The following is a 70723-nucleotide window of genomic DNA, read 5'->3' as shown; positions in this document are numbered from 1 at the left end:
TGCACCTAGTGCTTAGTCAGTGCTCTAGACTGAAAGCTCGTTATGGGCAGGGAAGTGTGTCTGTTATGTTGTTATATTGTAAATAATAATAAATAATAATGATGGCATTTATTAAGTGCTTACTATGTGCAAAGCACTGTTCTAAGCGCTGGGGAGGTTACAAGGTGATCAGGTTGTCCCACGTGGGGCTCACAGTCTTAATCCCCATTTTACAGATGAGGTAACTGAGGCATAGAGAAGTTAAGTGACTTGCCCAAAGTCACACAGCTGACAATTGGTGGAGCCGGGGTTTGAACCCATGACCTGTGACTCCAAAGCCCGTGCTCTTTTCCACTGAGCCACGCTGCTTCTCATGTACTCTCGCATATGCTTTGTATGGTGCTCTGCACACAGTAAGTGCTCAGTAAATATGATTGACTGCTGTGCACAAAGTGCTCAATAAATAATAATAATAATAATGGTATTTGTTAAGCACTCACTACATGCCAAGCACTGTTCTAAGCACTGGGGTAGATACAAGGTAATCAGGTTGTCCCATGTGGGGCTCACAGTCTTAATCCCCATTTTACAGATGAGGTAACTGAGGGACAGAGAAGTGAAATTGACTCACCTCAAGTCACACAGTTGACAAGTGGCAGAGCTGGGATTCAAACCCACGACCTCTGACTCCCAAGCCTGTGCTCTTTCCACTAAGCCACACTGCTTCCCAGACCAAGCAAGAAGTGAAGTGACTTGCTCAAGGTCAACAGCAGACAACAGCAGAATGAACTACAAGTACTCCCTCTCCTTCAAAGCCAAGAGATTTTCCCTAAGTCCCCCTTTCCCCTTCTCCTACTCCCTTCTATGTCACTCTGACTTTCCCCTTTTGTTCTTCCCCCTCCCAGCCCCACAGCACTATGTCCATAGCTGTAGATTATATCTATTAATGTCTGTCTTCCCCACTCTAGACCATAAGCTCATTGTAAGCAGGGAATGTGTCCGTTTCTTGTAGTGTACTCTCCCAAGCACTGAGTACAGTGCTCTACGTAAAGTAAGTGCTCAGTAAATATGATTGAATGAATGAATGAATGAGCTGGATGCCCTTGGGAATGCCAGTCCAGATTCCTGCCTAGATGATGGACCAGCCAGGAGACCACCTCTCTCACCCTTGGCATGAAGCGAGCTGGGAAAGACACTGACACCTTTTTCTATTTTTACTCATTCACTCTTATTATTGAGCTCTTACTGTGTGCAGAGCACTGTACTAAGCACTCAGGAAAGTACAATACAACAATAAACACATTCCCTGCCCACAACGAGCTTACAGTTTACCAAAGCAGCATGGTTCAGTGGAAAGAGTGTGGGCTTGGGAGTCAGAGGTCGTGGGTTCTAATCCCGGCTCCGCCACTGATCGGCTGTGTGACTTTGGGCAAGTCTCTGTGCCTCAGTTCCCTCATCTGCAAAATGGGGATGAAGACTGTGAGCCCCATGTGGGACAAACCTGATCACCTTGTATCCCTCCAGCACTTAGAACAGTGCTTCGCACATAGTAAGCACTTAACAAATACCAAAATTATTATTATTATTAATTATGGGTTCCATTGTTCCACGCTTTGGGGTTACATTCCTTTCAAGCCAGCTTTGGGGTACCAACTTGTGAGACTCGACCCCTTGGTCCCAACTCCTGTCAACTCAGTCCCCAGCTTACCCTGATCACAGAGAACAGCCTCTTATTATTATTAAGTGCTTACTAGATGATAGGCACTTTATTAAGCGCTGGGCTAGATTCAGGGTAATTAGGTTGGACACAGTCCGTGTCCCACGTGCCTCACAGTCACAATTCCCAGTTTACAGTTAGGGTAACTGAGGCTCAGAGAAGTTTAAAGGTCTTCAAAAGTCTGTGCCCTGATTGGCTGATTTCCTACTTGCCTGTAGTCACCTTCACCTTCCTACCTTACCCCCGTCTTAATGTCTTCTTAAGACATTTGCCCACACAGTTTCCCTCAGTATTCCCGGCTTGCCCCTCTGATCACTGTTACCATACAGACAAGTTCCTCTTTTTTTAAATGGTGTTTGTTAAGCGCTTACTATATGCTAGGCACTGTACTAAATGCTGCGCTAGAGACAAGCTAATCAGGTTGGACACAGTCCATGTCCCACATGGGGCTCAAAGTCTCAATCCTCATTTTACAGATGAGGTAACTAAATCCCGGAGAAGTGAAGTGACTTTTTCAAGGTCACACGGCAGACAAGTGGCGCAGTCAGGATTAGAACCCGGATCCTTCTGTCTCCCAGGCCCGGCCTCTACCCATTAGGCCAGGCTACTTCTCTTCAGTCCAGGACTGAGTGCACTCCAGCCCTTTCAGCGGCATCTCTGAGATCTCATCCTCCAGTCATCTTACTCATTTCTGCATTTTACTCATTTCGGTCTGTTACTCTTTGACTGCACACTCTCAATTGTCTGTGCTACAGGTAGCATGGTACTTCAAAATTCTAAATAAACCAAAATGATATTTAGCCGTGAAATTCAGATCTGAATTTCCATCTATAAATAAGCCATCTGAGAGATCATTAGGGCTCTGTGATGCAAAACCCTTCCTGACTCCAACCATTGCCATATATCCTCACCTCAATCAATCGATCAGTCATGTTTATTGAGTCCTTACTGCGTACAGAGCACTGTACTAAGCGCTTGAGAGAGTACAATATAACAATACAACAGACACATTCCCAGCCCACAATGAGCTAACAATCTAATGTCTGTCTAGGATGACAGACATTAATATAAATAAACGAATAAATAAATTACAGATGCATACATTATTATTATTATTGTATTTATTAAGCACTTACTATGTGCCAGGCACTGTACTAAGCGCTGGATTGGATACAAGCAACATCATTCATTCATTCACTCATTCATTCAATCGTAGTCATTGAGTGCTTACTGTGTGCAGAGCCCTGTACTAACTGTTTGGGAAAGTAAAATACAACAATAAAAGTGACATTCCCTGCCCACAACGATTAGTGCTGTGAGGCTGAGATGGGGGTGAATGAAGTGTAAACCCAGACTCTCTTTATTTCTAAATTGTACTTTCTAAGCGCTTAGTAAGTGCTCAATAAATATGACCATCCAATCTCTTCCCCCAAAGCAAAGGTCTAAATCCCCGGGGCAGTTAAAATTCCTTACTCTCCCTCCCTCACACTACTGCTGGCATCTTCTCGGAGAGAAGTTCCTTTTCTGCGAGTGTCTGTCTGGAAATAGGATTATTACTATTAATATTAATAATAATGGTATTTGTTAAGTGTTTACTATGTGCCAAGCACAGTTCTAAGCGCTGGAGTAGATACAAGGTAGTCAGGTTGACCCACCTGGGGCTCACAGTCTTAATCTCCATTTTACAGATGAGGGAACTGAGGCACAGAGAAGTAAAGTGATTTGCCCAAAGTCACACAGCTGACGAGTGGCGGAGCTGGGATTAGAACCCACGACCGGGCTCTTTCCACTAGTGTGTCTTCGTGTGGATGAATGGGTGTGGATCCACATCCCTGCCTCATTTATTCATTCAATCGTACTTATAGATTCATTCAATCGCATTTATTGAGCACTTACAGTGTGCAGAGCACTGTACTAAGCGCTTGGGAAAGCACAATACAGCAATAAAGAGAGACAATCCCTGGGCACAATGAGCTCACAGTCTCAGGCGGGTGGGAGACAGGCAACAATACAAATAAACAGACATCCATATAGATAAATAAAATGACAGATTATATGCATAAGTGGTGTGGGGCGGGGAGAGGGAGGAAGAGAAAAGGGAGCAAGTCGCGGTGATGCAGAAGGGAGTGGGAGATAAGGAAAAGTGGGGCACACAGCAGACAAGTGGCAGAGCAGAATTCGAACCCATGACGTTCTGAATCCCAGGTGACACCCCTCCCCCTGGAAAGCCTGGAGGGCTGTGGGTTGTCGAGATTCCTCTAGCAGATCTTCCGCGAACACCAAGGGACCAAGGTTTTTGAAACAGTAAAATAGCAAGGGATGTGCGTATGTGTGTGTCAGGAGGTGTAAACATGCTGCTAGTCGTGGGCGTAAATGATGTACCAGCCACTTAACTTCTCTGTGCCTCAGCTACCTCATCTGTAAAATGGGGATTAAGACTGAGGGCCCCACGTGGGACAATCTGATTACCTTGTATCTACCCCAGCGTTTAGAACAGTGTTTGGCACATAGTAAGCGCTTAACAAATAACATTATTGTTATTATTATTATGTACGAATGTGCGAAAAAAAGTCAGTCACAGGTGGAAAAGTCTTCGAACCACCTACTCGCTTCATTATCATCATCATCATCATCAGAGGTATTTATTGTATCTTCCCCAGCAATTAGTACAGCATCTGGCACATAGTAAGTGCTTAACAAATACCATTACAATTATAATTATTAAGCCCTTACTGTGTGCCGAGCACTGGACTAAGTGCTCTGAACAGTACGACACAAAAGAGTTTGTAGACACGTTCCCTGCCCACAAAAAGTTTACCGTCTAGAGGGGGAGGCAGACATTAATAGAAATAATTTATAGTTTTCCAGTAATTCCCACGGGATCATTGGTTATTCTAACATGATTGACCCACAACCCGAGGATCTTCAGGGGGAAGAATGCATTGAGTTTCTTTCTGGGATTTGTTAAGCGCTTACTCTTTGCCAAGCACTGCACTAAGCGCTGGGGTAGATACAGGATAATCAGTTGGACACAGTCCCTGTCCCACATGAGGTTCATGGTCTTAATCCCCATTTTCCAGATGAGGGAACTGAGGCACAGGGAAGTGACATGATTTGCCCTATTGCATCAGCATCCTTTCTGACCTCCTGTCTCTCTTCTTTTCTCTTCCCCCCTCCCGACCCCACAGTACTTGTGTATATATGTACACATCTTTAATTCTATTTATTTATATTAATGCCTGTTTACTTGTTTTGATGAGCATATATCTATAATTCTATTTATTTACATTGATGCTATTGATGCCTGTTTACTTGTTTTGATGTCTGTCTCCCCTCTTCTAGACTGTGAGCCCGTTGTGGGCAAGGATTGTCTCTATTACTGAATTGTACTTTCCAAGCGCTTAGTACAGTGCTCTGCACACAGTAAGCACTCAATAAATACGATTGAATGAATGAATAAATGAAGGTCACGCAGCAGACAAGTGACAGAGGCGGGATTAGAAACAGGTCCTTCTGAATCCCAGGTCCGAACTCAACCAGCTAGGCTGCTATTTCTCTATTCCATGGTCGGAAGCGTTGATGAGAAGAAAAAAAGCGTGTGAGAAAGCCGACCCGAGGAGGGCGGGTCACAGAGAGGACGCCTGGAATGCCCTCCCTCCTCATATGAAACAGATAATTGATCTCCCCCACTTCAAAACCTTATTTGAAGGCCCGTCCCCTCCAAGAAGCCTTCCCTAAGTCCTCCTCTCCTCTTCTCCCACTCCCTTTTGCGATGCTCTTACTTGCTCCTTCATTCATCCTCCCTCCCATCCCCACAACACACATATATGTATTTGTATAGATCTGTAATTTATTTATCTATTTATTTATTTATATTAATGCCATCTCCCCTTCTAGACTGTGAGCTCGTTGTGGGCAGGGAATGCATCTGTTTGTTTAATATGGTACTCTCCCAAGCGCTTAGTACAGTGCTTTGCACACAGAAGCCGAGACCCCCACGGCCCCCTCAGAAGCAGCAGCAGAGAACGGAACCGGCCACCCTCCCATCGCATCCCCCAGCTTAAGTTCTCTGTGCCTCAGTTCCCTCATTTGTAAAATGGGGATTAAAACTGTGAGCCCAATGAGGGACAGGGACTGTGTCCAACCCAATTATCTTGTATCTGCCCCAGTGCTTAGAACAGTGCCTGGCACATAGTAAGCGCTTAACAAATACCATTATTATTATTGTTATTGTTATTATTATTATTATTATGAACAGAGCTGGGAGCTCTAGACTGGGAGCTCCTTGTGGGCAGGAATGTGTCTGTTTATTGTTATACTATACTCTCCCTAGCGCTTAGTAGGGTGCTTTGCACACGGCAGGCGCTCAATAAATATGATTGAATGAAATGTGGACCCGAGGGTGAGGAGGCTGCGGTGGACCTCGGTCCAGCCCCCGGACATGACAGATCATCCTTGGAGGCCTTCCGCGGTGACCCTCCTCGGGCCCTCTCGCTTGGGGAGCCCCTCCCCAATAGCTGTCGGAGTCCCTCCCCCAATCCCAGTCCTTCCCCAACCTGCAAAATTGTAGGCTCCTTCCTCTTCCTTTTCTCCCCCTTCTTCTCTTCTCCTCCTTCTCCTGCCCGTCTCCCTTTCCTCCTCCCTCTTCCTTTTCTCCCCCTTCTTCTCTTCTCCTCCTTCTCCTGCCCGTCTCCCTTTCCTCCTCCCTCTTCCTTTTCTCCCCCTTCTTCTCTTCTCCTCCTTCTCCTGCCATTCTCCCTCTTCTCCTTCCTTTTCCTTTTCTCCCCCTTCTTCTCTTCCCCTCCTTCTCCTCCTGCCCTTCTCCCTCTTCTCCTTTTCCTTTTCTCCCCCTTCGTCTCTTCTCCTCTTTCTCCTGCCCGTCTCCCTTTCCTCCTCCCTCTTCCTTTTCTCCTCCTTCTTCTCTTCTTCTCCTTCTCCTGCCATTCTCCCTCTTCTCCTTCCTTTTCCTTTTCTCCCCCTTCTTCTCCTCCTACCCTTCTCCCTCTTCTCCTTCCTTTTCTTTTTCTCCCCCTTCTTTTCTTCTCCTCTTCTCCCTTTCCTCCTTCCTCTTCCGTTTGTCCCCCTACTTCTCTTCTCCTCCTTCTCCTCCTGCCCTTTTCCCTTTCCTCCTCCGTCTTCCTTTTCTCCCCCTTCTTCTCTTCTCCTCCTTCTCCTGCCATCCTCCCTCTCCTCCTTTCTTTTCCTCTTCTCCCCTTCTTCTCCTCCTCCTTTTCTCCCTTTCCTCCTTCCTCTTCCTTTTGTCCCCCCTCTTCTCTTCTCCTCCTTCTCCTCCTGCCCTTCTCCCTTTCCTCCTCCCTCTTCCTTTTCTCCCCTTTTCTCCTCCTCCTGCCCTTCTCCCTTTCCTCCTCCCTCTTCCTTTTCTCCCCCTTCTTCTCCTCTCTTCCTTTTTCGCCCCCTCCCCTTCTCTTCTTCCTCCTCCTCCTCTCCTTCTCCTCTCTCTCCTCCTCCTCCTGCCCCCGGAAACTCGGGACAATTCCTGTCGGCCCCGTGGGCAGCGGCCTCTCGAGCCAACAGGAGGGGCCGAGGCGGTGGGAAGTTTCGGGATTTGCAGGGGATCAGAATGCCTGGCGGGAGCTGATCGGGGCCCTCTCTGCCTGCCAAGGAATACCGAAAGTCATAGTCTGAGCCCCCGGGGACTGATGTCATTGTCCTCCTGCTCCCGGGGGCTGACGGGAATAGTAGTCCTTGGCTACCAGGCCCGCTGGTGGGGAGGAGGGAATCAATCGGACAATCAATCGGACAATCAATCGGAGGTTTGGACTGAACGCTTACTAGGCGCAGAGCACTCCACTAAGCCCTTGGAAGAGTGCACTACAACAGAATTAGCAGACACGTTCCCTGCCCATAGCGACCTTACAGTCTAGAGGAAGAAAGTCTAGGGAAGACAGTTAATGCGTTAATACCGTTAAAAACTGAGAATTTGACCCGGGCTGGCAGGAGAGGGTGATTTATTCTGCTTTTAGAGATGTTGAATCAGAAGGAAGGGGAGTTCGGCGTCAGAGAAGCAGCGTGGCTCAGTGGAAAGGGCCCAGGCTTTGGAGTCAGAGGTCATAGGTTCAATTCTCGGCTCTGCCAATTGTCAGCCGTGTGACTTTGGCCAAGTCACTTAACTTCCCTGGGCCTCAGTTCCCTCATTTGTAAAATGGGGATCAAGACTGTGAGCCCCCCGTGGGACAACCTGATCACCTTGTAACCTCCCCAGCGCTTAGAACAGTGCTTTGCACATAGTAAGCGCTTAATAAATGCCATTATTATTATTATTAATTTAGAGATTGCGAACTCTTTCTGGCCAGGAGTTGTCTACCGACTCTGTCGTAGTGTATTCTCCCAAGCGCTTAATAATAATAATGGTATTTGTTAAGCGCTTACTATGTGCCAAGCACTGTTCTAAACGCTGGGGGAGATATAAGGTTCAATCGTATTTATTGAGCATTTACTTTGTGCAGAGCACTGTACTAAACTCTTGGGAAGTACAAGTCGGCAACAGGTTATCAGTGTGTCCCACATGGGGCATCACAGTCTTAATTCCCATTTTACAGATGAGGTAACTGAGGCTTAGAGAAGTCAAGTGACTTGCCCAATGTCACCCAGCTGACAGGTGGTGGAGCCGGGATTAGAACCCATGACCTCTGACTCCCAAGCCTGTGCTCTTTCTACTAAGCCACATTGCTTCTCATGCTGCTTAATACAGTGCTCTGCCCACAGTACACCTTTAATAAATACCATTCATGATGACGAGGACTGTGATCGCTTATCCTGTGTCCATTTTCATTTCATCTGATCAATCAACCCATTCAGTGAGTAGTAGTAGTAGTAGTAGTAGTAGTAATGTTTATTAAATGCTTTCTTTGTGTAGAGCACTCTGCTAAGCACTGGAAAAATACTACCCAGGTGAGAGTTAAACACAATCTCTGGTCCTTACAATCTGAAAATATGGCAGGGAAAGATGAAATATTACAAATACAAAATAACACAAGGCAACATGAAAACACCAACTCCAGTTAGTCCGATCGCAAAGGGGACCTGGATGGATCTTAGGGTGCTGTCACCCAGGGCATTGAGAGTAATCAAACAATCAATGGTATTTATTGAGCACTCACTCTGTGCATGGCCCTGTACTAAGCATTCAAGAAAGTACACTACAACAGAGTTGGTAGATGTGATCTCTGCCCACAAGAAGTTCACAGTCTACAGGGGGAGATGGACATTAAATTAAATTACAGATAAGGGAAATAATAGAGTAGAAGGATGTGGACATAAGTACTGTGAGGCTGGGCTGAGTCCAGTCACATCCAAAGCTTCCCAGAGGCCCAAAATATGTAGAGGTTGCAATGCTGCTGCTCAAATACCCCACAGCCCCACAAACTCAGGGTATGTTGGTAGCAGAATCAATCAATCAATCAATCAATTGCATTTATTGAGGGCATAGTGTGTGCAGAACACTGCCCTGAACACTTGGGAGAGTACAATACAACAGAGTTGGTAGACAAGTTCTCTGCCCACAGCCTGGAGGGGGAGAGAGACATTAATATAAATTAATAAATTATGGCTATTTGCATAAGTGCTTTGGTGCTGAGGGAAGGGTGAATGAAGTATGTAAATCCAAATGCAAGGGCAACGCAGAAGGGAGTGGGAGAAGAGGAAATGAGGGCTTAGTTGGGGAAAGACATACTTCATGCTGCTGCCCGGATCGTCTTTGTGCAGAAACGCTCTGGGCATGTTACTCCCCTCCTCAAAAATCTCCAGTGCCTATCAATCAACCTACGCATCAGGCAAAAACTCCTCACCCTCGGCTTCAAGGCTGTCCATCATCATCATCATCATCATCATCATCATCATCATCATCATCAATCGTATTTATTGAGCACTTACTATGTGCAGAGCACTGTATTAAGCACTTGGGAAGTACAAATGGGCAACATATAGAGACAGTCGCTACCCAACAGTGGGCTCACAGTCTAAAAGGGGGAGAAAGAGAACAAAACCAAACATACTAACAAAATAAAATAAATAGAATAGATATGTACAAATAAAATAAATAAATAAATAGAGTAAAAAATATGTACAAACAGATATACATATATACAGGTGCTGTGGGGAAGGGAAGGAGGTAAGATGGGGGGATGGAGGGGGGACGAGGGGGAGAGGAAGGAAGGGGCTCAGTCTGGGAAGGCCTCCTGGAGGAGGTGAGCTCTCAGCAGGGCCTTGAAGGGAGGAAGAGAGCTAGCTTGGCAGATGGATGGGCAGAGGGAGGGCATTCCAGGCCCGGGGGATGACGTGGGCCGGGGGTCGATGGCGGGCCAGGCGAGAGCGAGGTACGGTGAGGAGATCAGCGGTGGAGGAGCGGAGGGTGCCGACTGGGCTGTAGAAGGAGAGAAGGGAGGTGAGGTAGGAGGGGGCGAGGGGATGGCCAGCCTTGAAGCCCAGGGTGAGGAGTTTCTGCCTGATGCGCAGATTGATTGGTAGCCACTGGAGATTTTTGAGGAGGGGAGTGATATGCCCAGAGCGTCCCCTCCTACCTTACCTCCCTTCTCTCCTTCTCCAGCCCAGCCCGCACCCTCCGCTCCTCTGCCGCTAATCTCCTCACGGTGCCTCGTTCTCGCCCATCCCGCCGTCGACCCCCCCGGCCCACGTCATCCCCCTGGCCTGGAATGCCCTCCCTCCGTACATCCGCCAAGCTAGCTCTCTTCCTCCCTTCAAAGCCCTACTGAGAGCTCACCTCCTCCAGGAGGCCTTCCCAGACTGAGCCCCCTTCTTCCTCTCCCCCTCCTCCCCCTCTCCATCCCCCCGCCTTACCTCCTTCCCTTCCCCACAGCACCTGTATATATGTATATATGTTTGTACGTATTTATTACTCTATTTTATTTGTACATATTTATTTTATTTTGTTAATATGTTTTGTTTTGTTCTCTGTCTCCCCCCTTCTAGACTGTGAGCCCACTGTTGGGTAGGGACCATCTCTATATGTTGCCAACTTGTACTTCCCAAGTGCTTAGTATAGTTTTCTGCCCACAGTAAGCGCTCAATAAATATGATTGAATGAATGAATGAATGAATGAAAGCCTCTTGGAGGAGATGTGCCTTCAATAAGGCTAGGGGGGTGGGGGGGAGAATGAGTTCCTGTCGGATATGAGGAGGGAGGGGGTTCCAGGCCAGAGGCGGGGCATGGATGAGAGATCGGAGGTGAGAAAGATGAGGTCGAAGTACGGTGAGTTGGTTAGCATTAGAGGAGCAAAGTGTGAGGCTTGGGTTGTAGTTGGAGAGCAGAGGTGAGGTAGGAGGGGGCAAGGTGCTTTCATGACAATGGTAAGGAGTTCCTGTTTGATGTGGAGGTGGATGGGCAACGACTGGAGGTTCTTGAGGAGTGGGGAAACATAGCCTGAATGTTTTTGTAGAAAATGATCCGGGCAGCTGAGCGAAGTATGGACTGGAGTGGGGAGAGACAGGAGGCAGAGAGGTCAGTTAGGAAACTGGTACACTAATCAAGGAGTAATAGGTAAGTGCTTGGATTAACATAGGAGCAGTTTGGTTGGGGAGGAAAGGGCAGATTTTAGCGATGCTGTGGCGGCTGAATGGACAGGATTTAAAGACAGATTGAATATGTGGGTTGAATGAGAGAGATGAGTCGAAAACACCAAGGTTAAATGGCATTTAAGTGCTTATTATGTCAGCCACTGTTCTAATTAATGCGGACAAAGTTCATGTCCCGCATAAGGCTCACAGTCTTAATCCCTGCCCACAATGAGTTTCTAGTCTAGTGTTTCCATCCCCCTCCCACCCCACCCCTTACCAGAGATCCTATCTATCAACCTCCCTAAATATTCCAGATTCTGTGACCTGAGGGTCTGGAGTTGATCCCAAAGGAGGAGGAACCTACAGGGCAGGAACCAGGGTTTGAGGGGCAGGAACCAAGAAAAGGTAGCGGGAAGGACTAATCTTTCTAGCAAGCACCGGTCTCCCATTTCCCAGGAAGATGGTGGCGGGGCATAAGGAAGGCCCAATGTCCTCAACTGACCCCAGCTCTGCTCACCCGGGTTAATGATGTCTGGGGTTAATGTCTATAGGGGGCGGGCCCAGAACCTGAAAAAAGCTTGGGGAAGAGGAGGAAGGGGGCAGGGGGGCTGCCTTCCTTCCCCTCGGAGGCACGCTGTCGCTGTCGCTGTCCCCGTGGGAGAGGCGACAAGAGGCCTTGAGGAGGGTCACTCAGATCAGGGAGAGGAGAAGGGCGAGGAGAATCCATAGGAGAGGGGAACAGAAAGAGGCATAATCTAGAGCATCCGGGAGAGAGGTGAAGAGGGAGGGAGGGTAGGAAGGAGGGAGGGAGAGAGGCCAGGGGGAGGGGACTGATGTTCCAGAAAGCAGGGGTTGGGGAGAAGATTTTCGCACCCTGGCAAGAGGTGGGAGGGAAGGGCGGGAGAACTGTGAGAGGAAACACAGATAGGGCAAGAGATAGTCGGGGTGGAGGGAAATATGGAAGGGGAGACTGAGAGGAGGAAAGTGCAGAGAGGGAGAAGGCGCACCAGCCGTCAGCAAAGCCTCCTCCCTCTCTCTACCCCTCAGATGTGCTGCTCTCTTTTGTTCTCTCTTCCACCTCCTCCTCCTTCTCCTCCTTTTTCCTCCTCCTCCTCTTCCTCCTCCTCCGCGTCATGCTCCCTCCCTCTCTCCCCTTCCCTCTCTCTCTCTCTCTCACTCCCCCGCCTCCTCCTCCTCCTCCTCCTCCTCTCTCTCTCTCTCTCTCTCTCTCTCTCTCTCTCTCTCTCTCTCTCTCCCTCCCCTTCTCTGGAGGATGGAATTTTTTCCGCTGGACGGAGGCCAGGAGCGGAGGCCCCGCCGGCTGGGAGGGGAGGGAGAAGAGGGCGGGTGGGGGGCTGTCTGCGCGGATCCGACCCCCCGCCCCCTCCCCAGCCCCCTTTCCCCTCCTGCCGAGCCCCCGGGCAAGGAAGGGGGCTGGGCCGGCAGGAGACGGAGGGGCTGGGGGGGAAGGGGGGAGGCCGAGGGAGAGAGACACAGAGAGGGAGATGGAGGCGGGGAAGGGGGGGATGGAGAGAGGGGAGGCCTGGATCCGGAGCTGAGACAGAGGGAAAGCAGAGATACCGAGATCGAGAGACGGGTAGGGTGGGGGGAAAGGAGGGGCAGCGCCAGGGAGATGGGCAGAGGAGATCGGGAGGGAGGGAAGGAGGGAGGCGACCGAGCGGGAAAGACGCCGGGAGGTGACAGGGAGGGGAGGACCGGGACCGGGCAACGGCCGCAGGTAAAAGAGTTGGACCTCGAGGAGCTGGCCTGTGGGTGAGTCCGGGGTCTTGGGGTGCTTTGGGCTGGGGGAGGAGGGGACACCCACCAGGCCGGCCTGAGAATCGGGGAGGGGGGGAGGGCAGGAGTTGGGGGGAGAAAAAGGCGTCCGGCCCTAGCCGCTGTCCACCCTCCGGCCCTAGCCACCGCCCACCCGCTCCAGCAGGGAGAGATATGCAGCAGGGGGGCGCGGGGAGAGAGAGACAGAGAGAGAGAGAGAGAGAGAGAGAGAACTGGGAGGGCAGGATGGGCCGGGCCCGAGGGTGGCTGTGGGGTGAACCCCCTCCCACCCGCCTCTCCCCGGCGGATCGAGGCCTCGTTTTCTAGGACATTCCAGCCCCCGCCCCCCACTCTGGGGGGCTTCTTCCAATCCCCCCCCCCCGTCAGGGCCCCCTCCGTGCCCTTCCCGGAGGGGGTGAACTTGGCATTGCGGAGGAGGAGGGGGCGGAGGCCCAGCCCTCTCCGAACCCCCCAACCCCAGCCCCCGGGGGAAACCGCCCGGGCCCGCAGGACGGACGGACGGAGGGAGGGAGGGAGGGAGGGCCGAGGGGCCCCTCGGCGGGTAGCGGGGGGCCGGGGTCCCGAGGACCAGTTGGGGTCGGAGCGGCGGCCCCGGAGGGGTTAATGTCTAGGCCGGCCGGTGGGGGGGGGGGGGCGGGGAGGGAGGGGAGGGGGCCCCGCGTTAAGGGGTCAAGGGTGAGGGAGGCCAGCTGCGGGCTGTCTGCCTGCCAGACGGGGCCGGGGGTCAGCGACGGGGGCAGGGGCTGTCTGGGCGGGAGGAGCTCCTGCGCTACAGGGGCGGGGGGGGGGAGGAGTTGGAGGGGGGGGGCCGAAGGAATCCGAGGCCAGCCTCTCCGGCCCCGAGTTGGGCCTCCCCTCCACTCCCCCAGGCCTCTCATTTCTCCTCGGCTCCCGCCTTCCGCCCAGCGGCCCCGCGAAGCTCCCGCTCCTCTCCCGGGACCCAGGTGTCCTGTGTCTCCCCCAAATCCACCCCCCCCCCCCGCCAGCCAGCTTCCTCTCCTCCCTCCCAGAGCAGGATTCCGGGCCTCAGGGGGTTAAGGGGGCCGGGCCGGCGGCTGAGCCTGTTGCCATGGCGCCAGACTGTTTGGGCCTCTCTCTGCTCTCTGACCCCTGAAGGGGCTCCCTCCGGGCCAATGGCGGCTGCTCCTGAGGGGGGGGGGGGGGGGTCAGGAGAGGACCCAGGCACCCCCCCCCCGACACCCCACCCCATCAGTCCTGGTTACCCCCTTGGACCAGGGACTGACCTTTAGGGTCAAGGCCCTGATTGACACCCCAGGACAGCCGATGTCTTGGTTGGCCCTGCCCACACAGCCCCGTGATTGGAGGGGTAGCCTGGTCTGGGGAGGAGCTACTGCATCTAGCATTATCAATCCATCAGTCAGTGGTATTTATGATTATTATTATTAACAACAATAATACTAATGGCACTTGTTAAGCGCTTACTAGGTGCCAAGCACTGTTCTAAGCCCTGGGGGAGATATAAGGTAGCCAGGTTGTCCCACGCAAGGCTCACGGTCGTCATCCCCATTTTACAGATGAGGCACAGAAAAGTCAAGTGACTTGCCCAAGGTCACACAACACAAGTGGCGGAGCTGGGATTAGAACCCATGACCTTCTGACTCCCAAGCGCCTTCTATGTGCAGAGCACTGTACTAAGCACTTGGGTGAGTACAATGCAGTAGAATTAGCTGACACGTTCCCTGCCCTTAAAGGGTTTACAGTCTAGTCTATCTTAATCCCCCTCACATTTCCCTCGGGCCAAGCCCCCATCGCTATCATTCATTCAGCCTTATTTATTGAGCGCTTACTGTGTTCAGAGCAATCAATCAATCAATCATATTTATTGAGCACTTACTGTGTGCAGAGCACTGTAGTAAGCACTTGGGAGAGTACAGTACAACAATAAACAGACACATTCCCTGCCCACAACGAGTTTACGGTCTAGAGGAATATCCTTCAGCCTATCCCTCAGTTTACAACCCCATCTCATTAATCAGGCCCATCCTTCTCCCTAGTACCAGCCTCTGCCTCCCTCCCCATTCCTATTCTCATTTCCCACATTCGGTTTCTGTTCACTGTCGCTCATCTCTCTAGCTCCATCCCCAGTACCTGTCTTCCTCCCTCAGCCCCGCATCTGTCCTCTTCCTCTCTCCTCCTTACCTTCTCTGGTTTCTGCTCGCTCACCTTTGTCCCTCTCCTTCAACTTGTCCTTATCCCCTGCCCCATCCCTTCCTTGTGCCCGTCTCTGCCCTGCCTCCTTCACTCCCTACTGAGGAGAGGGAAACTGCTTCTCTCGTTCTCCCTCTGTATCTCAGGGTGTATAGGACTGAGGGGGCCAGAGAGAGGGAGAGAGAGTTGGGCAGAGGCCCTGCCCCCTCCTCCCTCCCAGCCCCAGGGCACGCTGGGAGTCTCGACGCCAGGGCCTGGGCATGATGCCAGGGTGCTGGTTGCCAAGGAGACAGGTCCCCGTGGCAGCAGCAGCAGCACCCCACCACACACACACACACACACACACACACACACGCACACACACACACACACACACACCATCTTCTCCCTTTCCCCCCTCCCCCATCCTTAGCCTTGCTCAGAGCTCAGGGCAGAAGAGATGGGGGAGAAAGAGGGAGAATACGGGAGCTATTCGCTTATCCTTTACAGTCCATCCCCTGTAACGGCATCTCATAACCCCTAATCAGCCCTCAACAACTAGAGCTTCTCCGTGGTAGGCATTCCCCGTAGCCCATCCACTATAGAAATCTCCCAGAGCTCTCCTGCTGCTGATGGCCGTCCTCTGTCTTCCATCTCCTAAAGCCCAGCCCTTCATCCCTTTAGCCTGCGTCCCAAGGACTTCCTTCTCTTAGCCTTTTCTGTAGCCGTGGGCAACCTACAGTTTGGACTGTATCAACCCAGGCCTGAAAGAGCCCTGATGGGCAGGGCAGCCTAGCCTTCTTTGGGCTGGTCAGGGCTGAAAGACCCAGTCAGGTAGTCAGTCAGTTGTATTTATTGAGCACTTACTGTGTGCAGAGCACTGTACTAAGCACATGGGAGAGGACAATAGAACAATACGTCAGACACATTCCCTTCCCACTACCTTACAGTCTAAGGGTGGCGTTGCACATGTAAAAGTGTGATGCTTGCAAATGAACCCCTGGAAGGTCAATCAATCAGTCATATTTATTGAGTGCTTACTGTGTGCAGAGCAGTGTACTAAGCGCTTGGGAGAGTCGAATGCAAGAGAGTTGATAGTCACATTCCCTGCTCACAAGGAGCTTACAGCCTAGAGGGAGAGACCGACATTAATATAAATAAATAAATGACAGATATGGACATAAGTGCTGTGGGATTGAGGGAGGGGACTCCTAAATCCAGCAGCCTGTTGGTGGAAGGGGAACACACAATAACCCCTCACCCACATCCTGCCTCTGGCCTGGATCACCTTCCCTCTTCAAATCCGCCAGACAATTGCTCTTCCCCTCTTCAAAGTCTTAATGAAGGCACATCTACTCCAGGAGGCCTTCCCTGGCCAAACCCTCCCCCTTTCCTCTTCTCCCACTCCCTTCTGTGTCACCCTGACTTGCTCCCCTTGTCCCTCCCGCCTCGCAGCCCCACAGCACTTATGTATTTAGCTGTCATTTATTTATTTATATTAATGTCCGCATTCCCCTCTCTAGACTGTAAGCTTGCTGTGAGCAGGGAATGTGTCTGTTTATTGCTGTAATGTACTCTCCCAAGCACTCAGTCCAATGCTCTGCACACAGTAAGCACTCAATAAATAAACTGAATGAGTGAAAGAATGTGCAGCCTGACCCCAGTTCAGAGGAGGCCCGTCTTGGGACACAGTTCGGGCCTGTTTGGGTAGAACTAGTCTTGACTGCGGCCCAAGGCCTAAGCGAAGGACAAGAAACAGGGGATCTGTCCAGTTCTCTCACCCCTCCAGGGCATCCCTGACCCCAAAGTCCTTCCCTTCTCGCCCAAGCTTTAGTCTCCCCCAGCCTCAGTCTCGTTTTCCCCAGCTTTTTGGGACGGACAGAGAGGCAAACAAGAAAAACGGAGTAAGGGAGAAGCAGAGATTTAAGGAAGAAGCTGGACAACTCTAAGTTCATTGTGGACAAGGAACATGTATACCAACTCCATTATATTTTACTCTCCTGAGTGCTTAGTACATTTCTCTGTACACAGTAAGCACTCAATAAATTTGACTGATTGATTGAAGTGGGAGACAGACTGAAAAAGCAGTCCAGGTGGGAAGCAGCTTAGCCCAGAGGAAAGAGCATAATAATAATAATAGTAATAATAATAACTGTGGTATTCGGTCAGCACTTACTAAGTGCCAGGCACTTTACTAAGCGCTGGGGCAGATGCGAGCCAGTCGGGTTGGACACAGTACCTGTCCCAATTAGGGCTCACAGTCTGAATCCCCATTTAGCAGGTGAGGTAACTGAGATACAGAGAAGTGAAGTGACTCATCCAAGGCCACACGACAGACAAGTGGCAGAGCCAGTATTAGAACACATGACCTTCTGACTCCCAAGCCCGGGTTCTAGCCACTATATCATGCTGCTTCTCTTGGGCTTGGAAGTCAGAGGACCTGGGTTGTAATCCTGGCTCTGCCACCGGTCTGCTGTGTGTCCCTGGGCAAATCACTTCACTTCTCTATACCTCGGTTTCCTCAACTATAAAATGGGAATTCGATCCTACTCCCTCCTGTTTAGACTGTGAGCCCCAGGTGGGGCAGGGACTTTGTCCATCCTGAATAACGTTAATCTGTCCCGGTGTTTAGAACAGTGCTTGACAAATAGAAAATTTAAAAAACGAATACAATAGCAATAGCAACAAAAAAATAATAATAATGTGACCTTGGGCAAGTCACTTCACTTCTCTGAGCCTCAGTTCCCTCATCTGTAAAATGGGGCTTGACTGAGCCCCATGTGGAACTGCGTGTCAAACTGATGAGCTTGTATCTGCCACAGCAGTTAGTACAGTGCCTGGCACATAGTGAGCGCTTAACAAATGCCAAAAAAAGAAAAGGAGCTGCTGACCTTGCCTGGTTTGGTGTCATCCTCCCCATCCCTCCCTTCCTCCCTCCCTCCCTCCCTCCTCCTGCCTTCTTTCACCACTACAGGGTGGGGGTTGGAGTAGGTGAGCTTGGGTACTGAGTTCTGGAGTCCACGCCTTCATTTCCAGGGTACCAGTGGATGTCTGTACTGAGCCTCTTTGAGGCAGAACCCTGGACAAGTGGTATGGGATTCTCCATAGAGAACAGAGGGGTCCCTGCCCACAGGAGCTCCCAATCTGATGGGATCGACGCTCCAACATTCAGCATCGATAGGGACACAGAGAAAACAGCAGCGAAGGAACAAGGTGAGGGGGAGGAGTAGGTTATGGATTATGCCCGGGGAATCGTGGCAGAGTGGATAGAGCACAGGCCTGAGAGTCAGAAGGTCATGGGTTCTAATCCCGGCTTCACCATTTGTCTGCTTTGAGACCATGGGCAAGTCACTTAACTTCTCTGTGCCTCAGTTCCCTCGTCTGAAAAATGGAGATTAAGACTGTGAGTCCTATGTGGGGCAGGGACTATGTCCAACCCTATTAACTTGTATCTACCCCAGCATTTAGAACGGTGCCTGGAACATAGTAAGCACTTAACAAATATTATCATTAATGAATTAATTAAAAGGGAGAAGGGGGGTGTAGATCAAAGAAGGCTTCCAGGAGGAGGTGTCCTGAAGATGATTTCCTCTTCATCTCCCCTCACTGTCTGCTCTCCAGCGTGACTCAGATTCCTAGCCTTTCAAGAGGTGGTGGGAGGGGTGTGTGTGCGGGAGAGGGCAAACTTGATGGTCAGGAGCCCCTGAAAGGATCTCTGGATCCTGCCTTGCAAACTCTGGCATTCCCCTGCCACTCAGGCCCCCAGCTCTTCCCCGGACCCAATTTATCTGTCTCTGAGGCCCAGATAAGTGAAGCTACTTGCCCAAGGCCACGCAGCAGACAAGTGGCGGAGCCGGGACTAGAACCCAGGCCCCGGGCATTTTCCTCTAGGCCGCACTGCTTGCCCTGCTCCTTGCCCTCTGTAGACATCCATGACTTTATGTGGGCTATGCCGGGAACACAGCGCAATGCAATCACATCGTAAGGAAGGCCATCTGAAATCACAACCCCCGACTTCCTCCTTTGCCCGCGACCCTCCGCCACTTGTCAGCTGTGTGCCTTTGGGCAGGTCACTTAACTTCTCTGTGCCTCAGTGACCTCGTCTGTAAAATGGGGATGAAGACTGTGAGCCCCACGTGGGACAACCTGATGACCTTGTATCCACCCCAGCGCTTAGAACAGTGATTGGCACAGAGTAAGCGCTTAATAAATGCCATCATCCTAACCCAAGCGTCCTGTGCCCTCCATCCCCGCCCTCCGTCCCCGTCAGCCCCCCAGTCTCACCCAGGATGACGGACGCGCAAAGGATGCGCGGCCCGTTGCCTTAGCAACGCGGTCCACGCCGTTTGGACCCCCGCGCCCTTCCCCACCTCCCCGCCAGGGGGCGGGACGGAGGCCCAAGGTCGCCTGCGTCAGAGTGGGGCGGGTTGGAATACTAAAATGATAATAATAATAATAATAATAATAGTATCTGTTAAGCACTTACTATATCTATATATCTATATCTATATATGTGTATGTGTCTATTTTATTTTGTTAGTATGTTTGGTTTTGTTCTCTGTCTCCCCCTTTTAGACTGTGAGCCCACTGTTAGGTAGGGACTGTCTCTATATGTTGCCAATTTGTACTTCCCAAGCGCTTAGTACAGTGCTCTGCACATAGTAAGCGCTCAATAAATACGATTGATGATGATGATGATGATGAGAGCGAGAGAGAGAGAGAGAGAGAGAGAGAGAGAGAGAGAGAGATACGTAGCCCACTGTTGGGTGGGGACCGTCTCTATATGTTGCCAACCTGTACTTCCCGAGCGCCTTGTACAGTGCTCTGCACACAATAAACGCTCAATAAATACGATTGAATGAATGAATATGTATACGTACGCATATACATATATATGTTTGTACGTATTTATTACTCTCATTTGTACATATTTATTCTATTTATTTCATTTGATTAATATGTTTTGATTTGTTGCCCGTCTCCCCCTTCTAGACTGTGAGCCCGCCGTCGGGTAAGGACCGTCTCTATATGCTGCCAACCTGTACTTCCCGAGCGCTTAGTCCAGTGCTCTGCACACAGTAAGAGCTCAATAAATACGATTGAATGAATGAATGAATAATAAGAATAATGATGATGGAATTTGTTAAGCGTTTACTAGGTGCCAAGCACTGTTCTAAGCGCTGGGGTAGATACAAGGTAATCAGGTTGTCCCACGTGGGGCTCACAGTCTTCACCCCATTTTACAGACGAGGTCACGGAGGCCAAGAGAAGTGAAGTGACTTCCCACAGCTGATAAGTGGCAGAGCCGGGACTGGAACCCACGACCTCTGATTCCCAAGGCCGGGCTCTTTCCACTGAGCCACGCTGCTACTATCATCATCATCAATCGTATTTATTGAGCGCTTACTATGTGCAGAGCACTGTACTAAGCGCTTGGGAAGTACAAATTGGCAACATATAGAGACAGGCCCTACCCAACATCATCATCAATCGTATTTATTGAGAGCTTACTATGTGCAGAGCACCGTACTAAGCGCTTGGGAAGTACAAATTGGCAACATATAGAGACAGTCCCTACCCAACATCATCATCAATCGTATTTATTGAGCGCTTACTATGTGCAGAGCACTGTACTAGGCGCTTGGGAAGTACAAATTGGCAACATATAGAGACGGTCCCTACCCAACAGTGTATGTGCCAGGCCCTGTTCTAAGCGCTGAAGTCTGGGTGTCCAGTGGGGAGGGGGATTGGGGGGGAGAGGCGCCCCCCAAGGTGTCCCGGGCCGCGATGGGGAGGAGGGGAAGGGGGAGCCGGAGGTCGGGGGGCGTGGGGGCGGGCTCCCCGGCCGCTCTGCCGCCTGCCACCCACCCGTAGATCCGAACTTGCGGGGCGACGGCCGCACACAAGCTCGCGTCTGTGGGTCTGTGTCGGATCGGCAACGACTCCGGGACCCGGCCGAGGTCCCTCCCCGCAGCCTCCCCTCCCACCTCCTCCCGAGCGGTCCAGGACTCCTGGCTCCCCCAGCCTCCGACCAATCGCTGTCCGTCGGCGGGCCGCTCCTCCCCATCCGCACCTTTCCCATCTCTTCCCCCCTTTGCTCTTGCCCGAATCCCCCTTGCTCCTCCCCATCCCCGGGCCCCCGTCCCCCACCCCAGCGCTCCCCGGGCTGAGGTAGTAGGTTGTATAGTTGAGAGTGACAGCCCTGGAGATAACTGTACAGCCCACTAGCTTTCCCCGGGGTCGCGCCCTGCAGCAGGACGGGGGACCCCCCTCCCCGCCCCCCCAGGAGGCTCGCTCCCTCCACCCCCGACCCCCAGACTCCCCCGACCTACCTTCCCCACCTCCCCCTTCCACCCCCTCGGACCCCTTTTAGACTGTGAGCCCACTGTTGGGTAGGGACTGGCTCTATATGTTGCCAATTTGTACTTCCCAAGCGCTTAGTACAGTGCTCTGCACATAGTAAGCGCTCAATAAACACGATCGATGATGATGATGATGATGATGACCCCGCTTCTCCAGCCCCGACCTCGCCCCCTTGGAATACCCCTGGAAAGATACTACTACTAATAATAATTGCAGAATTTGTTAATAATAATAATAATGGCATCTGTTAAGCGCTTACTATGTGCAAAGCACTGTTCTAAGCGCTGGGGGGAATACAAGGTGATCAGGTTGTCCCACGTGGGGCTCACAGTCATAATCCCCATTTTACAGATGAGGTAACTGAGGCTCGGAGAAGTGAAGTGACTTGTCCAAGATCACACAGCAGACATGTGGCAGAGCCGGGATTCGAACCCATGACTTCCGACTCCGAAGCCCGGGCTCTTTCCACTGAGCCACGCTGCTTCTCTAAGCGCTTATTATGTGCTAGGTACTGTACTAAGCGCCGGGGTAATAATAATAATAATGGTGGAGTTTGTTAAGCGCTTACTATGTGCAAAGCACTCTTCTAAGCGCTGGGGAGGCAACAAGGTGATTAGGCTGCCCCACGTGGGGCTCACAGTCTTAATCCCAATTTTACAGATGAGGGAACTGAGGCACGGAGAAGTGAAGAGACTTGCCCAAGTCACCCAGCTGACTGTGTGGTGGAGCCGGGATAATAATAATAATAATAATGGTGGTATTTGTTAAGCGCTATGTGCCAAGCACTGTTCTAAGCGCTGGGGGGGGGGGGATACAAGGTGATCAGATTGTCCCACGTGGGGCTCACAGTCTTAATCCCCGTTTTACAGATGAGGGAACTGAGGCCCAGAGAAGTGAAGACACACAGCTAAGTGGCGGAGCCGGGATTTGAACCCATGACCTCTGACTCCCAAGCCCGGGCTCTTTCCACTGAGCCATGCTTGGGGATCGGGTTGAATACAGATCTCTCCCCACCAGTGGGATTTTAATTTAACCTAGGCCTCTCAGCCTCCCGTCCTCTTCGGCCTCCTCCTCTCCCCCGCCCCCAAACCGTCCTCGGCTCCCCTTTGGACCCCCATCCGGGAAAGGGGAGGGATTGGGGGAGACACCTCGAGAAGGGTTTGAGATGGGGAGATTGGGGGGGAATCTCTCGCAGGGGGGCTGTGGGTGGGGCTTGGAGAGGGGAGGGGTCCTTGTTTTCGGAAGCTCTCTGTGGGGAGGTGGGTTTTTAGTGTCCTAGGGTGGAGTGGGGGGCGTGTCAGTGGTACCGTCCCCATCCCTGCTTTTCGGCCTTTGTCCGTCCCCTTCCCCCTTCAGCTCCGTCAGCCTCTCGGTCCCTGAGACCCTTTAACCTGTGAGACGTGCGGAGTCACAGGTGAGGTTCTCGGGAGCCGGGCAGCCGACAGCCCGCACCGCCCCCCCGCCCCCATCCCGACCCCCTCCGGGAAGAAGTGGGAAGGCGAATGCCATCCCCCCCACCCCACCCCAGGACCCCCCCATTGGGCTCGTGTGTGTGGTGGGCGAGAGACGGAGTCGGGAAGGGAAGAAATAATCCTACTACTAGTATTTGTCAAGCGCTTACTATGTGCCAGGCACTGTCCTAAACGCTGGGGTGGATACGAGATATTTGGGTTGGACACAGTCGGGGGATGATGGATGGATCGGACGCCTGGGTCCCCTCCTGCCTCCCCTCTCCCTGCCACAGAACTGGACCCCCCAGGGAAAGCCGTCCCGTGGGACTCTCCCTCTCAGGGGCCGGGCGTGGGAGAGAGACGTCCCCATCTCCGACCGTGCCCCTGCCCCTGAGGAGATGGGGGGAAGATTTGGGGATGGGGGAGGTGGGCAACCGTTGCTGATCCTCGGGCTGAAGGAGACATCTGCTCCCGGGCCTTGTCTGGTTTCCATGGAGACGGATGTCTGCCTGCATCTCTCTCTCTCTCCCTCCCTCCCTCCTAGGACGTCACAAAGGGTCGGGTCCCCGGCGTCCTGCGCTCCAGCCAGGCCTCAGCCATGGCCGGGGCCCTCGGCCACCTCCTGCTCTGGTTGGCGTTGCTTGGAGCCCGGGTCCTTAGCTGCCTCCAGTGCCACACCACTTCCAACCAGCGGCTCCACGCCTGCCGCTTCTTTGTCAGCCAAGAAGGACCCCAGCAGCTGCAGTGCCTGCAGCTCTTCTTGAAGGCCTTCAGCCCCTACGAAGACCTGAAGATTCGTGAGAGACCGGGGTCCCCGCTCTCCCCTCCTCTTCCTCAGCTGGGGACCCTCCCTGCCACAGAACTGAACCCCCCCAGAGAAAGCCATCCCGTGGGACTCTCCCTCTCACACCGTCCTTTCAGGGACCTGGTGTGGGAGAGAGACGTCCCCATCTCCAACCGTGCCCCTGCCCCTGAAGAGATGGGGGGAAGATTTGGGGATGGGGGAGGTGGGCAACCGTTGCTGCGGAGGGGTTCAGACAGCCCCTTATGCCCACCTCGCCCCAGGTTACACGGAGAGGGGCAATCTGAAGGACTCCTTTGCGGACATGCTTTTCTCTCTGGAGGAGAAGGCTGTGGCCAACGGTGAGGGTGACATCTCCCCCAGCCCCCTGCTGAGCAGTCGGGTGGGGCTGGGGTTCAGAGGGCCAAGGGTCCTTCATTCAGTCAATCATTCATTCGGTCGTACTTATTGAGCGTTTACTGTGTGCAGAGCACTGTACCAAGCGCTTGAAAAGTACAATTCAGCAAACCAAGAGAGCCAGTCCCTGCCCACACTATAATTCAATCAGTAGTATTTTTTGACTACCTGGGAGACACGGCCCCTGCTCTTGAGGGTTTTTTTTATAGATTTGTTGCTCACTTATATGTTTTTGTTCTGACGACTTGACACGTCTACATGTTTTGTTTTGTTGTCTGTCGCCCCCTTCTAGACTGTGAGCCCGTTGTTGGATAGGGACTGTCGCTATGTGTTGCCAATTTGGACTTCCCAAGCGCTTAATACAGTGCTCTGCACACAGTAAGCGCTCAATAAATACGGTTGAATGAATGAATGAATGCCAGGCATCATACTAAACGTTGGGGTAGATACAAGCTAATCAGGTTGGACCCAATCCCGGTCCCTCATGGGGCTCACACTATTCATCCCCATTTTACAGATGAGGTAATTGAGGCATGGAGACACAAAGTGACTTGCCTAAAGTTACACGGCAGACAAGTGTCGGGATTAGAACCCAGATCCTTCTGACTCCCACTCCTGTGCTCTATCCACCAGGCCTCCCTGCTTCTCTTTGTGTGGTCTTTCAAGGGAACTCAGATGCCTCCTCATTAATGAATGAATTCATTAATTCAATTGTATTTATTAAGCAGTTACTATGTGCAGAGCACTGTACCAAGTGCTTGGGAAATTACAATGCAGAAATAAAGGGTGACAATCCTGGGCGGCAAGGCCAAGCTCAGCAGGAGGCCCCCAGGCCCCCGCTCCTCTGCCCCTGTCTCAGAGGGACAAGAGGCTAGGGAGTAACCCCCAAAAGACCCAGGGTGGCCAACATGGGTGGGGGGGGGGGGGAGAGAGAGAGAATCTAATCCTGGATGAGAAGATTCATTCATTCAATCATATTTATTGAGCGCTTACTGTGTGCAGGGCACTGTACTAAGCGCTTGGGAAGTACAAGTTGGCAACATCTAGAGACGGTCCCTACCCAACAGTGGGCTCACAGTCTAGAAGGGGGAGACAGACCACAAAGCAAAATATACTAACAAAATAAATAGAATAAATATGTACAAGTAAAATAAATAGAGTAATAAATACGTACAAACATATATACATTTACACAGGTGCTGTACAGGGGAGGGGAAGGAGGGGGAGAGGAAGGAGATACACTTGCCATTGAATCAGGATGGAGACTGGTAAAAATACTGGGTAGTCAGTGGGCAAAGCAGGGCCTGGGAATGTGTCTGTGGGCAGAGAATGTGTCTGTTTACTGCTATATTGTTCTCTCCCAAGTGCTTAGCACAACTGTCCACACACAGTAAGCGCTCAATAAATACAATCGAATGAATGAATGACATGGCGATGTGGTGTGGTTCAGTTGAGCTTCACAATTCTTTACTAACCTTGGATTGCTGTGAAGATGAATGTTAGCCCAGGGGTGAAACGGAAGAGAAAATAAACCCAGAGGATGAGAGGGTTAAGTGAGAGCCGGTGCGGTGACCAAAGTGATAGGCAATCACCTTGGATTGTGTAATGACCCTGGAGGTATGGAGATGGATATTGATCCGGGACTCAAGTGAAGGCAGACAACCATGGATTGGAATGGGGTCTGGGAATACCCTGGAAGGTGACATTTAATAACTCAGGACTGGGCTTGAGCTGGGTGGTAGACTTATAGACTGTGAGCCCGTTGTTGGGGAGGGACCATCTGTATATCTTGCCAACTTGTACTTCCCAAGCGCTTAGTACAGTGCTCTGCACACAGTGAGCGCTCAATAAATACGATTGAATGAATGAATGAATAGTAGGGTGTGGGCAGGAAATGTGTCTGTTTATTGTTTCACTGTCCTTTCCCAAGCGTTTTGTACACAGTAAGTGCTCAAAACAAATCCAATTGACTAACTGAAACTGTCGACTGAAGCTCCCATCCCCACAGTACATGTGTATATATCTGTATATACCTGTAATTTATTTTATCTATTTTTTATTTTAATGTCTGTCTCCCCCTCTAGACTCTGAGCTCGTTCTGGGAAAGAATTGTGTCTGTTGTTATAGAGTACTCTCCCAAGCGCTTAGTACAGTGCTTTGCACACAATAAGCGATCAATAAATACAAATGAATGAATGAAGCTTGTTGTGGGCAGGGAATGTGTCTGTTTATTGTTATATTGTACTCTCCCAAACGCTCAGTACAGTCTCTGCACACAGGCATTCCCAGACTGAGCCCCCGTTTTCCTCTCCTCCTCCCCATTCCCCCTGCCTTACCTCCTTCCCCTCCTCACAACACCTGTATATATGTTTGTACAGATTTATTACTCTATTTTACTTGTACATATTTACTATTCTATTTATTTTGTTAATGATGTGCATCTAGTTTTATTTCTATTTATTCTGATGACTTGACACCTGTCCACATGTTTTGTTTTGTTGTCTGTCTCCCCCTTCTAGACTGTGAGCCCGTTGTTGGGTAGGGACCATCTCTATATGCCAACTTGTACTTCCCAAGCACTTAGTACAGTGCTCTGCACACAGTAAGTGCTCAATAAATACGATTGAATGAATGAATGAATGAATAAATACAATTGACTGAAACTTACTCTAATACCAGATTGGAATGGAATCATGGAATAACTCTTGAGGGACCCGGTTACATCTAATAATCCTGGATCGGGATGAGGTTGTATGAGAAACATGGAAAGATGAAGACCCTGTCTCAGGTGCAATGAGAAGGATCATGGGGACCTGAAAACATGCAATAAAAGTGCCATGGAGATGTTTTCTGATACTGAAGCATCTTGTAAACATGAAGTCACCCAGTGTTAGGATGAAGATCCATCCGTGATATTTATTGGACGCTGTTGGTGTGCAGAGCGCAGTTCAAAGTGTTTGGGTGACTACAGTATGATAGTGCTGGTAGACATGTTCCCTGCCCTCCAGGGGCTTACAGTTTAGAGGGGGACATTAATAAAAAATAAGTAAATTACAGGTATGTAAATAGGTGCTGCCGCGCTGAGGGTGGGGTGAATATTAAGTGCTTAAAAGATACCAGTCCAAGTGCATAGGCAATGCAGAAAAGAGAGGGAGTAGGAGAAAAGAGGGCTTAATTGGGGAAGGCCTCTTGGAGATGTGATTTTAATAAGTTTTTGAAGATGTGGAGAGTGGGGGGTCTGTTGTATAATCATTCATTCATTCAGTTCTTTCGATATATATCGAGTGCTTATTGTGTGCAGACCACTATACTAAGCGCTTAGGAGAGTACAATATAACAGTAAGTAGACACATGTAGAGAGGGAGGGAGTTCCAGGTCAGAGGGAGGAAGTGGGCAAGGGTTTGGCAGTGAATTAGATTCATTCATTCATTCAATCGTATTTATTGAGCGCTTACTGTGTGCAGAGCACTGTATTAAGCGCTTGGGAAGTACAAGTTGGCAATGTATAGAGACGGTCCCTACCCAACAGTGGGCTCACAGTCTAGAAGGGGGAGACATCAGGAGACAGTGAGCAGTCTGGTGCCAAGGGAGTGAAGTGTGCGGATTGGGGATGATGATGATGGCATTTATTAGGCGCTGTTCTAAGCGCTGGGAAGGTTACAAGGTGATCAGGTTGTCCCACGGGGGGCTCACAGTCTTAATCCTCATTTTACAGATGAGGTCACTGAGGCCCAGAGAAGTTAAATGACTTGCCCAAAGTCACATAGTTGACAATTGGTGGAGCCGGGATTTGAACCCATGACCTCTGACTCCAAAGCCCGGGCTCTTTCCACTGAGCCACGCTGCTTCTCGGGGGGTAGGAAAACAGTGAAGTTAAGTTGGAAGAGCTGAGCTGATCGAGTGATTCGGAGCCGAGTTTCTGTTTGATGCAGAGGTTGATGGGCAACCACTGCAGTTTCAAGGAGCCGGGAACCATGGGCTGAACTGGAGATGTCATTCATTCATTCAATCGTATTTATTGAGCACTTACTGTGTACAGAGCACTGTACTGAGCGCTTATGGGTATCACAGGGGAGCAAGGAGACCAACAGTAATGCTGGATTGGAAGGAGAAGTGAAAAACACCTGGAGAGACTGGGATATGGGCCATAATCCTGGACTGAGATGGGAAGCGATGCTGGATATGGTGGGGAGAAGAAGGAGGGTGACATTATTAGATGGGGATTGGTAAGTGAAGCAATCAATCAATCAATCAATCAATCATATTTACTGAGCGCTTACTGTGTGCAGAGCACTGTACTAAGCGCTTGGGAAGTACAAGTTGGCAACATCTAGAGACAGTCCCTACCCAACAGTGGGCTCACAGCCTAAAAGGGGGAGACAGAGAACAAAACCAAACATACTAACAAAATAAAATAAATAGAATAGATATGTACAAGTAAAATAAATAAATAGAGTAATAAATATGTACAAACATATATACATATATACAGGTGCTGTGGGGAAGGGAAGGAAGGAAGTAAGATGGGGGGATGGAGAGGGGGACGAGGGGGAGAGGAAGGAAGGGGCTTAGTCTGGGAAGGCCTCCTGGAGGAGGTGAGCTCCCAGTAGGGCCTTGAAGGGAGGAAGAGAGCTAGCTTGGCGGATGGGCAGAGGGAGGGCATTCCAGGCCTGGGGGAGGACGTGGGCCGGGGGTCGATGGCGGGACAGGCGAGAACGAGGTACGGTGAGGAGATTAGCAGCAGAGGGTGCGGGGTGGGCTGGAGAAGGAGAGAAGGGAGGTGAGGTAGGAGGGGGCGAGGTGATGGCCAGCCTTGAAGCCCAGGGTGAGGAGTTTCTGCCTGATGTGCAGATTGATTGGTAGCAAGAACGGAGTGAAGCCCCCCAGGATGACTGGAGATGGAGTGAGTCTGGTCAGAGGCCCCTCGTGCCCGAGACAGGGTGGGGCACAGATGCCATTTTGGTTTGCTCCTAACAGAGTCCTTCGAGACAGCCATCCCTGAGGCCGCCCAGCACCTGGAGGAGGCAATCAGCAAACTGAAGAAAGGTAAAAAAGCGGGGCCTGGGGTTTCTTGTCCCCGCCGCTTCCCGTGCCCCCCTGCTCGCCCTTCCCAGAACCCGGGCAGAACAGTGGGTGCTAATGTCTGATTCTCCCTCTCTCTCTCTGCAGCCCCAGACTGCGTCCCTCCTTGCGGTGAGCCCCCCAACCCCGATCTCCCTCTCTAACCCCTGGGCAAGGGATGGGAACCACTGACAGTGAGAGAGAGAGAGAATGTCAGATTCAGGCAGCTCAGACAGTGGGCCTGGGGCCTTCAGGAAGGGATTCATTCATTCATTCATTCACTCAATCGTATTTATTGAGGGCTTATTGTGTGCAAAGCACTGTACTAAGTGCTTGGGAGTACAGAGAAGCAGCGTGGCTCGGTGGAAAGAGCCTGGGCTTTGGAGTCAGAGGTCATGGCTTAATAAATGCCATCATTATTTATTATTATTTATGGGTTCAAATTCCGGCTCCACCAATAGCCAGCTGTGTGACTTTGGGCAAGTCACTTAACTTCTCTGTGCCTCAGTTACCTCATCTGTAAAATGGGGATTAAGACAGTGAGCCCCCCTCCGTGGGACCACCTGGTCACCTTGTAACCTCCCGAGCGCTTAGAACAGTGCTTTGCACATAGTAAGTGCTTAATAAATGCCATCATTATTATATTATTATTACAAGACAACAATAAACAGACACATTCCCTACCCACAACAAGTTTACAGTCTAGAGAGGGAGGCAGACATTAAGGATCTAGCCAGGGCATGGGGTCCTTAATGTCCCTTAAGGCTCAGCTCTTATGTCCATATCTGTAATTTATTCATTTATATTAATGCCTGTCTCCCCTTCTCGACTGTAAGAGCGTTGCGGGCAGGGAACGTGTCTGTTTATTGTTCTGTTGTACTCTCTCAAGCGCTTAGTACAATGCTCTGCATGCAGTAAGAGCTCAGTCAATACAGCTGAATGAATGTATGGATGAATGGATGGATGGATGGACGCTTAGTACAGTGCTCTGCACATAGTAAGCGCTCAATAAATACGATTGATCATGGATGGGAGCAAGAGGGTAGGCATCCTGTGGATTGGGCGAAGGAGAAAAATCCCCACTCCACCACTTGTCTGCTGGGTGACCTTGGCCAAGTCACTTCACTTCTGTGTCTCAGTAACCTCATCTGTAAAATAGGGATTTTAGGCTATGAGCCCTACATGGGACAGGGACTGTGTCCAACTCGATTTGCTTGCATCCACACCAGCGCTTAGTACAGTGCCTGGCACATATTGCTTGCTTAACAAATACTGTAATTATTAATTACTATCTGTAAAATGGGGATTTAAGGCTGTGAGCCCCATGTGGGACAGGGACTGTATCCAACCTGATGGTCTTGTACCATGAGAAGCAGAGTGGCTTAGTGGAAAGAGCCTGGGCTTGGGAGTCAAAGGACGTGGGTCCTAATCCCAGATCCGCCACTTGTCTGCTGCGTGACCTTGGGCAAGTCACTTAACTTCTCTGTGCCTCAGTTCCCTCATCTGTAAAATGGGGATTAAAAGCGTGAGCCCCACGTGGGACAACCTGATTACCCTGTATCCACACCAGTGATGAGGATGATGGTATTTGTTAAGCGCTTACTATGTGCAAAGCACTGTTCTAAGCACTGGGAAGGTTACAAGGTGATCAGGTTGTCATCATCATCATCATCAATCGTATTTATTGAGCGCTTACTATGTGCAGAGCACTGTACTAAGAGCTTGGGAAGTACAAATTGGCAACATATAGAGACGGTCCCTACCCAACAGTGGGCTCACAGTCTAAAAGGGGGAGACAGAGAACAAAACCAAACATACTAACAAAATAAAATAAATAGAATAGATATGTACAAATAAAATAAATAAATAAATAAATAGAGTAAGAAAATATGTACAAACGGGGGAGCTCACAGTTTTAATCCCCATTTCACAGATGAGGTAGCTGAGGCACAGAGAAGTTAAGTGACTTGCCCACAGTCACACAGCTGACAGTTGGCGGTGCTTGGCACATAGTAAGCGCTTAACCAATACCGTTATTATAATGATTATTATGATTATTGTTACCCCAGTGCTTAGTACAGTAAACACTTAACAAATACCATTGAGAAATAAAAAGGAGTTAGGCAGATTGGGGAGAAAATGAGGATTTTGGGGGGGTGAGAATCCTCCCTCCCTGTTTCAGGTTTCCAGGAGGAGGCCCGGCGCTTTCGCTGCGACTCCTGCTCCTCCGCCGACTGCGATCTCCCCCTGGACTGCGATAGTAAGGGGGGGACGGGCAGGGGGACGGGGGGGGGGGGGTCACTGACCTGCTGAGCGCTGACCACTGACCAGAGCCGGGGGGCCGTCTCTAGTCCAGGACGTGCCGGTCCTCGAAGGCGGGCGGACGGCCTTCAACTGCACCGTGTCCTTCTCCACCCCTGAGGATCTGCGCTACGGATGGAAATTCGCCCCCAACGTGAGGGAGCCTGAGGGGGCTCATCCCTGGGTCCTAAGAGAGCCCTTCGATCACTCTCCCCACCCAGATCCCCATGCCTCAGTTTCCCCATCGGTAAAATGGGGTAATCAGACCAGAACCCTATCGCTCAGGGGGCCGGTTGCTAGAAGCAGCACAGGTCAGTGGCAAGAGGGAGTCAAAGGACGTGGGTTCTAATCCCGGCTCTGCCACTTGTCTCTGTGTGACCTTGGGCCAGTCACTTAACTTCTCTGCGCCTCAGGCACCTCATCTGGAAAATGGGGATGAAGACTGTGAGCCCCACATGGGACAACCAGATGACCTTATATCTACCCCAGCGCTTAGAACAGTGCTTGGCAAATAATAATAATAATAATGGCATTTATTAAGCGCCTACTATGTGCAAAGCACTGTTCTAAGCGCTGGGGGGATACAAGGTGATGAGGTTGTCCCACTTGGGGCTCACAGTCTTCATCCCCCTTTTACAGATGAGGGAACTGAGGCACAGAGAAGTTAAGTGACTTGCCCAAAGTCACACAGCTAAGTGGCGGAGCCGGGATTCGAACCCATGACCTCTGACTCCAAAGCCCAGGCTCTTTCTCACTGAGCCACGCTGCTTCCCAAATAGTAAGCGCTTAACAAAAACCATTATTATTATTATATTAAAACAACTAATGGAAGGTGCTTTGGCAATTGAAGCACCTAAGAGTAACTCAGGTAGAGAAGCAGAAGTGTGGCCTACTGGCTAGAGCCCGGGCCTGAAAGGCAGAAGGTCCTGGGTTCTAATCCCCACTCCACCACTTGTCTACTGAGGGGGCAAGTCATTTGACTTCTCTGTGCCTCGATGACCTCATCTGTAAAAGCGGGGATTAAGACAGTGAGCCCCATGCGGAACAGGGACTGTGTCCAACCTGATAGCTTGTATCCACCCCAGCGCTTAATACAGTGCCTGGCACATAATGAGCAGCGTGGCTCAATGGAAAGAGCCCGGGCTTGGGAGTCACAGGTCGTGGGTTCTAATCCCGACTCCACCACATGTCTGCTGTGTGACCTTGAGCAAATCACTTAACTTCTCTGAGCCTCAGTTACCTCCTCTGTAAAATGGGGATGAAGACTGTGAGCCCCACGTGGGACAACCTGATCACCTTGTATCCCTTCCAGCGCTTAGAACAGTACCTCGCACACAGTAAGCGCTTAACAAACACCATCATTATTTAACAGCTACCAGAGAAGCTGTGAGGCTAAGTGGAAAAATAATAATAATAATAACAATGGCATTTATTAAGCACTTACTATGTGCAAAGCACTGTTCTAAGTGCTGGGGGGATACAAGGTGATCAGGTTGTCCCACATGGGGCTCACAGTTTTAATCCCCATTTTGCAGATGAGGTAACTGAGGCCCAGAGAAGTGAAGTGACTTGCCCAAAGTCACCCAGCTGACAAGTGGTGGAGCTGGGGTTAGAGCCCATGACCTCTGGCTCCCAAGTCCATGGTCTTTCCACTGAGCCACGCTGCTTCTCTTGGAAGTCAGAGGCCATGGGTTCTAATCCCGGCTCTGCCACTTCTCAGCTGTGTGACTTTGGGCAAGTCACTCACTTCTCTGTGCCTCAGTTCCCTCATCTGTAAAATGGGGATTAAGACGGTGAGCCCCACCTGGGACAACCTGATAACCTTGGATCTCGTCCAGCAATTAGAACAGTGCTTGGCACATAGTAAGCGCTTAACCAATACCATCATCAACTATCATTTTTTTAAAAAACAACAAACCCCAAACAACCCTCAGTTTCCCATAACCCAGGGCCCCCCCCCGCCATCTCTACCCATTTTGTCCCTTCTCTCCACCCCCCTACGTCCCCTTCCCAGGTCCGCACCCGGGACCTCTCCTATTTTCGGGACCTGCCGGGGTCCCACGGGGCCTTTGCACGGATCCGGCCCACGCGAATCTCGCACCGTGGCACATTCGCCTGCTTCCTCCAGGGCCCAAACCGACGACTGCTGGCGCGACTCTTCTTCTACGTCAACGGTGCGGGCGAAGCCTTGGGGGTCGATGGTGGGATGAGGGAGGGTCCCCAGGGCCTTGGCAGGGATCCTGGGGCCGGGGGAATCCCGGCAGGAGGAACCAATCAATCAATCAATCAATCAATTGTATTTGTTGAGCACTTACTGTGTGCAGAGCACCGTACTAAGCGCTTGGTTAGAGTTAGTAATTAATTAATCGTGGTGTTCATTAAGCGCTTACCAGATGCCAGGCACTATACTAAGCGCTGGTGGGTATACAAGCCAATCAGGTTGGACGCAGTCCCTATCTCACATGGGGCTCACAGTCTCAATCCCCACTTCACAGATGAGGTAACTGAGGCCCAGAGAAGTGAAGTGACTTGCTCAAGGTCACACAGCAGAAAAGTAGAGGAGCTGGGATTACAGATGAGGCCTCAGTTCCCTCATCTGTAAAGTGGGGATTAAGACTGTGAGTCCCACGTGAAACAACTTGCTAACTTTGTATCTCCCCCAGCGCTTAGACAGTGCTTGGCACATAGTAAGCGCTTAACAAATACCATAATTACTCAGCGCTTAGAACAGCGCTTAACAAACGATATCATTATTGTTGTTATTAACGAAAACGCCATGAAAACGAAAACAGCCCTGGAGGCTGAGGGGTGGGGGAGAGCAGGCTGGGGGTCGGGGGCTGTGACCCCTCGTCCATCCGTCGCCCTCCGCAGTGACGAGCCGGGCTCTGCTCGGGGAGGCTGAGCTGCAGACCATGTTCCGCCGGGTCCTGGACCGTGCCCACGTCGCGGGCGACCAGGCCGAGCCCTGGCACCCGACCCTGCTGGAGCTACTGGCCCGGCCGGGGACGCTGACCACCACCAACCTAAAGCTGCTCACGGCGGGGGCTGGCCTCCTGGCCATGAGCCTCACCCTTCTTGCAGGGTGAGTGACCCCCCCCACTATCCCACTATGGATGACACGCAAATTCGCGAAGCGTTCCAGATTTTTGCCCTCCTTCTGCCCATCTGCCAAGCTGGCTCTCTTCCTCCCTTCAAGGCCCTACTGAGAGCTCACCTCCTCCAGGAGGCCTTCCCACACTGAGCCCCTTCCTTCCTCTCCCCCTCATCCCCCTCTCCATCCCCCCATCTTACCTCCTTCCCTTCCCCACAGCACCTGTATATATGTGTATCTGTTTGTACATATTTATTACTCTATTTTACTTGTACATATCTATTCTATTTTATTTTGTTAGTATGTTTGGTTTTGTTCTCTGTCTCCCCCTTTTAGACTGTGAGCCCACTGTTGGGTAGGGACTGTCTCTATATGTTGCCAACTTGGACTTCCCCCTGTATATATGTATATATGTTTGTACATATTTATTACTCTATTTATTTATTTATTTTACTTGTACATATCTATTCTATTTATTTTATTTTGTGAGTATGTTTGGTTTTGTTCTCTGTCTCCCCCTTTTAGACTGTGAGCCCACTGTTGGGTAGGGACTGTCTCTATATGTTGCCAACTTGGACTTCCCCCTGTATATATGTATATATGTTTGTACATATTTATTACTCTATTTATTTATTTATTTTACTTGTACATATCTATTCTATTTATTTTATTTTGTGAGTATGTTTGGTTTTGTTCTCTGTCTCCCCCTTTTAGACAGTGAGCCCACTGTTGGGTAGGGACTGTCTCTATATATTGCCAACTTGTACTTCCCAAGCGCTTAGTACAGTGCTCTGCACACAGTAAGCGCTCAATAAATACGATTGATTGATTGATTGATATCCCTTCACCCCCTTCTTCTCTGCGGGGGCTCAACCACCAGTGTTCCCCCCACCCCTCCAAACCCAGGGATTGCCCCCACCATCCTTCGCTCAGTACAGAGGCAGCGTGGCCCAGTAGAAAGAGCCCAGGCTTGGGAGTCGGAGGTCGTGGGTTCTAACCCCTACACCTCTGCCACTTCATTCATTCATTCAATCATATTTATTGACCTTTTACTGTGTGCAGAGCGCTGTACTAAACGCTTGTTGCGTGGCTCAGTGGAAAGAGCACGGGCTTTGGAGTCAGAGATCATGGGTTCAAATCCCGGCTCCGCCACTTGCCAGCTGTGTGACTTTGGGCAAGTCACTTAACTTCGCCAACTTGTACTTCCCAAGCGCTTAGTACTGTGCTCTGCACACAGTAAGCGCTCAATAAATACGATTGATTGATTCTTTGTGCCTCAGTTACCTCATCTGTAAAATGGGGATGAAGACTGTGAGCCCCATGTGGGACAACCTGATTACCTTGTATCTACCCCAGCGCTTAGAACAGTGCTTTGCACATAGTAAGCACTTAATAAATGCCATTATTATTATTATTATTATTATTATTACCAGTCGGCAACATATAGAGACGGTCCTACCCAACAACGGGCTCACAGTCTAGAAGGGGGAGACGGACAACAAAACAAAACATGTAGACAGGTGTCAAAATCGTCAGAACAAATAGAATTATAGCTAAATCAATCGTATTTATTGAGCGCTTACTGTGTGCACAGCACTGTACTAAGCACTTGGGAAGTACAAGTTGGCAGCATATAGAGACAGTCCCTACCCAACAGTGGGCTCACAGTCTAAATGCACATCATTAATAAAATAAATAGAATAGTAAATATGTACAAGTAAAATAAATAGAGTAATAAATCTGTACAAATATATGCAAGTGCTGTGGGGAGGGGAAGGAGGTAGGGCGGTGGGGGGATGGGGAGGAGGAGAGGAAAAAGGGGGCTCAGTCTGGGAAGGCCTGTCAGCTGTGTAACTTTGGGCAAGTCACAACTTCTCTGGGCCTCTTTTACCTCGTCTGGAAAATGGGGATGAAAACTGTGAGGCCCACGTGGGACAAGCTGATCACCTTGAAACCTCCCCAGCGCTTAGAACAGTGCTTGGCACATAGTAAGCGCTTAACAAATTGACGATTTTGACACCTGTCTACATGTTTTGTTTTGTTGTCCGTCTCCCCCTTCTAGACTGTGAGCCCGCTGTTGGGGAGGGACCGTCTCTAGTTGTTGCCGACTTGCTCTTCCCAAGCGCTTAGTCCAGTGCTCTGCACACAGTAAGCGCTCAATAAATACGATTGAATGAATGAATACCATCATCATTATCATCATCATCATCATTCCCTATCCCCCTTGTCCTGGGGACCCAGGGGTCCTGCCCCGCCCAGTCCCTTTCCTCTTCCGCTCCAGGTTGCTGTATCGCTGGTACATGGAGGGAAACTGAGGTATTCGCCCACCGTCATTCCTCTCAACCCTCCCCACCCCGGAAATAAAGTGTTTGCGACCCCACGTCTGGTTCCAGTCTGACCTGTCTGCCGAGCTGAAAACAGGGGAGGGGGGACGGACGGGAGGGGAGACCCCAAGCAGCGTGGCTCAGTGGAAAGAGCCCGGGATTTGGAGTCAGAGGTCATGGGTTCAAATCCCCGCTCCACCAATTGTCAGCTGTGTGACTTTGGGCAAGTCGCTTCACTCCTCTGGGCCTCAGTTTCCTCATCTGGAAAATGAGGATTAAGACTGTGAGCCCCCCACCAGGACAACCTGATCACCTTGTATCCCCCCAGCGCTTAGAACAGTGCTTTGCACATAGTAAGCGCTTAACAAATACCATCATTATTATTCTCTGGGCCTCAGTTACCTCATCTGTAAAATGGGGATTGAGACTGTGAGCCCACCGTGGGACATCCTGATCACCTTGTAACCTCCCCAGCACTTAGAACAGTGCTTTGCACATAGTAAGCACTTAACAAATACCATCATTATTATTCTCTGGGCCTCAGTTACCTCATCTGTAAAATGGGGATTGAGACTGTGAGCCCCCCGTGGGACATCCTGATCACCTTGTAACCTCCCCAGCGCTTAGAACAGTGCTTTGCACATAGTAAGCGCTTAACAAATACCATCATGATTATTCTCTGGGCCTCAGTTACCTCATCTGTAAAATGGGGATGAAGACTGTGAGCCCCCCGTGGGACATCCTGATCACCTTGTAACCTCCCCAGCGCTTAGAACAGTGCTTTGCACATAGTAAGCGCTTAACAAATACCATCATGATTATTCTCTGGGCCTCAGTTACCTCATCTGTAAAATGGGGATGAAGACTGTGAGCCCCCCGTGGGACATCCTGATCACCTTGTAACCTCCCCAGCGCTTAGAACAATGCTTTGCACATAGTAAGCACTTAACAAATACCATCATGATTATTCTCTGGGCTTCAGTTACCTCGTCTGTAAAATGGGGATAAAGACTGTGAGCCCCCCGTGGGACATCCTGATCACCTTGTAACCTCCCCAACGCTTAGAACAGTGCTTCGCACATAGTAAGCGCTTAACAGATACCATCATTATTATTCTCTGGGCCTCAGTTACCTCATTTGTAAAATGGGGATGAAGACTGTGAGCCCCCCGTGGGACATCCTGATCACCTTGTAACCTCCCCAGCGCTTAGAACAGTGCTTTGCACATAATAAGCGCTTAACAAATACCATCATTATTATTAGTCCCACAGCCCCGGGGGTGTCAGTTGTTGCGAAGCAGCGTGGCTTAGTGGCAAGAATACGGGCTTGGGAGTCAGAGGATGTGGGTTCTAATTCAGTCAATCATTCATTCATTCATTCCATCGTACTAATTGAGTGCTTACTGTGTGCAGAGCACTGTACCACATGGGGCTCCCAGTCCTAATCCCCATTTTGCAGATGAGGGAACTGAGGCTCAGAGAAGTGAAGTAATAATAATAATAATTAATAATTTTGGCATTTGTTAAGCGCTTACTATGTGCCAAGCACTGTTCTAAGAGCCGAGGGAGATACATGGTGATCAGGTTGTCCCACGTGGGGCTCACAGTCTCCATCCTCATTTTCCAGATGAGGGAACTGAGGCCCAGAGAAGTGGAGTGACTTGCCCAAAGCCACCCAGCTGACAAGTGGAGGAGCCGGCATTTGAACCCATGACCTCTGACTCCAAAGCCCAGGCTCTTTCCACTGAGCCACGCTGCTTCTCTTTATTAAGCACTTACTATGTGCCAAGCACTTTTCTAAGTGCTGGGGAGGTTACAAGGTGATCAGGTTGTCCCACAGGGTTGCTCACAGTCTTCATCCCCATTTTACAGATGAGGTAACTGAGGCCCAGAGTAATAATAATAATAATAATGGCATTTATTAAGCACTTACTATGTGCAAAGCACTGTTCTAAGCGCTAGGGAGGTTACAAGGTGATCAGGTTGTCCCACGGGGGGCTCACAGTCTTCATCCCCATTTTCCAGATGAGGTAACTGAGGTCCAGAGTAGTGAAGTGACTTGCCCAAAGCCACACAGCTGACAACTGGTGGAGCAGGGATTTGAACCCATGACCTCTGACACCAAAGCCCGGGCTCTTTCCACTGAGCCACGCTGCTTCTCTAAAATGGGGAGTGAGACTGTCAGCTCCATGGGGGACAGGGACCGTGTCCAACCCCATTAGCTTGGATCTGCTCCAGCGCTCAGAACAGTGTCTGTCTGACCCATGGTAAGGGCTTAACAAATACCACCATCGTCATCAATCCCCTTTCAGCTCTCCCTCCAACTCCACTTCCAAACTGCCCCCATCCAATTCCCATCCTTCAGACCTTCCCCCACCCTCTCAGCCCCTTCCCCATCACCTCTACCCCCCCCACCTCACCCCCAAGCTCCCCTCGAACTCAATCCCGAAGCTCAGATCTCCCCACGCCCTCTCCGCCCCATAACAATAACAATAATGTTGGTATTTGTTAAGAGCTTACTATGTGCCAAGCACTGTTCTAAACACTGGGGGGGGGGATACAAGGTGATCAGGTTGTCCCCCATGGGGCTCACAGTCTTCATCCCCACCTTACAGATGAGGTCACTGAGGCCCAGAGAAGTGAAGCGACTTGCCCAAAGTCACACAGCTGACAGGTGGCGGAGTCGGGATTAGAACCCATGACCTCTGACTCCCGAGCCCCGGCTCTTCCACCGAGCCCCGTCCCTGCCCCTCTCTGCCCCAGCCGTGCCCCGTCCCCACGTGGATCCTTTCTGATCCTCCCCGTTCCACATCGCGCTCCATCCCCGGCAGCCCGGCCAAAGACAAGCCGGGGACTTGATGGAAAATAAATAAAATCTCTTTAATGTGTCTAGACCGCACGGTGTTTCCTCCCACGGGAAACGGCTCCGGACAATTAAATACTCTGATGCCCGCGCAAATAAATACCCTGCCCTCGCTGGGGGTCAACCCCGGCCCCCGCTCCGGGCCCCAGGTATCCTGCCCCCCGCGTGCCCCGGAGGCCCGGCCCTCACACCTGCACCCTGTAGGCGCCCGCCCGCCGCCTGCACCCCCTCTTCACCCAGCCCCAGTACAACGCCACCATGACGGTCCAGTAGGCCGCGTAGGCCCCCGCCCCGGCCGCCAGATACCGGGCTTCGGCCCGCTTGGCCTCGGCCCCCCAGTCCGCCCTCCACTCCCGGGCCGCGGTGACCCCCAGCCCCCCGAGCAGCAGGCCGCCCCATACTGCCAGGGGCACCAGCGGCAGGGAGTTCCCCACCAGCTGCCGCCGCCCAGACGTGCCCCAACCGCTCCGGTTCATGGTGACCAGGGCCAGGAACTTGGCGGGCAGCAGGCCGCCCATGTAGAGGAGGGCGTAGAGCGAGAGCAGGAGCATGCGGGGGGCCCCGCGCAGCCAGGCCGCGTAGGCGGCCTTGAGGGCGGCCACGGCCTGGACGCACAGCAGCACCCAGAGCGCCGCCCACAGCGTCCCCGAGTAGAAGAGCCGCAGCACGGTGGCCGCCACCAGGAAGGGGAAGAGGCCCGACACCACCGCCTCGTAGGCCATCCAGAGCGCGTGCCGGTGCCACCACAGGGCGTTGTACAGCCACTCGCGGAAGAAGGACTTGGACCAGCGGGTCTGCTGGCTCAGCCAGCGGAGGAAGCTGGACGGCGTCTCCGAGTAGCAGCGGGACAGCGGGGTGTACCTGGGGGGCGGCGGAAGAGTTGCGGGGTGGGGGTCAGACGCCTTCCTCCACGCCAGCTCCCCCCTGTTGCTCCTTGTCTTTTTTTTCTTAGTCATTTTTGTCACGCACTTAGAACGGTGCTTAGTCAGGGCTTAGAATAGAATAATAATAATAATAATAGCATTTATTAAGCGCTTACTAAGTGCAATGCACTGTTCTAAGCGCTGGGGAGGTTACAAGGTGATCAGGTTGTCCCACAGTCTTAATCCCCATTTTACAGATGAGGTAACTGAGGCCCAGAGAAGTTAAGTGACTGGCCCAAAGTCACAGAGCTGACAAGTGGCAGAGCCAGGATTTGAACCCATGACCTCTGACTCCAAAGCCCGGGCTCTTTCCACGGAGCCACACTGCTTCTCACTTCTCTTGGGAAGCAAAGTGCTTTGCACGTAGTAAGTGCTTAACAAATGCCACTATTATTACCGTTACTATGCACCAGACACTGTCCTAAGCGCTGGGGTAGACACAAGCTAGTCAGGTTGGACACGGTCCGTGTCCTGCATGGGGCTCACAGTCTTAATCCCCTTTTTGCAGATGAGGTAACTGAGGCCCAGAGAAGTTAAGTGACTTGCCCAAAGTCACACAGCTGACAAGTGGCAGAGCCAGGATTTGAACCCATGACCTCTGACTCCAAAGCCCGGGCTCTTTCCACGGAGCCACACTGCTTCTCACTTCTCTTGGGAAGAAAAGTGCTTTGCACATAGTAAGTGCTTAACAAATGCCACTATTATTACCATTACGATGCGCCAGACACTGTATTAAGCGCTGGGGTAGATACAAGCTAGTCAGGTTGGACACGGTCCGTGTCCTGCATGGAGCTCACAGTCTTAATCCCCTTTTTGCAGATGAGGTAACTGAGGCACAGAGAAGTGAAGTGACTTGCCCGAGGCCACGCAGCAGACACGTGGCGGAGCCGGGAATTAGAACTCAGGTTATTCTGACTCCTGGGCCCACGCTCCTACTTACTATGTGACAGGCACTGTATTAAACGCTGGGATAGATGCTAGATAATCAGGTTGAACATAGTCCTGGTCCTACATAAATCTCCCTTTTATGGATAAGGTAACAGATAACTGAGCGGACAAGTGACAGTGTCAGAATTAGAACCCAGGACCTCTGACTCTTAGGCCCCTCCTCTTTCCATTAGGTCGTGTCTCTCCACTTTCCCCTTTGGCTGTTCCTCCCAATCCTGCCAATCCCAACCCCCCTGCGGGGCACCGGTAGGTGATCACCTGGATATGTGCCCTCTGGGCATTTGGTACTCACCCCTCCCTCAGCCTTACAGAATTTACGGTCATAACTCTAAATTATTCATTTCTACTAATGTCTATTTCCCCCCCTAGACCGTAAGCTTGTTGTGGGCAGGGAACCTGTCTACCAACTCTGTTGTATTCTTCCAAGTATTCTAAGCACAGTGCTTGGCTCACAGTAAGCGCTCAACGTGGCTCAGTGGAAAGAGCCACTTTGGAGTCAGAGGTCATGGGTTCAAATCCCGGCTCTGCCAAGTGTCAGCTGTGTGACTTTGGGCAAGTCACTTCACTTCTCTGGGCCTCAGATACCTCACTGTAAAATGGGGATTAAGACTGTGAGCCCCCCAGGCGACAACCTGGTCACCTTGTAAACTCCCCAGCGCTTAGAACAGTGCTTTGCACGTAGTAAGTGCTTAATAAATGTCATTATTATTATTATTATAAATACCATTGACTGATTGAGTGATTAATCAGGGACTTGCCCTTTTCCTCTCTCCCTCCACCACCATGTCCCCTCTGGACTCCCGCTCCTCCCTCCAGACCCTCTCCATCCGCCCTGCCTCCATCCCGATGCCCCTTTCAGCATTCCCAATCCTGACGCCACCCCGATCGATCCGGGACCCTCTTGGTGTCCTCACTTTGTGGCATAGCCCATGCTCAGGAGCCGGTTGGTCAGGTGCCGGTCATCTCCGAAGGTGCAATGTGTCCCCAGGAACTTCTGGTTATACCAGGACTCGAGGAATTGCTGCAGGAGATCATTCCTGTAGAGGCCTGAAGAGGAGGAGAAGGAGGAGACCGGGCCCGGGTCAGGGATCAAGGCAAGGACTCCATACCTACGACCTGTGTGACTTTGGACAAGTCACTTCACTTCACTGTGCCTCAGTTCCCTCATCTGTAAAATGGGGATTAAGACTGTGAACCCCCCGTGGGACAACCTGATCACCTTGTAACCTCCCCAGCGCTTAGAACAGTGCTTTGCACATAGTAAGCGCTTGATAAATGCCATCATCATTATTATTATGAGGACCAAGACTGCCTGCTGAGGCTGTCTAGGTTCCGTATTAAAAGATGGCTGTGGGTCTGCTGAATAATAATTACAATAATGGTATTTGTTAAGCGCTTACTGTGTGCCAAGCGCTGTTCTAAGCACTGGAGTAGATACAAGGTAATCAGGTTGTCCCACGTGGGGCTCACAGTCTTTAATCCCTATTTTACAGATGAGGTAACTGAGGCACAGAGAAGTTAAGCGGCTTACCCAAGGTCACACAGCAGACAAGTGGCAGGGCTAGGATCAATCAATCAATCAATCAATCGTATTTATTGAGCACTTACTGTGTGCAGAGCACTGTACTAAGCGCTTGGGAAGTACAAGTTGGCAACATATAGAGACAGTCCCTACCCAACAGTGGGCTCGCAGTCTAAAAGGGGGAGACAGAGAACAAAACCAAACATACTAACAAAAGAAAATAAATAGAATAGATATGTACAAGTAAAATAAATAGAGTAATAAATATGCACAAACATATATACATATATACAGGTGTTAAGCGCTTACTATGTGCCAAGCACTGTTCTGAGCACTGGAGTAGATACAAGGTAATCAGGTTGTCCCACATGGGGCTCACAGTCTTTAATCCCTATTTTACAGATGAGGTAACTGAGGCACAGAGAAGTTAAGCGGCTTACCCAAGGTCTCACAGTAGACAAGTGGCGGGGCTAGGATTAGAGACCACGTCCTCAGACTCCCAAGCTAGTGCTCTTTCCACTAAGCCACACTGCCTCTCTAAGTTGTCTAGGTACCATATTTAGGGTAAAGCTGAGTGTCTGCTGAGACGAAGTACCGTATTTAAGGGAAGGCTGCAGGACTGCTGAAGACTGCTGAGAACGAGAAGCAGCGTGGCTCAGTGGAAAGAGCAGGGGCTTTGGTGTCAGAGGTCATGGGTTCCAATCCCGGCTCCGCCAGTTGTCAGCGGTGTGACTTTGGGCAAGTCGCTTAACTTCTCTGTGCCTCAGTGACCTCATCTGTAAAACGAGGATCAAGACTGTGAGCCCCCCGTGGGACAACCTGATCACCCTGTATCTCCCCCAGCGCTTAGAACAGTGCTTTGCACATAGTAAGCGCTTAATAAATGCCATTATTATTATTATTATCATCTCTAAGTACTGTATTTAAAGGATGACTGTGTGCTCGCCGAGGCTGTCTATATACCAGCGCTTAGAATTGTTAGTATGTTTGGTTTTCTTCTCTGTCTCCCCCTTCTAGACTGTGAGCCCACTGTTGGGTAGGGGCTGTCTCCATATGTTGCCAACCTGTACTTCCCAAGCACTTAGTACAGTGCTCTGCACACAGTAAGCGCTCAATAAATACAACTGATTGATTGATTGATTGCTTTGCACATAGTAAGCGCTTAATAAATGCCATTATTATTATTATTATTATTATTATTATTATTATATACCATATTTAAGGTAAGGTTGTGTGCCCGCCAAGGATGTCTAGATACCATATTTAGGGTAAGGCTGCATGTCTGACAAGGCTGTCTAGGTATCGTATTTTGAGTAAGGCTGCGTATCTAATAAGGCTGCCTAGGTACAATATTTAGGGTAAGGGAGAATGTGTGCCAAGACGGTGTCTATAACAACAAATATTGTACTCTCCCAAGCGCTTACTACAGTGCTCTGCCCACAGTAAGCGCTCAGTAAATACGACTGAATGAGCGAATAAGACTAAGTACCATATTCAAGAGGAGGCTGCGGGAATGCTGAAGCTAAGTACCGTCTTTAAGTACTATACACAATCACAGGAGGGCTGTGTGCTTGCTGAAGCTGTCTAGATATCATATTTAAGGTAAGGCTGATGTCTGCTGAGACTAAGTACTTTATTTAAGGGATGGCTGAGGGTGTGCTGAAGCTCTCCAAGAGCGCTTCTTAAAGGATGACTTTGTGCCTGCTGAGACTGTCTACATATTGTATTTGGGGTAAGACTGCATCCCTACTGAGGTTGTCTAGTTACCGAATTTAGGGTAAGGCTGAGGATCTGCTGAGGCTGTCTAGTTTCCAGCGCTTAGAACAGTGCTCACCGCTTAGAACATCGCTCGGCACATAGTAGGCGCTTAACAAACGCCATTATCATTATTATTATTATTATCCCATATTTAAAGGAAGGCTACATGTCTGTCGAGGCTATCTAGATACCGTATTTAAAGGAAGGCACAGCCTTAAACAGCTTAACATTTGGGTTTTCGGCAACTGAAGTTCTCCACATCTGTTGGCGTTTAGGAACTCAGCCAAGGAAGCGGAGCCCTTCCTGAGAACGAGGTTGTCCTCCCCAACTCGGAAATTGAGCGGAAGCTTATTAGCCTCCGTCCACCCACGCTGGGCTCACTGCCCTTTGTGCAATAGACCTTATTCACCGCTCAATCTCCCCCACCCAGTGAGTGAGTGAGTGAGTCAGTCAGTCAGTGGTATTTATTGAGTGCCTACTGTGAGCAGAGCATGGTATTAAGCCCTTGGGAGAGTAAGCAGCAGGGAGTAGTGGCTACAGCACGGGCCTGGGAATCAGAAGGTCATGGGTTCTAATGCCGGCTCTGCTACTTGTCTGCTGTGCGATCTTAGGCAAGCAACTTCTCTGTGCCTCAATTCCCTCATGGGGGTGCAATAATAATGATGACATTTGTTAAGCGCTTACTATGTGCCAGGCACTGTTCTAAGTGCTGGGGAGGATACAAGGTGATCAGGTTGTCCCACGTGGGGCTCACAATCTTAATCCCCGTTTTACAGATGAGGTAACTGAGGCACAGAGAAGTGAAGTGACTCGCCCGAAGTCAACAGCTGACAAGCGGCGGAGCTGGGATTTGAACGCATGACCTCTGACTCCCAAGCCCGGGCTCTTTCCACTGAGCCAAGCTGTGTAAGACTGTGAGCCCAATGTGGGACAGGGACTGTATCCAACCTGATTTCCTTGTATCTACCCCAGTGCTTAGAACAGTGCCTGGAACATAGTAAGTGCTTAACAAATACCATAATAATAATAATTATTATTATTACAATATAACAATGAGTGAGTGCTTGAGTGTGTGTGTGTGTGTGTGTGTGTACCCCCTAACCCCAATCCCTCCCAACATCAGGCTCCTCCTGCTCCCCACGCACCCCTCCCTCCACCCCCGGTCCCGGCGGGGGTCGCAGGGCGGGCGGCTCACCGAGTGGTCCGCTGATGCAGGAGACGCAGCGGAAATAGGACTGGCAGGCCCGCTCCACGTTGAAGGCCACCCAGTAACGCAGGGAGCTGAGGAAACTGATCCAGGAGTCGCCGGCGTTGAGGATCCGGACGTCGCCGCCGACGGCCCCCACCTCCGCGTCGCCCTCCAGGACCCGAACCAGCTCCAGCAGCGCCCGGGGATCCAGTCGTGTGTCCGAATCACACACCTAGGTGAGGCGGGAGGGCCGGCTCATAGCCCCGGAGGACTTGGGGGTCTCAGGGCCGTGGTCTGGGAGCAGGAGCTGCTCTCCTACTTCTACCCAGCCTAACCACTTTCGCTCTTCCAATGCCAACCTTCTCACTGTACCTCAATCTCGTCTATCTCGCCACCGACCTCTCGCCCACATCCTGCCTCTGGCCTGGAACGCCCTTCCTCTTCAGATCCGACAGACAATCATGTTCCCCACCTTCAAAGCCTTATTGAAGGCCCATCTCCTCCAAGAGGCCTTCCCGGACTAAGCCCTCTTTTCCTTTTCTTCAACTCCCTTCTGCATCTCCCTGACTCACTCCTTTTATTCATCCTCCCTTCCAGGCCCCCAGCACATACCCGTCATTTATTCATTTTTACTAATGTCTGTCTACCCCTCTAGACGGTAAGCTCATTGTGGGCAGGGAATGTTTTCTGTCCCATTGTTATATTGTCCTCTCCCAAGTGCTGTCTCATGCCCTGCCCACAGAAAGCACTCAATAAGTACAAGTTATTGATAGATTGATTAGGGCTCAGAGAGTCAGCAAGGCCAAGAGATTTGCAGAAATGGAGGTCAGAGAGGGAGGGAGGCAGTGAGACCTAATGAAAAGAGCTCAGGACAGAGAGTCGGGAGACCTGGGTTCATGTCCCAGCTCAGTCACCTACCTGCTCTGTGACCTTGGGTGAGACAATTAACCTCTCTGGGCCTGTTTTCTCCTTGGTAAATGCGGATAAGAAACCTGTCCACCCCCACTCTGAGACTGTGAGCCCCATGTAGGACAGGGACTGTTTCCCATCTCATCAATTTGTAACCACCCCAGTGCTTAACACATAGCACTTCATACGTATTATAACTGTTATATGCTTTAATTCTTCTCTGGTTGGGCTTTTATGGAGAGGGGGCATCAAGGAGAGGACCCCTGGGATCAAACCCTGAAGGGGGACTGGGGATGGCTGGGAATTTCCCAGGAGGTTCTGGGGGTCTCCTGTGGAAAGGAGAGTTCTAGTGGGGCACAGGGACCCTTCTCTTCAAGTCCAAGGCAGGGCTCCCCCTCTTCCCCTAAGCCATCTTTTCCTTTTCTTCCACTCCCTTCTGCATCACCCTGACTTGCTCCCTTTATTCATCCCAGCTCCCTGCCCCACAGCACTTATGTCCATGTCCATAATTTATTTACACTCATGTCTGTCTCCTCCTTTGGACTATAAGCTCGCTGTGGCCAGGGAATGTGTCTGTTTATTGTTGTACCCTTCCAAGTGCTTAGTATAGCTCTCCGCACACAATAAACGCTTAATAATAATAATAATAATAATAATAATGATGGCATTTGTTAAGCATTTACTATGTGCAGAGCACTGTTCTAAGCTCTGGGGAGCTCTGGGGATTAAGACTGTGAGCCCCCCGTGGGACAACTTGATCACCTTGTAACCTCCCCAGCGCTTAGAACAGTGCTTTGCATATAGTAAGCGCTTAATAAATGCTATCATTATTATTATTATTATTATTACAAGGTGATCAGGGCATCCCACGTGGTGCTCACAGCCTAATCTCCATTTTACAGATGAGGGAACAGAGAAGTGAAGTGACTAGCCCAAAGTCACACAGCTGACAATTAGAAGAGCCTGGATTTGAACCCATGACCTCTGACTCCAAAGCCCGTGCTCTTTCCATTGAGCCACGCTGCTTCTCTAACAAGTACGATCGACTGGCCGACGGACGGCCCGCCTCCCGCCCTGACCGGCCCGGCGCCCCCGCTCACCTGCACGTAGTCCACAGAGTCCCCGAGTGCACGGAAGGCTGTGTACATCACCTCACGCTTGCCGCCCCAGCGCTGGGCCACGCACACGCAACGCCGGCTCCGCACCAGAGCCTCCACCGCCAGCCGTCCCGGGTCCTCCGCCTCCACCTCCCTGTAGGCCCCGTCCCCGAGGGCCCCGTCACCGTCGGTGGCCCCGGTTTCCGCCGCCAGGCCGGGCTCCCAGGCCTGGTGGTAGTTGCCGTCCCAGACGTAGGTAGCGGCGTCCTCGGCGGCGAAGATCTCCCGGAACATGTCCACCATGTACAGGTCCTCGGCCCGGTTCCCGTCCACCACCATGATGACCCGGAGCCGGTCCCGGGGGTAGAGGAGGCCGCGGGCGGACAGCAGGCACTCCCGCAGGTAGGCCGGGTCCTCCTGGTAGGCCGAGATGGTCAGTGCCACAGTCCGGCTGTAGCTACAGGGCCTCCGAGAGGCCCCCCGGGCGGCCCGCAGCTCCAGGTAGGCGAACAGGCTCTGGGCTAAGAGGTGTGCCGACAGGAAGGTGCCGTAGAGGCCGAAGGCGAAGAGGCCGTGCCGGTCCCTGGCCAGCTGGACCCCGGCCGCGTAGGCCCAGCCCAGGACCACCAGGATGAGGAGGGCGAAGGAGATGGTGAGGACGCGGCGGATGGGGCCGGAGCAGCGGCCAGAGCGGGTCTTGGAGGGGTCCATCCTGCTTGGGGGCTGCGGAGGGAAGGGACGGAGGGCTGGTGAGAATTCTGGGGTCGGGCTGGAACTTCGTCCACTCCCCCTCCCCTGTCCCCCAGCTCTCCGCGGCCAGCCCGCTTGGCCCCATCCATCTCTCCTTATCTTGGGTGACCCTAAATCAGGTCATTTTGGCCATCCCCTTATCTCTATGCCCCTCCCAGGCAGGGGTCTTTCCTGTTTGGAGAGATCTCCTGGGAAGGAGACGTTCCAGTCTCCCCTTTCTCCTGCCCAGCCTCCATCAGCGCTTAGAACAGTGCTTTGCACATAGTAAGCGCTTAACAAATGCCATCATTATTATTATTCTCCCGTCCCATTCTACGTCTTCCATTCCCGACTACTGGGGAGTCCTCTCCGGAGTCTAACCTCCGTCCCTTCCACTGCAGGGTCAGCCCATTCACTCCAGCTGCCCTCAGTGAGACTGCCACACACCCACACATACTCATGAGGGAGAAGCAGCTTGGCCTTGTGGATAGAGCTCAGGCATGGGAGTCAGACCTCCTTTTTAGTTCCGGCTCTACCACTGGACAGCTGTGTGACCTTAGGCAAGCTGCTTAACCTCTCTGTGCCCCAGTTCCCTCATCTGTAAAATGGAGATGAGATAGCTGCGCTCTCTCCCTGCCCGCCTTTTCTCAGAGGCAGTGAGCACTATGTGGGATAGAGACTATTTCCAATCCAATTATCATTTATCTGTTCCAGTCCTTGGCACATAGTAAGTGCTCAACAAATACTATTATTATTATTGATGTGCATTTGTCTGTCTCCAGGGCTATTATCATTATTACTTTTATCATTATTACTATAACCCTGGAGACAGACAATTACGCAATTCTGGAGACAGATTCAAATACTCACAGACGCACAAAGGCAACCTCATCTAGAAGCACACAATTTGTTCACACAAACACAGAAGAAGGTACAGTCCCACACAGATTCACCAACACAGGTGAACCCAGACTCACACTGACAGACATGGAGAAGCAGCGTGGCTTAGAGTATAGAGGATGAGCGTGGGAGTTGGAAGGTCATGGGTTCTAATACCAGCTCCACCACATGTCTGCTGTGTGACCCTGGGCAAGTCACTTCACTTCTCTGGGCCTCAGTTCTCTCATCCGTAAAATGGGGAATAAGAGTGTGAGCCCCATGTGGGACAGGGACCGTGTCCAACCTGACTAGCTTGAATCTACCTCAGCGCTTAGAATGGCTCAGCACACAGTAAGCGCTTAACAAGTACCGTTATTATTATTATTATTACATATATACATGATCACCCATTCGTACATGCAAATATAAAAGTCCTCAGACATACAACCCTGGACATTCACACGTGGTTAGATGTTCACACAGAGACATGCATCCTGATGTATATATGTGTATATATGCAGATATATATATATATATTACCTGTATATATGTATATATGTTTGTACATATTTATTACTCTATTTATTTTACTTGTACATATCTGTTCTATTTATTTTATTTTGTTAATATGTTTGGTTTTGTTCTCTGTCTACCCCTTCTAGACTGTGAGCCCACTGTTGGGTAGGGCCTGTCTCTATATGTTGCCAACTTGTACTTCCCAAGCACTTAGTCCAGTGCTCTGCACACAGTAAGTGCTCAATAAATACAATTGATTGATTGATTGATTGATTGATTGATGTGACACCCTCAGAACCCTGGTCACCCAGACAGAGGCCTGTAATCACATACACCACACACACACACACACAAACCCACAAATCTCACCCTCACACAATCTCACCCACATACACACATTTCTTCATTCATTCGATCATATTTATTGAGCGCTTACTGTGTGCAGAGCACTGCACTAAGCGCTTGGAAAGTACAATTCAGCAACGAAGAGAGACAATCCCTGCCCACAACAGGCTCACAGTCTTAAGAAGCAGCACGGCCTAGAGGAAAGAGCCCGGGCCTGGGATTCAGAGGACCTGGGTCCTAATCTCAGCTCCACCACTTGTCTGCCGTGTGACCTTGGGCAACTCACTTCACTTCTCTTGAGAAGCAGAGTGGCTCAGTGACAAGCAGCGTGGCTCAGTGGAAAGAGCACAGGCTTTGGAGTCAGAGGTCACGGGTTCAAATCCCGGCCCCGCCAATTGTCTGCTGTGTGACTTTGGGCAAGTCACTTAACTTCTCTGGGCCTCAGTTACCACATCTGTAAAATGGGGATGAAGACTGTGAGCCCCTAGTGGGGCTACCTGATCACCTTGTAACCTCCCCAGCGCTTAGAACAGTGCTTTGCACATAGTAAGCGCTTAATAAATGCCATCATTATTCTCTGGGCCTCAATGATCTCATCTGCAAAATGGGGATAAGACGGTGAGCTCTACGTGGGACAGCCCGATTATCTTGTATCTACCCCATTGCTTACTCCAGTGCCTGGTACATAGTGCTCAATGAATACCATTAAAAAAATGATAAAGAAGACACACTTACCCAGACACACAGGGGGTCCTGGCTTTTTCGTCTCTCTTCTCTCTGGCCTTGTCTCCCCCTCGGTGTTGCTTGCTCTGCCCCAGTCCGGGGGCCAAGGGGGGGGCATTTGAAGGTCTGAATGTGGGGGTGGGAGTGGGAGTGAAGGGAGGAGGGTGGGGAGGGGGAGACGTCACCACTGGACTGGCCCACCCTGCTGGCTGTGAGGTCATGGTAGGACTCCACCCGCTTCCCGCTTCTCCATCTCCTCCTTCCCATCTCTTCCTCTCCCCTCCCCCTTCTTTCTCTGCTGGCTCCTTGGGCGCCCCCTCCCCCTTTTCCTTGGCCCTTCCCCCTCCTCTTCCCTGTGTCCCACCAGCCTCTGCCCTCTTTCCCGCCCTTCCTTTCCCTTTCCAGCCTTTTTGTCCTCTTCCTCCCTTCTTTCCTTCTTCAGCCCTTCATTTCTTTCCCTCCGCTTGTGTAATAATAATAATAATGACGGCATTTATTAAGCACTTACTATGTGCAAAGCACTGTTCTAAGCGCTGGGGTAGATACAAGGTAATCAAGTTGTCCTACCTGGGGCTCACGGACTTAATCCCCATTTTTCAGCTGAGGGAACTGAGGCCCAGAGAAGTGAAGTGACTTGCCCAAAGTCACACAGCTGACAAGTGGCAGAACCAGGATTTGAACCCATGACCTGTGACTCCAAAGCCCGAGCTCTTTCCACTGAGCCACGCTGCTTCTCTTGTATCTCTTCTCTCTCCCAGAACCACCTTCTTCCCCTGCTCCCCTCATCCCTCCTCTCTTCTCTCCAGCTCGGTTTTATTATCTTCATTTTTCTTCCTTTCTTTTTTGGCTCTCCCTTCCTCCCCTTCCTTCCTCCTCTTCCTCCCCCACTCTCCTCTCCTCTCAGCTGTCTCTCCCCACCCCTTCCCGGACCCTTTACCTAGAGGTGTGTGGGGAGGGAGGGTAATAATAACAATATTAATAATGGCATTTATTAAGCGCTTACTATGTGCAAAGCACTATTCTAAGCGTTGGGGAAGCTACGAGGTGATGAGGTTGTCCCATGGGGGGCTCACAGTCTTAATCCCCATTTTACAGATTAGGTCCCAGAGAAGTGATGTGATTTGCCCAAAGTCACACAACTGACAACTGGTGGAGCCGGGATTTGAACCCATGACCTCTGACTCCAAAGCCCGTGCTCTTTCCACTGAGCCATGCTCCTTCTCTGCCCGGGGGGCTCGGGGGGCTGGGTGGAGGCTTCTCACCAGCTGCTGATGTGGTGTGACCCACTTTGGGCAGGGTGGAGGCCCGCAGGGTACTTAGACATGAACTCATGAGGCTCCAACTCCCTGGGGAAGGGCCCAAGGGATAACGGGATGTAGGAGGGGAGATGGCAGGGGGGGAAACTGAGTCACAGAGCGGGGGCCTCGGAGTCCTACGATGACTCAGCCCCTGCTCCTGGCGGCTCCTAATCCCACCAAGACCCAGGTGCCAGGCCGTCCCAGACTCCCACCTCGCCCCTCACCCTGCGAGATGAATTTCGGGGAATCGTGTCCAGTGGTGTTTGGTGGGGAAATCCGGAGTGGGAAGGGCCGAGGAGGAGGAGAATCCCGCCCGATCCAACGCCCCGCCACGCCGGGAGCAGGAGGACGGGGAGGGGATGTACTTCTAACGGAACCGGCGGCCTGGTGGGAATAATAGTAATAATAATAATTCTGGTATTAAGCGCTCTTTAGACACAGAGACAATTGGCTCTGCCAATTGTCAGCTGTGTGACTTTGGGCAAGTCACTTAAATTCTCTGGGCCTCCGTTACCTCATCTGTAAAATGAGCCCCCCGTGGGACAACCTGATCACCTTGTATCCTCCCCAGTGCTTAGAACAGTGCTTTGCACATAGTAAGTGCTTAATAAATGCCATTATTATCATTATTATTATTATTATTAAGTGCTTACTCTGTCCCAAGCACTGTTGTAAACGCTGGGATAGATACAAGGTCATCAGGTGTCCCTACGTGGGGCTCACAGTCTTCATCCCCGTTTTACAGATGAGGGGACTGAGGCCCAGCGAAGTGAAGTGGCTTGCCCAAGGTCACACAGCAGACAAGTGGCAGAGTTGGGATTAGAACCCATGACCTCTGACTCCCAAGCCTGGGCTCTTTCCACTTAAACCATGCTGCTTCTCATAACGGCGTGTGTGTTTGTGTGTGTGTGTGTGTGTGCGTGCATGTATGTGCACACGAGGCAGTGCGGGAGGGTCACGCGTGGGTTGTGTGATGACGCCTGTCGGTGTCAGGGTATAGGTTTTTTATGGTATTTATTAGGCACTTACCATGTGTCAGGCACTGTTCTAAGCGCTGGAGTGATAATAATAATAACATTTATTTTACCACGTGTCAGGCACTGTTCTAAGCGCTGGAGTGGTAATAATAATAATAACATTTATTAAGCGCTTACTATGTGCAAGGCACTGTTCTAAGCACTGGGAAGGTTACAAGGCGATCAGGTTGTCCCACGGGGGGCTCACACGGGGTAGATACAATGTAATCACGTTGCTCTGGGGTGGTTACAAACTCATCAGGTTGGACACAGTCCCTGTCCCACATGGGGCTGGCAGTCCTCATCCCCATTTTACAGATGAGGGAACTGAGGCCCAGAGAAGGGAAACGACTTGCCCAAGTCATCCAGCAGACACGTGGTAGAGCTGGGATTAGAATCCAAGTCCCATTAACTTCCAGGCCCAGACTCTAGCCACAAATAATAGTAATAATAATGGTATTTTTTAAGCGCTTACTATGCGCCAAGCACTGTTCTAAGCACTGGGGTAGATACAATGGAATCAGGTTGTCCCACGTGGGGCTCACAGTCTTAATCCCCATTTTCCAGAAGAGGTAACTGAGGCCCAGAGAGGTGAAGTGACTACCCAAGGGTCTCCCTCCCGGCCCCTTCCCCTCTGCTGCTCGGAGGGTCCCAGGGGACAGGGTGATGAGGATTTGGGGGGTGGGGGTGTCTGGACACAGGATGGGTTGTTTATTATTATTATTAATAATAATAATGGTATCAGGATATAGGTTTTTTATGGTATTTGTTAGGTGCTTACCATGTGCCAGGATTATTAACATTAATGTCGGTCTCCCCCTCTAATATTAATAATTATGGTATTTAATGATGGCATTTATTAAGCACTTACTATGTTCAAAGCACTGTTCTAAGCCCTGGGGAGGTTACAAGGTGATCAGGTGGTCCCACGTGGGGCTCACAGTCTTAACCCCCATTTTACAGATGAGGTAACTGAGGCACAAAGAAGTTAAGTGACTTGCCCAAAGTCACACAGCTGACAAATAACGGTATTTGGTAAGCGCTTACTATGTGCCAAGCACCGTTCTAAGCACTGGGGTAGACACAAGGTCATCAGGTTGTCCCCACGAGGGGCTCACAGTCTTCATCCCCATTTTACAGATGAGGGAACTGAAGCACAGAGAAGCTAAGTGACTTGTGCAAAATCACACAGCTGCTAAGTGGCGGAGACGGGATTAGAATCCATGACCTCTGACCCATTCCCCCCCATCTTACCTCCTTCCCTTCCCCACAGCACCTGTATATATGTATATATGTTTGTACATATTTATTACTGTATTTATTTATTTTACTTGTACATATCTATTCTATTTATTTTCTTTTGTTAGTATGTTTGGTTTTGTTCTCTGTCTCCCCCTTTTAGGCTGTGAGCCCACTGTTGGGTAGGGACTGTCTCTCTATGTTGCCAACTTGGACTTCCCAAGCGCTTAGTCCAGTGCTCTGCACACAGTAAGCGCTCAATAAATACGATTGATGATGATGATGATGATGACTGTCTCTATATGTTGCCAACTTGGACTTCCCAAGCGCTTAGTCCAGTGCTCTGCACACAGTAAGCGCTCAATAAATACGATTGATTGATTGATTGATTGATTGACTCCCAAGGCTGGGCTCTTTCCACTAAGACCCTCTGCTTCGCTTTTGGTCCCGGGTGAGTAAGTCTGAGCAATCGTCTGTCTGGGCGGAAGGGAGAGGAGGGAGGAGGGACCCCCCACTCCGGGGTCTCCCCCCAAACCCCGGGGTTCCCCGGGCCCCCCAGGACCAGTCTCCGGCCCCCGCAGCCCCTCGACCCTCCCTGTCTCCCTCCCTCCGAGACGGTCCTGCCGGGGGGCTGGGTGACTCAATGGGCGGAGCCGCCTTATAAAACCAGATGTTTCTATTTACACATCCAGACTGTCGGTCCCGGACCCAGGCGTTCCCTCCTCCTGCCCTTTCCCTCTCCTCCGGCCCCGGCTCTCCACCCTAGGACCCCAAATTCCCGCGCCCCAATTCCTGGCTTCCCTCTTAACCTGCTTACTGAGCCCGCCTCGGCCCTAATCAATCAATCAATCGTATTTATTGAGTGCTTACTGTGTGCAGAGCACTGGACTAAGCACTTGGGAAGTACAAGTTGGCAACATATAGAGACAGGCCCTACCCAACAGTGGGCTCACAGTCTAGAAGGGGGAGACAATCAATCAATCAATCAATCGTATTTATTGAGCGCTTACTGTGTGCAGAGCACTGGACTAAGCGCTTGGGAAGTACAAGTTTGCAACATATAGAGACAGTCCCTACCCAACAGTGAGCTCACAGTCTAGAAGGGGGAGACAATCAATCAATCAATCAATCAATCAATCAATCAATCAATCGTATTTATTGAGCGCTTTCTGTGTGCAGAGCACTGGACTAAGCGCTTGGGAAGTCCAAGTTGGCAACATTCGGAGACAGGCCCTACCCAACAGTGGGCTCACAGTCTAGAAGGGGGAGACAATCAGTCAATCAATCAATCGTATTTATTGAGCGCTTACTGTGTGCAGAGCACTGGACTAAGCGCTTGGGAAGTCCAAGTTGGCAACATATAGAGACAGGCCCTACCCAACAGTGGGCTCACAGTCTAGAAGGGGGGAGACAATCAATCAATCAATCAATCAATCGTATTTATTGAGCGCTTACTGTGTGCAGAGCACTGGACTAAGCGCTTGGGAAGTCCAAGTTGGCAACATATAGAGACAGGCCCTACCCAACAGCGGGCTCACGGTCTAGAAGGGGGAGACAGTCAATCAATCAATCAATCGTATTTATTGAGTGCTTACTGTGTGCAGAGCACTGGACTAAGCGCTTGGGAAGTACAAGTTGGCAACATATAGAGACAGGCCCTACCCAACAGCGGGCTTCACAGTCTAGAAGGGGGAGACAGAGAACAAAACCAAACATATTAACAAAATAAAATAAATAGAATAGATATGCACAAATAAAATAGAGTAATAAATATGTACAAACGTATATACATATATACTTCCCTAAGCCCTCAGACTCGGTTTCCCTCCCAAAAGCAAGGGGTCCGTCCCCCGGGACAGACTCCGAGGGAAGGAAGAGAGGGAAGGGAAACAAGAGGGATGGAGGTTAGACAAGAGGAAGACTGCGTGGGCCAGTGAAAGTGGCAAAATCTGGGGAGGGAGCTAGTCGACCATACTTTTCTAGCTCTTTTCTGCCCCTTTCGAGTCCAACCTCTGGCCTGGAACGCCCTCCCTCCTCATATCCTATAGGCAATGACTCTCCCCCCTCTGTTAATAATAAATAATATAAATAAATAATTATAATTAATAATTATGGTACTTGTTAAGCACTTACCGTGTGCCAAGCACTGTTCTAAGGGCTGGGGTAGATACAAGGTAATCAAGTTGGACACAGCCCCTGTCCCACATTGGGCTCACACTCTTAACACTCAACCCCTGGATGAGGTAACTGAGGCCCAGAGAAGGTCAGTGACTTGCCTAAGGTCACACAGCAGACATGTGGCAGAGCCGGGATTAGAACTTGGGTCCTTCTGTCTCCCTCCAATGTTTACCTTATTGAAGGCCCATCTCCTCCAAGAGGCCTTCCCTGACTAAGCCCTCACTTCCTCCTCTCCCACTCCCATCTGCCTCATTCTCACTTGCTGCCTTTATTTATCCTGTCTCCCAGCCCCAGAGCACTTATGTCCATACTTGTACATATTTACCATTCTATTTATTTTGTTAATGATGTGCATCTAGCTTTAATTCTATTTGTTCTGACGACTTGACACCCGTCCACATGTTTTGTTTTGCTGTCTGTCTCCCCCTTCTAGACTGTGAGCCCGTTGGTGGGTAGGGACCATCTGTATATGTCACCAAGTTGTACTTCCCAAGCTCTTAGTACAGTGCTCTGCACACAGTAAGCGCTCAATAAATACGATTGAATGAATGAATGAATGTCTGCCAAAGCCACATGGCTTAGTGGATAGAGCAAGGGCCTGGGAGACAGAAGGACCCAGGTTCTAATCCCGGCTCTGCCATATGTCTGCTGTGTGACCTTAGGCAAGTCACTGACCTTCTCTGGGTCTCAGTTACCTCATCCAGGGATTAGGAGTGTGAGCCCAATGTGGGACACGGACTGTGTCCAACTTGATTACCTTGTATCTACCCCAGCCCTTAGAACTGTGATTGGCATACGGTAATAACAAGTACCATAATTATTAATTATTATTATTTATTTATATTATTTATAATTTACACTCTTCCCCTTTAGACTGGAAATTCTTTTTTGGACAGGGAATATGTCTCTTTGTCAAGGTTTCTAATCCCAGCTCTGCCACTTGTCCGCTGTGTGACTTTGGGCAAGTCACTTTACTTGACTTAAAAAAGAATTGAGTCTTTGAGCCCCGTGTGGGACAAGGAACTGTGTTCAGTCGATTAAGCGCTTAGCAAAGTGCTCTACACACAGTAAGTGCTCAATAAATATGATTGAATGAATGAATGAATTTACTTGTATCCACCCCAGCACCTAGTACAGTGCCTGGGCACATAGAAAGTGCTTAACAAATACCAGAGTTATTGTTGTACTGTACTCTCCCAAGTGGTATCGTGCTCTCCCAAGTGTTTAACACAGTGCTTTGCACACAGTAAGTGCTCAATAAATACGATTGAATGAATGAATGAATGAATGAAGCAGGAGCAGGTAAGGGCTGGGGCAGGACAAGAGCAGAGTAAGGGCAGAGCAAAGGATTATTTACATTAATGTCTGTCTCCCCCTCTAATATTAATAATTATGGTATTTAATGATGGCATTTATTAAGCACTTACTATGTGCAAAGCACTGTTCTAAGCGCTGGGGAGGTTACAAGGTGATCAGGTTGTCCCATGTGGGGCTCACAGTCTTAACCCCCATTTTACAGATGAGGTAACTGAGGCACAAAGAACTTAAGTGACTTGCCCAAAGTCACACAGCTGACAACTGGCGGAGCCGGGATTTGAACCCATGAACTCTGACTCCAAAGCCTGGGCTCTTTCTACTGAGCCACGCTGCTTCTCCCCTAAGTATTTGTTCTCCCTTAAGTATTTGTTAAGTGCTTACTGTGTGCCCAGCGCTGTTCTAAATGCTGGGGTGGAGACAAGCAAATCGGGTTGGATGCAGTCCCTGTCCCACATAGAGCTCACAGTCTCAACCCCCATTTTCCAGATGAGGTAGCTGACACAGAGAAATGAAGTGACTTGCCCAAGGTCACACAGCAGACAAGTGGCAGAGCCGGGATTAGAACCCATGACCTTCTGATTCGTAGGCTCGTGCTGTATAATAATAATAATAGTATTTGTGCCAGACACTGTACTAAGCACTAGGGTAGATACAGGCAAATTGGGCTGGACACTGTCCTTTGTCTTGTCACCACGTGGGGCTCACAGTCTCAATCCCCATTTTACAGATGAGGCCACTGAGGCCCAGGGAAGTTGAAGTGACTTGCCCAAGGTCACCCAGCAGACAAGGGGTGGAGCTGGGATTAGAGCCCATGACTTTGTGATTCCCAGGCCTATGCTCTATCCACTACGCCCTGCTGCTTCTCGGAATGAATAAATGGATGGAAAAGTAGGGGCAGGGCAGAAGTAGGGTAGGAGCAGAGCCCAGGGAGGGCAGGGGCAGGGGCTAATTAGTGCCACCTGGGATGAGACCCCCGGAGCCGGGAGAGCAGTGGTTCTCGTTCCCGCCTATCCCGCCGCCGACCCCCAGCCCACGTCCTCCCCCTGGCCTGGAATGCCCTCCCTCCCCACATCAGCCAAGCTAGCTCTCTTCCTCCCTTCAAGGCCCTGCTGAGAGCTCACCTCCTCCAGGAGGCCTTCCCAGACTGAGCCCCTTCCTTCCTCTCCCCCTCGTCCCCCTCTCCATCCCCCCATCTTACCTCCTTCCCTTCCCCACTGCTCCTGTATATATGTATATATGTTTGTACATATTTATTACTCTATTCATTTATTTATTTTACTAGTACATATGTATTCTATTTATTTTATTTTGTTAGTATGTTTGGTTTTGTTCTCTGTCTCCCCCTTTTAGACTGTGAGCCCACTGTTGGGTAGGGACTGTCTCTATATGTTGCCAATTTGTACTTCCCAAGCGCTTAGTACAGTGCTCTGCACATAGTAAGCGCTCAATAAATACGATTGATGATGATGATGATGTATATATGTTTGTATGACTTTATTACTCTGTTTATTTATTTTACTTGTACATAGTTATTCTACTTATTTCATTTTGTTAAAATGTTTTGTTTTGTTCTCTGTCTCCCCCTTCTAGACTGTGAGCCTGCGGTTGGGTAGGGACCGTCTCTCTATGTTGCCAACTTGGACTTCCCAAGCGCTTAGTACAGTGCTCTGCACGCAGTAAGCGCGCAGTAAGTACGATTGAATGAATGAATGGATGAATGGGGAGGGGAGGGGAGCCGGGGCCCCCAGATCAGAGCACGGTGACTCCTGTGGTCACACGCAGATGTGGTGTCAGAGGGGAGCCAGGGTTGACTCAGAGCCACTAGCCGGCAGGACAGACAGGGGGCCGGAAGGAATGGGCCGGGCCTGAGGGTTCTGAGAAGCTGTGCCCCCACTGTGGCCGCCACCACAGCCATCCCATCTCTGGTCCCGGCTCCTGTCCCAGGACTTCTCTGTCTCTGCCTTTCCGCTGTTCCCTCTCCCAGGGCCATTCCTGCTACCAGCTCTTCTCCTGACCGGTCCAGCCACAAGCTAAAGGGTGAGACTTTGGGGGCCCTTCTTCTCAGGAACCCTCTCTCTTGGGACCCTTCCTACCGGGGACCCCTTCTCCCTAGGACCTCTCCTTCTCTGTCACCCCTCTCTCTTGGGCAGACCCCCTCCTCCAGCCCTTCCTTGGACTCCCTCATACTAGGACCCCTATCTCCTCCTGGGACCCCTCCCAGGGCATCCTGGGTTCCTCTTTGCTGGAGGTTTCTTTCCTTCCCCTTTTACTTTCCCTCCCCACCCCATCACTTCCCTCTACCCTTTGGGGTTCATAGTGGGGGGATGGGTGGCCACCCAACTGGGACCCGAGTGCTTTCTGGGGCCAAAACCGGGGCTGAGTAGACCAGGCTAGGGGTTGGGAGGCAGATTGGCTAATGGTGGATAAGTCCATTCCTCTCTGAGAGGGCACAGGGGGCCAGGGCTGGGGCATAGGGGTCAGGATGGGAGTTGAGGTCTAATCGAGAAGGAGTTGGAGAACATGAACATCACCAGTCCTCTTCTCTGATGACTCTTCCCTACCTTTCCCAAACCTGGGACCAAGGCAGACCCTGGAAGCAGGAAGCTGGGATTCCTGGGTCCCAACAGAGAAGAGGGGAAGAATGTTGAATTCAGAACTTTCCCCACTCAAATCCTCCAATTTTGAGCCTGTGAGGAATGAGGCTCATATCCCAGAGCTGCCTGGGTTCCTTTCTGGGAGTAGCACAGGCCTTGTCTGTCCCCAGCCCTTACATCACATCTGTCCCCCCACCATCCCCTGTGCCTTCCTGGGGCTCTTGGGGTTACCAGAGGAGCTGGCCCATTCAGAAAACACAGGAGCCCGGTCCAGCCCACCACCCCATCTGCCCAAAGGAGCTGAATGGCGGGGGATGGAGTCAATGGGGTCAGAGAGGATCAGAAACCTGGGTTATGGGAAGAAGAGGGACCAGAGGGAGAGATGGAGCTGAGGGGCAGCGGGCCGGCGGGGGGCGGGGCGAGGGTCCCTCGAGTTAAGCGCTTAGTACAGTGCTCTGCACACAGTAAGCACTCAATAAATACGATTGAATGGAATTCAGTTCTGGGTCCCCTTCTTTTCTCCATCTACACCCACTCCCAAGGAGAACTCATTCTCTCCCACGGCTTCAACTACTACTTCTATGCGGATGATACCCAAATCTACATCTCCAGCCCTGACCTCTATTCCTCTTAGCAGAATCACATTTCCTCTTGCCTTCAAGACATCTCTACTTGGACTTCCTCCCATCACTTCAAACTTATGTCCACAACAGAACTCCTTATCTTCCCACCCAAACCCTGTCCTCCCTGACTTTCCCATCACTGTAAAAAGCACCACCAAACTTCCTGTCTCACGAGTCCATAACCTTGGCATTATCCTTGACTTCTCACTGTCATTCAACCCACATATTCAAGCCATCACTAAATCCTGTCGGTCCCACCTTTACGACACAGCTACAATCCACCCAACTGCTACCGTGTTAATACAATCACCCATCCTACCCCGCCTGAATTACTGCATCAGCTTCCTTGCTGACCGCCCAGCCTCCTGTCTCTCCCCACTCTATTCCATACTTCACTCTGCTGCCTGGATCATTTTTATATAAAAAAGTTAAGGATACGTCACCCTGCTCCACAAAAAACTCCACTGGTTGCCCATCCACCACTGCATCAAACAGAAACACCTCACCATTGGCTTTAAAGCAGTCCATCACCTTGCCCCCTCCTACTTCACCTCACTACTCTCCTTCTACAACCCAGCTCGCTTCTCTAGTGCTAACCTTCTCACTGTGCCTCGATCTGGCCTGTCTCGTCCCGACCCCTCACCCACATGCTGCCTCCACTCTGGAACGCCCTCCCTTTTCAAATCTGCCAGACAATTTCTCTCTCCCCGCTTCAAAGCCTTATTGAAAGCACATCTCCACCAAGACGCCTTCCCTTTCAGGAGGAATACACTTATTTTTAGTTATTCACATGCTGCAAATTAGTTATTCTCACATGACAAATTGAACTTCCTGCTCTGGAGGCATACGCTTAGGCAACCAGCAGGGTCTCCAACTTCTACCAGCTGGCAGAACTGAGAAGGAGACACAGGTTATTCTTCAGGGGCTACCTTTTAAATCACCCGGCAATTGAGCTTCACTCCCCAAAGGGATATTCACTTGTCTTAGCTCCGGTGAGGGGGGTCTCAGCTCGGCACCTGGCAGGGTCTGACAGAGTGGGCATCCCCGACTGCAGGGAGAGGCAACTCGCCTCATGGATGTGAAAGAGTTCCAATCTACTACAAAGAGTTGGTGAAGACCCCTCCCCAGATACACCCTGCTATATCTTGATCCTCTTCCTTTCCATGATCATATTCACGGGGGGGGAATTGTGTGACCAGACCCATCTGAATTTCCTCACTGCCAGACCCCTCTCTGGGATCAGCAACCTTAAGGGAACTACAACTCTCGTCACCCATCACCACCCCTCCTGGTTTAGTCACCTGGTTTAGTTTATTAATTATAATAATAACATTATGATAACAAAATATTTAACAGCATTAGATAATAATAGCACGTGTCACATTAATATAATTATTAATACAACGATATGGATAAGAATATTTAAATAATTGTGGTATTTGTTAAGCACTTACTATGTGCTAGGCACTGTACTAAGCACTGGAGTAGATACAAGGTAATCGGGTTGGACACAGTCCCTGGCCCAGATGGGGCTCACAGTCTTAATCCCTATTTTACAGAGGAGGGAACTGAGGCCCAGAGAAGTGAAGTGATTTGTCTAAGGTCACACAACAGACAAGTGGCCACTCCAGTGGTTAGAATAGTGCCTGGCACATAGTAAGCACTTAACAAATACCAAAATAATAATAATAATAAATGTTATGATTATTATTATTATGTGGCAGAGCTGGGATTCGAGCCCAGGTCCTTCTCCACCTCCCAGATTGACACTGAGAGGTAAGTGGTGTGTTTATTCAGAGCTAACAACCTGTCATAAGGATAGAGACCCATCTGGCCAGGGTTTGACCCTTCACAGGGGCACCAGAAACGCTGAGCTCCAGGGAGGAGGTAGAGTTGGGACTAGACTGTTAGTCCCTTGAGGGCAGGGGCTGTGTCTACCCACTCTAGTTTACCCTCTTAGGGGCTTAGCGAGTCCTCACTGAATATCATCAATTGACTGATGGATGGATTAGGTAAAGAGCTTAGGTCGACAGGAGGAGCAGAGAGAGAAATAAAGCCCTTCTGCAGGTAGGAGTTGGGGGCCTAGGGCCTCTGGTTTCCCACTGGATTGACTCATTCAACAGGGGCCAGGCAGGGCCGAGGGGAGGGTCTGTGCAGGATAGCTTGGCTCTGGGGGCAACGTGAGGGAGGTGGGGGAGGAGAAATGGAGAGCCAGAAGTTGAGACCGGGATCCCTGGTTTCTAGGGAGGAAGGATAGAGAAAGATTTTAGGTCAAAGGACAAGGGGAAGACTATGGGTCAGGGGTCAGGATTCTAGGATTCCCCAACACTAGGCAAACTGAGCACCCCGTCACCCCCTGTCCGTAGCAAGTGGAACCCCTGAGATCGTGCTCCAAAGACCCGAGGGTCCCACCTCCTCCAGCCCCCCACTCCCTCCTCTCTCACCCACCCCAGGTTCCGTGGTCTCCCAGGGTAAGGGGGAGCGGGGAGGGAGACTCAGGGCCCTCCTCATATTTTGCCCAATAGCCGATCTGCTCTGTCCTTTCCTGTTTGGGTCCTGGGTGCTTCAGGGCCCCTGCCGGCAAGCGCCTCAGGCCAACCAGCTCAGATCTTCCCTCCACCTGCCTCAGCTTTGCCAGCCCATGTCCCTCTCCCAATGCCAACCCTACTAGAAAAGCCACCTTCTGCAGAAAGCCTTCCCTGACTGAATCCCCTCACCTTCCCAATCATTTCATCTCCTCAGCCGCCTTATCAACTTTTCTCCTCACTTATTGGTTATTGCTTTATGTAGTCACACTGTTCACCCTTTTTTACGGTTTTTTGTTTGACGTTACAGGCGGCCTTCTCTCCTCCGTTAAGTTGGAAGTTCCTTGAGGAAAGAAATCATTGTCTGTTCCCCAGTGCCTGGCACCGTGCTCTACAAACAGAAGGATTGGTTGATCTTAGAGATGATGGATGATGAGAGATGATGGATGATGGATGGATGATGGATAAATGATATAAGATGGATGAATGGATTGGCAATGGATGATTGATGATGATAAAGGTGGATGGATGGATGGATGGGGAAGGATGGTGGATGGATGGGCGATGATGAGGGAAGGAGAATGGATAGATGAATGATGTGTGGATGATGGATGGTGGATGGATGATGATGAGGATGGATGGATGGATGATGAAGGACAATGGATGGAAGACGACAAGGATGTATGGGAAAATGATGAAAGGATGATGGATGATGATGATGATTATCATTATGGCATTTGTTAAGTGCTTACTATGTGCCAAGCACTGTTTGAAGCGCTGGGGTAAATACAAGGTAATCAGATTGTCCCACGTGGGGCTCACAGTCTCAATCCCCATTTTACAGATGAGGTAACTGAGGCACAGAGAAGTTAAGTGACTTGCCCAAGGTCATACAGCAGACAAGTGGCAAAACCGGAATTAGAGCCCATAACCTCTGACTCCCAAGCCTGTGCTCTTTCCACTGTCTTCACCCTTCTAGATTGTAAGCCCAGTGTGGGCAGGGATTGTCTCTCTTTATTGCTGAATTGTACTTTCCAAGCGCTTAGTACAGTGGCCTGCACACAGTAAGCGCTAAAAAAATACGACTGAATGAATGAATGAATGGACTTATCTACTCAAAGGCACACAGGTGATGTAACCACTCATTTTGGTCATTTTTCCTGATTATGGTCTTTGAAATTCTAAACAATGAAATGACGCAATGAATTACATCTTGAATTTGCTACAGATATATGAAGTTTTTACCTGGAAAAAAAAGGTCATTTAATGTGGTTGACAGAAGAATTAGATTCAGAAGCAACATTTTACAAAACCTATAACCACAGAAGTGCTTTTATATTTAGACCCAAGCATCAATTAGTCTGCCTCAGTGCTGCTTTTAGGGAGCGACAGGGAGGAAGCAAAACTTTTTGTTTTGCGGTGAGGGCTTGTTTTAGTATTGAGATATGTAAAATGAATTAAAATGCCTTAACCAATTTATATTGCTCCAGGGTGTAAAATACCGTGGCTAATAAGCCTCTCCTTCTGGCAGCATTTGCCTAGGTCACAATGTATCTACAAAATCTATAAGGAAGGATGGATGGATGATGAAGGATGATGGATGTATGGATGGTGATGAGGGTGGATGGATGATGAGGATGAATGGATGAGTGGATGATGACGAATGATAGATGCTTGATGAAGAATGATGGATGGATGATGATATGGATGGATGAATGGATGGATGGATGGATGGATGGGTGGGTGGGTGCATGATGGATGATGATTGGGTGATGATAAAGATAGATGGATGGATGATGGATGAATGGAGAATGATGGATGATGAGGATGGATAGATGGATGATGATGGATGGATGATGATGAGGATGGATGATGGGTGGTTGATCAGTAATGGATGGATGAGGAGGAGGAAGGATGCTAATGATGGATGATCTGGGAGAATGATGGATAATGGATGACAGATAATGAGGATGGGTCCTCAGTGGGGCTAGAGCCCGGATCAGCCAAGACCTTTAAGTCCTGTTACCTCCGACACAGATACAAGTCTCTGAGGGGAGGGTGAGGAGCCCCGGGCTTGAACCATCTGGTCTGAACTCAATCAGTCAATCATATTTATTGAACGCTTACTGCATGCAGAGCTCTGTACTAAGTGCTTTGGGGAGTACAGTATAACAGATATGTTCCCTGCTCACAACGAGCTTACAGTTTAGAGGAGCCTCCTCGGCCCCAGAGTTTCCAAGAGTTTGGGGGTTGAGGGGTTGATGAGCTGAAGGTCCATTGGGTGGTCTCTGCTCCTGTCTTGTTGGAAAGTGGGGCAGGGCAAAGCCCGAGGAATGATGGGGGTAGGGGTGGGGCCTAAGGCCAGGCCCTGAGCTCTACCTCCCGTGTCCCAGGTGGAGGATGGAGAACGTCACGTCGAGTCCGCTCACTTCTGAGAACCTCACGGCCTCAGAGGAACCCCTCTTCGAGGACTCGGGCCCCACCACCTTCGCCCTCCAGGTCTTCAGCATGGTCATCTACTCCTTGGCCTTCCTCCTGGGCACGGTCGGCAATGGGCTGGTCATCTGGGTGGCCGGCTTCCGCATGACCCGCACGGTCACCACCATCCTGTTCCTCAACCTGGCCATAGCCGACTTCATCTTCTGCTTCTTCCTGCCCATCAGCGTGGCCCAAGCGGCCCTGGACTTCCACTGGCCCTTTGGCTGGCTGGCCTGCAAATTCTTCCCCACCCTGGCCACCTTCAACCTCTTCGCCAGCATCTTCCTGCTGACCCTCATCTCCATGGACCGCTGCATCTCCATTCTCCGGCCCGTCTGGGCCCGGAATCACCGCACCCCGAGGCGGGCGGCCCTGGGGGCCGGGGCCATCTGGCTCCTGGCCCTGGTCCTCTGCCTCCCGACCCTGATCTACAGAGACACAGTGACGGAGGAGGACGGCTACGTGGCCTGCTTCTTGAACTTCGACCCCTGGAATGAGACCGCCGAGGACCCCGAGCTTTTGCTGACGAAGGTGATCCCGAGGCACAAGGCCCAAGTGGCCATCCGCTTCACGTTCGGCTTCGCGGTGCCTCTGGTCATCATCTGCAGCTGCTACGGCCTGATCGCGGCCCGGCTCCGGGAGGGCCAGACGATGCGCTCCAACCGGCCCTTCCGCGTGCTGGCCGCCGTGGTGGCCGCCTTCTTCTTCTGTTGGTTGCCCTTCCACGTGGTGTCCTTCGTGGAGCTCTTTATTCAGCTGAACAGCTTGGAGGATACGGGCCCCTGGTTGGAGGTCGTGGGTTCGTTCAGCAGCAGCCTGGCCTTTGTCAACAGCTGCCTGAACCCCATACTTTACGTCTTCATGGGCCGGGACTTCCGGGAGCGGCTGCTCCGGTCTCTGCCTGCCTCCCTGGAGCGTGCTCTCGCGGAAGAGTCGGCCGACACCGGCTTCAAGGGGAGCAGCTTTGTGTCCTCTCCCCAGGAAACCGAGTCCCAGGAGCTGTGAGGTCCTCCCCCTGCCCTCCACAAGCAGTGTGGCCGAGTGGGTAGAGCACGGGCTTGGGAGTCAGAAGGGCCTGAGTTCTAATCCCAGGTCCGTTACTTGTCTGCTGTGTGACCTTGGCAAGTCACTTCGATTCTCTGGGCCTCGGTTGCTTCATCTGTAAAGTGGGGATTAAGACGGCATGCCGTATGTGAGACAGGGACTGTGTCCAACCTGATTAGCTCTTTTAGACTGTGAGCCCACTGTTGGGTAGGGACTGTCTCTATATGTTGCCAATTTGTACTTCCCAAGTGCTTAGTACAGTGCTCTGCACATAGTAAGCGCTCAATAAATACGATTGATGATGATGATGATTAGCTCTATCCACCCCAGCGCTTAGCACAGTGCCTGACACATAGTAAGTGCTCAACAAATACCAAAATTATTATTATTATTACAAGCTCTGGGGGGGCCCTCCCTCGGCCTCAGAGCTTACAGCCAGGGCCAGTGTGCCTCAGTGGAACCCCTCTAAGACCCTCCCTGACGCCTGTCTCCTTCTGAGTCCTCCCCTCTGGCCCTGCCTGGGGGTTGGGGAAGAGTGACCCTTTATCCAGTGAGGGAGAAACACGAGCCAGCCTGAGAAGCAGTGTGGCCTAGGGGAAAGAGCCCAGTACTGGGTGTCAGAAGACCTGGGTTCTAATCCTGGTTCCCCAACTCTCCTGCTGTACGATGTTGGACAAATTCCTTGGCTTCTTGGTGCCTCAGTTTCCTCATCTGTAAAATGGGGATTCAATGGCAGTTCTGCCTCCTTCTTGGACTTCCTAGTAGGGTGAGGCGTAGGGGTGATACAGTGTAGGCGTAGGGTGAGACAGCGGTCTGTGTCCCATCTATTTATCCTATCTCTATCCTGGAGCTTAGTACAGTGCTTGGCACATAGTCGACACCTAACAGACGCCACCGTTTTTGTTATTATTATTACTATTCTCTCTCCCCCGATGTGATTAATGAAAGCGCTGCTTCTGGAAGTCCATTTCAGGCCCATTTTGAAGTGTTTTTAGTGCTTTTGATGTGACCAGAACCTCCAACCGGGACAGTGAACATCCAATCAATAACCCTGTCCTGGGAGTCAGAGGACATGAGGTAGTCTAATTCGGGCTTCACCACTTACCTGCTTTGTGACCTTGGGCAAATGACTTTGTGCCTCAGTTCCCTCCCCTGCAAAATGGGGATTCAACCCCTGTTCTCCCTCCTACTTAGACCGAGAGACCCATGTGGAACTTGATTACCTTGTATCCATCCCAGAGTTTGATACAGTGCTTGGCATTTAGTAATCGTTTAGCAACTACCACAGTTATTATTTATTGAGGGCCTACTATGTGCAGAGTACAGTCCACAATTACCCTGAGTTGCAGCTACTCTTCTCCATTAGAGCAGAAGATCCTTGAGGACAGGGAACGTGACCCTTCTTTATTCTTTATCTGGTAATAATAATGGTATTTGTTAAGCGCTTACTATTCACCAGACACCGTACTAAGCGCTAAGGTGAATACAAGCAAATTGGGTTGGACACGGTCCCTGTTCCACCTGGGGCTCAGAGTCTTAAAGCCCATTTTACAGAGGAGGTAAGTGAGGCCCAGGGAAGGGAAATGACTTGCCCAGGGTCACACTACAGACAAGTGGCAGGGCCGGGATTAGAACCCAGGTCCTTTTGACCCCCAGGCCCATGTTCTATTCACTAGGCCGTGCTCCTTTCCCAGTGGGGCTAGAGGGGGATGCAAAAACCCCTGGATATGGTGGTGGGCAGGAGGCCTGGCCTCTTGTTGATTCTCTCAACCATCCCTGCCTCACTAGGGACTCCCAATCTCGGAGGAAAGGAGAGGCAGGAATTACAGATGAAGACCCTGAAGCCCAGAGAGGTTAAATGACTTGCCCAGGGTCACGCAGCAGACCAACGCATCCAGTAAAGTGCGCCGCATTGCTCTTTCCGCTGCCTAGTGGAAATCAATCAGTGAGTCAATCAATGGGATTCGTAGAGCACATACTGGGTACAGAGCCCTATATTAAGCATTCGGGAGAGCACAGAACAGAATTGGTAGCTATATTCGTTCCCTGCCCACATGGAACTTACATTCTAGAGGAGGAACTCAGAGCGTGGACCCGAGAGTCAGAGGACCTGGTTTCTAATCTCATTTCCTCCACTTGCGGTCTGCGTGATCTTGGGCAAATCACTAACCTTCTCTGAACTTGTTTCCTCATCTAATAATGATAATAATAATAATGGCATTTATTAAGCGCTTACTATGCGCAAAGCACTGTTCTAAGCGCTGGGGTGGATACAAGGTGATCAGGTTGTCCCACGTGGGGCTCACAGTTTTCATCCCCATTTTTCAGATGAGGTAACTGAGGCACAGAGAAGTGAAATAACTTGCCCAAAGTCACACAGCTGACAATTGGCGGAGCTGGGATTTGAACCCATGACCTCTGACACTCTTTCCACTGAGCCACGCTGCTTCTCATCTGTAAAATGGGGGTTCAATACTTGTTCTATTTCCTGTGTAGACTGCGATCTCCATGTGAGACAGGGACTATGTCCCACCTGATTATCTTGGATTCACTCCAGCACTTGGTACAGCCCTTAACAAATACCACAGTTATTGCAAAATCCACAGTTCACCCCATGAAACATACACCCCACAACCCGGAGATAGTGGCATAATCGTTTGACCCTCAGACAACTCAGTGCATCATTACAAGAGGCCAGAACGTACGAAGGAGCCATGGTCCTTCATCCCCGACCCGCTAAGATTTGGGGATTTGAGAAACCTGCCGTCGATTAAAAAAAAAAAACAAAATGGATTCATCCATTCATTAAATTGTATTTATTGAGCACTTTCTGCGTGCAGAGCACTGTACTAAGGGCTTGGGAAGAGTATAGTATAACAGCAGATGCATTCCATGCCCATAACGAGCTTACAGTCTAGGTGAGCTTGTGAAAATGATGGAAGAAGTTATTCTCCAGAGGTGACTAGGGTACAGTCTGCCCTGGAGATATCATCCCATGTTTCCTAATGGCCTCTCGCGTGTTGCAATTAAAGTTCATTTCCCCTGTT

The 70723-nt window shown here is 50.6% G+C and overlaps 3 protein-coding genes across 4 annotated transcripts; 2 read left to right on the top strand and 1 right to left on the bottom strand.

Annotated features, from left to right (window-relative positions):
• The first annotated feature begins 12915 nt into the window (after positions 1-12915).
• On the top strand, positions 12916-39612 carry SPACA6 (sperm acrosome associated 6). Of its 2 annotated transcripts, none has more exons than XM_038767458.1 (9): positions 12916-13003; positions 23534-23786; positions 24055-24132; positions 29165-29233; positions 29357-29380; positions 31431-31508; positions 31600-31703; positions 33564-33723; positions 34421-34674. In XM_038767458.1, exons 2-9 carry the CDS (start codon positions 23588-23590, stop codon positions 34633-34635), a joined length of 927 nt encoding a protein of 308 aa, XP_038623386.1. In that variant the 5' UTR covers positions 12916-13003; positions 23534-23587; the 3' UTR covers positions 34636-34674. The 2 variants fall into 2 exon arrangements, with proteins under 2 accessions (XP_038623386.1, XP_038623385.1); XM_038767457.1 differs by lacking the exon at positions 12916-13003 and adding an exon at positions 39579-39612 and having other exon boundaries at positions 23058-23786; positions 34421-34631.
• Positions 39613-40011: 399 nt separating this feature from the next.
• Positions 40012-51457, bottom strand: HAS1 (hyaluronan synthase 1). The gene is made up of 5 exons (XM_038767512.1): positions 51377-51457; positions 48176-48895; positions 46173-46398; positions 42612-42744; positions 40012-40687 (listed from the first exon to the last, which is right to left on the bottom strand). The coding sequence occupies exons 2-5, from the start codon at positions 48881-48883 to the stop codon at positions 40012-40014; spliced, it is 1743 nt and encodes a 580-aa protein (XP_038623440.1). The 5' UTR covers positions 48884-48895; positions 51377-51457.
• Positions 51458-66554: 15097 nt separating this feature from the next.
• On the top strand, positions 66555-67637 carry LOC119945678 (N-formyl peptide receptor 2-like). Its single transcript, XM_038766798.1, has one exon. It carries the CDS (start codon positions 66555-66557, stop codon positions 67635-67637), a length of 1083 nt encoding a protein of 360 aa, XP_038622726.1.
• The last annotated feature ends 3086 nt before the right edge of the window (positions 67638-70723 follow it).

This window comes from Tachyglossus aculeatus, chromosome 26 (assembly GCF_015852505.1).
Source record: "Tachyglossus aculeatus isolate mTacAcu1 chromosome 26, mTacAcu1.pri, whole genome shotgun sequence".
Taxonomy (NCBI): Eukaryota; Metazoa; Chordata; class Mammalia; order Monotremata; family Tachyglossidae; genus Tachyglossus; species Tachyglossus aculeatus.
Note: the sequence above shows the minus strand (reverse complement) of the source record. Positions and strands in the feature narration are given on the sequence as shown.

Bases quoted from the DNA above. Each gene is read 5' to 3' on its own strand.
- SPACA6 (XM_038767457.1), top strand. From the start codon at position 23,588: ATGGCCGGGGCCCTCGGCCACCTCCTGCTCTGGTTGGCGTTGCTTGGA. The intron at 31,509-31,599 runs GTAAGGGGGGGA...GGCCGTCTCTAG, and splicing joins TCTCCCCCTGGACTGCGATA to TCCAGGACGTGCCGGTCCTC. The intron at 31,704-33,563 runs GTGAGGGAGCCT...TCCCCTTCCCAG, and splicing joins GATGGAAATTCGCCCCCAAC to GTCCGCACCCGGGACCTCTC.
- HAS1 (XM_038767512.1), bottom strand. From the start codon at position 48,883: ATGGACCCCTCCAAGACCCGCTCTGGCCGCTGCTCCGGCCCCATCCGC. The intron at 46,399-48,175 runs GTGAGCGGGGGC...CGCCTCACCTAG, and splicing joins ACTCTGTGGACTACGTGCAG to GTGTGTGATTCGGACACACG. The intron at 42,745-46,172 runs GTGAGCCGCCCG...CCTCCTCTTCAG, and splicing joins CTGCATCAGCGGACCACTCG to GCCTCTACAGGAATGATCTC.
- LOC119945678 (XM_038766798.1), top strand. From the start codon at position 66,555: ATGGAGAACGTCACGTCGAGTCCGCTCACTTCTGAGAACCTCACGGCC.